Below are 72089 nucleotides of genomic sequence, written 5' to 3' on the forward strand. Positions count from 1 at the left end.
TTAGGGATCTTGCTGTTTGGAAACTAGCCATAAATTACAAGCTTGAGAAACCTAAATTCTGGGTGGAGGCCAAGTAAAGATAAACACTATTCCGAACATGGAAGGACTCATGAATACTGCAGTTAAAAAGAGAGAGTGAGAGAGTAAGAGAGGTTTCAAATCCAATATCATAGTTGAACATATACTTTTACCTCATGTTCTTAGTCTTTTACTGACACAATAATATATGTTTAGAAGCTGTGTTATACTGGGATCATACTCTTACAAATGGTAATTTACAATCTGAAGTTCACAAACAAAAATGACTACAGATATATTTCTTCCCAGTTACTCTCAGTACATGTTTATTCCAATTGCCAAGAATGGTCATAAACCATTACAGTTCTAATTTCTCAATAATATTATTTTAGGTCAGATTTATTTTCCTATATGGAAAGTATATGCATTATTCTCCATTTTTTAAAATCAGTGTTTAATTTATGAAACTGTCCCAAAGATCCATTTTACTCAAATGCATCTTAGCCCCTATACATATTCCACATTGTAATATACACCATTAATGTTATCTCAGTTTCTTGAATAAATACTGCTTTTAAAGAATTTTCAAGCTGAGAATGATAGAAGCAGCCAACTCCATCTTTTTGTATCTCAGTATTTTAACATAAAACACATGTATGACAAATTTCAGCCTCTCCTCCTTACCACTTTCCTGGAAGTTATGATAGTTGAGAGATATCTTCCTTTCTCAATAGCCACATTCGGGTAGTATTTTTGCATATAGTACTGACCATGCACACAGCCCCACTCCCTTGCAAAGTTGCATTGTGTCATCAGTTCCCACGAGTTCAGCCACCTATGCCTGCTTATTATTATAGCATTATTTATTGGTTTAATTTACTAAAGCCCTGACTACTGGTATCTTGGCAGCATCTGCTTCCTGATTAAAGACTACAGTAATGTTTCCTTTCAGCCATTTGAACAGCTACTAATCTTTCATTTAAATAAGATACTGACATATATGCATGTAAACCATTCATACATTGTTCCAAATAAATAATATAACTAGACAAAATTAAAATATTTTATTTTGTTGTCCTGTACAAATGGCAGGAGTCAACCTTAAGTCCATTTTTCTTTTTCCCTCTCTCAAATTCAAGCCATAATAATCTTATTTTAATTCAGGGACTGCAGATATGAACTCCAGTGGTGTAGAAAGTTAACGTTGAATGACTTTCCACAATCCTTGATCAGCATTCATAACTTAAATCATGTCTTTCTAACTGATTTAGCTGTTTATACAGGGTTATGTTCCTGATGCACCCAACTGTGAATATTGGGGCTATATGCAAACATGCATACATACACACACACACATGCACGCACGCACGCATACACGCAAGAGATATAAAGTTGGTCTTCTTATAAAAATACTTGGAATTGTCATTAGAAAATGAAATTAGAGAGGACTCCAGTGGAAAAAATGAGTGACTTCATACAGAATAGCTAAATGCACAATCAAACAACAAACACAGTACCATTTAGGGTCTTCTCAAGTCATAGGTTTTATAGAACTGACTAAAAACAGTGGCCATGTTTCCTTTAAAATAGATAATTTCTTTTAAAAAAGTGGATTGCTAAAATGCAAACTGAAAGGATCAGATATGTCCAATTTGCATGTCATGAATTAAGAAATGTACTAACAAAGGCATGAAGTATGATTATCACACACTGCCAAAAGATTTATTGATACAAAATTAATTTAAGCATTCATTCCTCCTGAAAGTTTTCTTCAGGAAAAAAAAAGTAATTTGCTCAAATGCGGAAAATAAAAGTAAGCATACATTTTGGCAAGATCGTAATCCTGTTCAGGTGATTTCTTCATATGAACATCTCAGCATGCAAGGAGCACTGTGAAGCCCCCTTCCATCTCCATGTCATGCTCTGATGCTGACTATGGATGCAGAATAAATGTCTGCAATGTAAAGTTTTCATGTACAAGTGAGCTGAAGCCTGCATCTTCTGTGACATCATCTATGCCAATTAAAGATCAGAATCATGTTCCTCATGCACAGGGATGAATATGCAAAACTATTGCCTGAATAATAGGGCTAATAAATCAAAAGTGGAAAAAAATAAAAATAAAAGCTTGATATACCAATAATGAAATGCATTTAAACCAGTTCTATAGCTGGGATACATTTTTTATCATTTAAGTAAGAAAGGAAGGGCTTTGGATCCTTCAATTCCAAAGCTCTTTCCCCTCTATATGCTGCCTAATGTTAGTCCACACTGTTTTCAAACTTTCCAAAACGGAGATTTCCCAATCTCAGAAAGAGCCAGCAGGAAGGGGAAATCAACATTATAATTTTCCTTTTAAAAAATAGAGTTCCATGTCCAAATTCATAGTAGGAAATCCATGGAATCTTATGCTCCTTGGGACATTATATGGGTGATAGACCTACAGCCTGAAGCCATAAATGTATTTAAGTAACTTCAGAGGCAGGAAACAATCTGTTGGATGAAATCTTTGTTTTGGAAAGTTTGAAAACAGTGTGGACTAACATTAGGCAGCATATAGAGAGGAAAGAGCTTTGGAATTGAAGGATTCAAAGCACTTCCTGGCACTTTCTCACCTAAATATCCAGTGTTCTAGGTACTGTCAGATTGGATCAGCTCCTGGTGGCTGTATGGACAAATGTTCACTATCTTGACCTTAATAAGCAGTAAGTCTTCCAAGAAAATTCCAGTGAACTAATTGATCCCATTAATTCACCTTATTTTTCCCTTCTATTTTCCTCAGCCTTGCCAACCATAATCATTTCTTCTAATCCATCATCTGCTTGCATCATATGCCCAAAGTATGTGAGCTTCTACATGCTGATCAGCAGCTCAGAGGAACTGTCAGGCTTTATTTGATCCAGGATTAACTAACTGGTTCTGCTGGCAGCCCATGGTATTCTTACAAACTAACTCCATATACAATATTTGAAGGTGTATCTTGGGTGTAGGATTGCTGAAATATCATGACACTTGACAATCGCATGAATGCAGAAGAAGAAGAAGAAGAAGGAGAAGAAGGAGAAGAAGGAGAAGAAGAAGAAGAAGAAGAAGAAGAAGAAGAAGAAGAAGAAGAAGACGACACTTGGGCTTCTGAATTGACTTCCCATTGCACTCCAAAGCAAAGGAAATAATTTCTAAGCATGCAATGAATAATTTTGAATAAATGTGCACAGGAATTTTTACTGCTTTCCCCCAAACAGTGCATGACTCTCTAAGTATAATTATAAGGAGGGAAAGCCTGGTAGATGATAGCATGCAATCACTCATTCAGTTATTAATTAATGTGGTGTTAAATGCTGACCTGAGGCACAAGTATATTCAAGGAGAGGCTTGTGAATTTCACCATACTGGGAGTAGTCCTGCAAGGCATTTTGAAGTGGAGACCTTCCCTTTTTTGTTAGAACTCCCATTAACAATAATTTTCACTCTAGGGAGAGGTGATGTTATTCATCCAAAAGCAGCAACCAGTTGCAACATCGTAAGTGCAGGCTGGTTCCCTTGAAATACAAAAAATAGAGTAGGATAACCCTTAATCTGTTTGTATGATCTGCCACTGCCTTTCCAACTTTGACCTTTGACTGAGTTGGACCAAAACATCCAGCATGGCCAATATGGCTGGAGAGGACTAGGCCATGTTTATGAGGCCTCTAGTGAATTATTGAACTTCCACTTATAAAAGAAGGTTATATAATTGATTGAGACAAGATGAGGATGTTGTTCTCTGATTATCCAAATAAGTTTCAGATCATGCAAGGTTTGGACTGGGAGCCCTGCAGGTCCCTATGCTTCCATATCAGGTAAGGAAGGAAAATTTCTGATCCTTATACATTACTGGGATTCTTGCCAAGTATCCAAGGCTATGTTGTTTAAAATTTTGGTGAGGAGCTAAGATTTGAGGAAGTATTCAAAACACACCTAGCCTACCCAGTGCCAAGGTTTCCTTGGGATATTTTTGAAAGAACATTTCATTGCCTTCATATTACATTCTACCACTCTCAGCTAAGAGGGCAGGACTTTAATCAGAGGATATTTCACTCATGGACTGTTGCAGACAATTTAGCATTTTGAGGACTATATTTTAGGGAGGCTTACAGAATATTTTGTAGCAGTATTTACTCCTGAGTAATTTTTCTACAATATTTAAATAGTTTTATGTTGCAGCTACCCAAGAGTTAACCTAATTCTTGTCGGACTTTGTAATATTTATCAGATTTTATCAACTTCATTTTTGTTTTGCTGCATATTCAAGAGACATCCTACACTTCCAATTCCATTCAACTCTATAAGAGCTTCTTTGCATCATTTACATACTGATAACATAGCAACTCTGAAGGGGAAGATCTTTGTATGAAGAGCAAGCTTGTTTGTCTTTCCTGTTTGACATTTGAGCTGTGAACCATCTTTGTCGGCAGAATCAAAGGAGGTGCATTGCAATCCATGGAACCTCCCAAAGATCTCCTTTGTTCTCACAGAACCCAGGTGACCAACAAACATTCCTGGACATGCAAGAACTTAATCTGCTTAATTTAATTTCACGTATCCTCTGAACATCTATGCCCAAAGGAATTCTTCTGTATATTCTCAGAGCAATTTGTAGAACTTAAAATTACCATCAACAAATTCTGCAGAGCTAGGCTAGAAATGTTTATATAAAAAAAATACCATCTCACCCCTATGGTGGTATGTGTATTCCTCAATCTTGGGTCTTCTACCAGAGGCCTGGGAGTTTGAGGGTTCTGTGCAGTATCTTAGCTGTTCCCAGCACTGCACTCTTCTGGACACAGAGCTCTGTTGTTGTTCCTGGGATCTGTTGGAGCTCCTCTCCCAGCTTTGGAGTCACAGCCTCGAGTGCTCCTACCACCACAGGGACCACTTTGGCCTTTACTTTCTACATCCTCTCTATTTCCTCCTTCAGGCCCTGGTACTTCTCCAGCTTCTCATGCTCCTTCTTCCTTGCTGTCACTTGGCACTGCTACATCTATCACCCATCTTGTCAACTACCATGATATCTGGTTGACTGGCCAGTACCTGCCTGTCCATCTGGATCTGGAAGTCCCACAGGATCTTAGCCCTGTTATTCCCCATGACCTTCTGTGGTATCACTCATCTGGATTTGGGAGGGTCTAGCCCATATACTGTGCAGATGTTCTTGTACACAATGCTAGCTATTTGGTTGTGCCATTCACTGTATGCCTGCATCTTATACCCTGCCACTATGTGTGGGACTGTCTCTGAAGCCTCTTAGCATAGACTGCAGTTTGGGTCCTGTCTAGTGTGGTAGACCTCTGTTTCTATGAATCTGGTGCTTAGTGCCTGTTCTTGTGTTCTTTTAGTCCAGCCCTTTCCAGCTACTGGTAGGATTTCTAATGTCAGCCATCTCAGCTATCTGTCAGTGGTACATCCCATGAAAGGTCTTGTCTTGCCATGGCACTTCCTCTACTTGAACATTCTCCCATGTCTGCTGCTGCCCCAGGCATTCTCTCAGCAACTCATCTTTGGGTGCTATCTTACTGATATACTCCTGGAACTCCAGGTCAGTGGCTTTGACAGTCCCCAGACCCTGTCTCCCCTCTTTATGGCTGGTGTACAGTCTCTGGGGTTGGACTTGGGGTGGAAACTCTGTCTTGCTTGGTTCAACTTCAGCTTATTTTATCCATCCAGTCTCTAGCCCCTGGGACAATACACCAAGAACATCTCCACTCTGTCTTGGGATTGCAACAGACATATGCATGAAGCTGGTACTTTGATCCGCAACATGGGAACTTCCCATTCCTTTCTGTTAATTAGAATATAAATAAATAATTAAGGCAGAGAGCTTCTTGAGCCACAAGGAAAATGTCTGCAGATGTGTTGATGCCTTGGGAGACCCAGTCTGTAAAAAAAAGCAGGGTCTTCTTCTTTTCTTGGAACAATGTTGTTGCTACTGCTGTTGCTATATTCTGGTGAGGAGGGAGAATCCGTATTTTTTTTTTTCCTATAGATTACAGAGAGGATAAAGGGAAAATGACTTCTGGCAAAAGGCAGGGCTAGAAAAAAGATAGGTAGACAGACAGATAAATAGATTACAATTATCTATAAAATAAAGTTTCCAAGTAAAGCGCGTGCGCGCACACACACAAACACACACACATTCTTTTTTTCCCAGTAGGCATTCAAAAAGTAGAAAAACAAGGATTGCAGTGGATAAAAGGTAGCAGTATTTGCCCTAGGAAGGAAAGAGAAAAAGAGGAACAAAATAGGATGGAGACAAGGCAAAAGGAAGAGGGAACTAGATAGGGAAGGAAAAGAAAAATAGAAGCTCTGTTTAGCCATTGCAAAAGGATGACATCCACCAGGCCTGCAGCACCTTCCAATCAAAGGGTAATCTTCAAAGGCATCCATGCGGCCTGCATCAGGTACCTTCAGACTTAAGAAGTGTCGCTATCATATTCAGAGGCCAGCATTAGCATACCTTTGCCAGAGTTTAGAAATGTGCCAATTGCACAATCAATATTTGTAGAATCTTCATATCCATCAGTGGGAAGAACCCAAATATACTTATTCTCATTTTGTCACTTAGCTTCATTTTTTCCCCTTGAGACTATCAAACAAGACACCATTTATTTTTTAACAGTCAATGCAATAAACAAAACAAAAACGAAAACATGCTGCAGTTGAATTTGGATTGTCATGGGAATATAAGCCACTATTATTTTAATCTTTCCCTGTTTTGAGCAAACTTGTGTTTGAATGTGATGGAACTCTAGTCTAAACAAGCAGATCACTGCGTTTTCCCCACAAATATAAACACCTGATTTGCTAGGCAAAGGCATATTACTTTTCCATTGATTCTGGAGACTATGGTAAGATTTCAGGTAACAGATAAATGTTATAACATTTATTGGTGAACTTCTGTTTTAGTTTGCACATCACAGTGGAACTCAGTTGGATGGGCAAAATTTATTGCAGGAAATTTCAAAGCAAACAAGTACACCAATTAATTGTTTGAGTAGGCCCCTGGGCATTGCTACAAACAGAAACTACACTGATGTTAAATTCTGAGAACACAGGACTGAACTGTAGTAGCTGAATTCCCAAGGTGGTGCCAAATTCACTAATAATAGTACAGGTCATTGCACAATAAGAAACTGAAGTAATACAGGAGGTACATTATTCTCTTTCATATTCATTATGCTCTCTCATGCTGAAACCAGTGAGATTTAAATCCTTCCCTTTCACTAGATCATGCCATTCAATGCTATCGGTTCTATTTTCTTGCCAGGTACAATAAGAAAGACAGGACAAGGTGGTATCTTGATAGTGGATCAATTTGTGTTGCCAAGTTACACCAAACAATCAAGGACAAATCAAAAGGAGATGTGTGTGTGAGTGTGTGATTTACCATTCCATTATTTACTTATAAAATGTGTTGCCCACTTTGTTACTAGGCAGTTGCCTCTTTGAAATAAGTATTGATATATGTCAAATAATCTGTAGGCTACCTATACATAGGATACACGGAGAGAGAGAATGAGAGAGTGGATATACTATATTTATTGACCCCAAAATTTCCTCCAAAACTTTTCTGTACACAGATAAGGGCAGAGAGCTGCCAAAGACAATGATTACATCTGGCCACTTCACATAAATCATGTGTTTGTGTCTTATCAGTTGACTTCTTAACACTTGATCATATAAAGCTGAATGCATGAACTTTATCAAATGTCCTTCATTTGTAGAGGTGTTAAAAAAAAAAAAAAAGATACCCATGTGATACCTAGGTTCCTCAGCATGTGGCAACACTTAGCTGACTATGAGAAATCTATGAGAAATCTTGAGAAAAGCTAACTAATATTAGGCCTGGCTTGTATGTAGATGACAGACCACCAGAACATCTCAAGGCTGTAGATGAGATTGTGCAGTTGAAAAAAGAATCCAGAAGTCAGTGGCAAATCGTCTCAGTGGTGATGCCAAGAAAACTGCATGTAGTAATGATAAGTCAAACTCAAACTGACAGCATTTTTAAAGTTTGATGTGATACTTGATCAATAGCAGTAATTGCCTGCAGTAATGCTGTTGTGTTTCATTTCGATTTCATTATCCCTTAGTTTAGTTACACATACTGCATATATTTGGTTGCTTACATCATTGGCAAACCAACTGAAGAACCACACAGATACAAATGTCTAGGATCTACAACCTCATGCTTGTATCATGTGACTGTGGTATCTGTTAGTGTATTGCAACTATGTGGACAAGCCTAATTCTTTCCTAAGTTGACTGACTCCATTGGAAGTCAGGAAAAGGCAGATTGTATGATTGTAGTATTCATATTTACCTTGTTGCTGTCTGAAAGTATCTTCCAAACAATTATATATTTAAAAAGAGGCCCTGATAAGCTTGTCTAAATATATTATCTAAAATTATAATTATTGTTTAGACCAGCCTTCTCCATGCCAACTGGAAATTCTGCGAGTGGCAGCTCCATAAATCTGGATGACACCAGGTAAGATGTATCTTCCATTATGTTTCCCTAATATGATAAGCACAGTCTATTATGCTGCCTGGGGATTGGACATTGAACTCCCAACACATATGGCACTGAGCTGGAGGAAGCTGCTTTGGGATGACCTACATGGCATTGTTTTCTTAGTCTGGTCTACCTTGTAGGACTGATAGTATATCTCTGGCCATAGATGGTTTCATTTGTACATATTTGGAAGGAGGAAGCTTAAGTGCCTATAAAGCATGGACTTATGCGAAATCTTTATATTCTAGATGCACAATTTAGCAAAAGATAACATATATCTCATTTATATATTAGGTGTAGATTTCCAATGAACACTTGAGAAACATGGTCAGGAAGAATAAATTTTCCATATACCTGTATTTGATTACTCAAAATGCCACCATGGAGATCTTCTGGTCTGTAATTTCAACAACAACAACAACAACAACAACAACACTCTTTTGCAGCATTACTTTTATGTAATTTACCTGTGCCCCCTTTTAAATAAATATGTATGGTTCTGTAAATGTTTGTTTCTTAGAACATTAGCTTATTTAGACTGTGACCTGCAAAGTGAAAATTTAAGTTACCAAAAATCTAAATAACCAAAGAATCTAAATCCATATATCCATTCTTATTCTGACTATGCCAAGTTTGTTACTGTAGGTATAATTCTTGTAACATTCCATCAAAAAAAAAATAAAAAAATCAGCATGCAGACTCATGAAAGCTAATATTAAACCCATGCCTGAATTAATTCCATTAATCACACTGTTCTCTCCTACAAATCTGAATTGATTTTCAAAATGTTCAAGGATGTTTTTCATCCTCAAGATTACTGTGACCATATATTTGACTCTGTTTAACAGGATGTGTATAATATTTTATTAGCAACTTGGTTATAATGAGTCTACTTTTCTACTGTGTCTATAATTTTATATGGTATGCTGAAATCATTTTGAGCATATAAAGCCTTATATGGTTTATGGCAATACCAGGAATGCTGTTAGCTTTACTATCCTGCTGTAGAGTCAGATCTTCCATTTCAATCAATTACTTGGGCTTCAGAACCAGAGTCCTGGGCTGAATTACTGTAGGTTGGCTTAAATTCTCTCCAAGCTCACCTGAAGATTTGAGGAAATCTACTATTTCAGTCCTCTCCAAATTTTATAAGGCTGTTGCAAGAATTACTAACATAATGTATGTGTGAAATTCTCTGAACACACCTAAAACGCATTAGCAAGTTGAATCCAATTCAATAAATTAAAAGAACCTTCTTATCAAGTTTTTTTTCTCAGCTAGTAAGATATGCTGGAACTAAGTTGCTGAAGGCCTCCCAGTGATCTACTTTGCCTTAAACAGGTTTGAACGAGAAAGTTCTAAAAACTGCATTCTCCCACTCTGACACACTGATCCTCAAAAATATAATTACAAACAGTTGAGGATTACCATCACAGGAATTTTTAGTAGTGGCAACTACTGACTCATTACCACTCACATCTCTTCTTGAGGAATTAACCTATTTATTTCAATAGGGTGTTAATGATAATAGAGTTACATGAATCAGGCTACTATATCTGAGCTGCAAAAAGAAAAGAAAAGAAAAGAAAAGAAAAGAAAAGAAAAGAAAAGAAAAGAAAAGAAAAGAAAAGAAAAGAAAAAAAAACACCTTAATGGACACTAGTTAGCATTTTCTGTATCTTTCTACTGCCATCTGGAGGCTATCCTTTTTGCAGACTAGATGTGCTATGATAGCCTACTATCCCAATTCCCTTTCACTGGGAGTTAGAGCTTCCTGCATTTAAAATACACATTCTAACATAGTATTGGCTCCCTTTCAAAGGACAGAGGGAGAGATCATAGATTAGATAGATAGACAGACAGACAGATTTTAACAGCTGCACACATAGTTGTAACCTGGTGTCAATCCAGTAAGGCTAATGCAAACTGCATCCAGAACTTCATTTTAACTATAACTCAGATGGCACAGTAAAATAAAATAATAATAATTTTTAAAAAAAACTACTGTACATTCTATTTAGATTCCACAATAAAAGAAAAAAAATGGAATGGAACAGAATTAAGAATTGTATATAGAGCAAACAACAACAACAACTCGAACAACAACCACCCAGCATTTTCATATACAGCTCATACCATCTAATAAGTTGGCATATGTTTCCAGGGATACCAACTTTCATCTGTAAAAATATGACCCCAGTGGAATAAGTCATAACCAATAAATAGGACTTGGTCATAATGGTAAAAGATTCTCATTCTTCATTGGTTAAAAAAAAAAGAAGAAGACTGTTATATATTTCCTCCAAGATCAAATGTACCCCAGATAAAATATCTATTGGAAGCTGTTAAGCATGACACTATTTTACAGAGTAAGAAATTCCTTCATTGATTTTTTTTCCCAGATAAACAGTTATGTTGCCTATAAATTATGAAGGTCAGTACTAGTCAGGAATGTAAAATTTAAAAACTTCAACAATATAGGATCTAAGTGATTATATATATATATATATATATATATATATATATATATATATATTACTAACACACATATAACAGTTACACTGCTATAAAAATATAATAATCATGCTCTTAATTTCTTTTCAGCTCTCACAATATTTATTGCCAGAGGCTCTGTGTCACTGTATGCACATGAATGAACATGTAAAGGATTTTTAAAGGATATTTTATTTGAGGTGGAGCATCTACACAATCGATTTATATACTCCTAGGGATGTATGGATGTATGGATGTATGGATGTATGGATGTATGGATGTATGGATGTATTTATTTATTTATTTATTTATGGGAAAAAATTAAATTCTATCTCTCTAGTTGGGAGAAAATAATTTCGATTTCCACTGAAAACTCACCAACAAAGGAAGATAAATTTAGTGTATCCAAAGATCACATTCACAGATAAATCAGAAATAATGAAAATGTATATTATTGTTCAAATGGATTAACAAATATATTGCACGCACACACACACACACACACACACTAGCATATCATAGAGGAAGACACAACACTGTTAAGTCATCAAGTGATATATTAAATCTAAACATACATTTAATATCAAGGTTTAAATGATGAAGGGAAACTGTTGCTGGGGAAAATGGGAGCAAAGCCATAAACAAATGGCTAAACAAATCAAAGATCAGAGAAGGGGGGGGGGGGAAGTAAGTTATAACAACCGTAACAGGAAAAAAAAAAAGGCTTCACTCCCAAATTGATCGTAGGGAGCTGAAAATAATCAGTACTTAAAAGCTGTCTGTACATTCTCAACAGGCTTAAGAATGTCAAACGTCAAAGTAACTGACATTTTGCCATGCCTTTTTGACTTGCTGCAAAAAGATCTGTCATTCCTTCCATAAAAATCCCATCTCTGTCTTCTGGCTGATTGTGTGGTTTGTGGAATGCTGCCATGACAATGCTACTTTTATTTCTCAAATATTTATTTACATTCTCAGGTGGAGGCTTTCAACAGAGCTTCTGTTCTTAAATTCATGAATTTAATCATACCTTTAATTAAGGGTTGCTCTTGAGTCCATGTGTATACAGCAACCGATACATCACACAAGACTACAAGGCAGGTCATAGAGAAATATGGACAATAAATGTGTATTTTCACTAGCTCCCCATAGTATATACATAAACACATCCATAGATATCCCATGGAAATTGATATCCAATGGCTTATTCCAACCATATTCTCCTCCAACCCTGCATCAACCTGGAGAATAAAGAGATTGGATTTGGGGAAATTATTTTAAAGTTGACAGGTGAACCATCCAGGGGCATCCATAAGGGAGGAGGGTGTTAAAAAAACCAAGATGGTAGCTCCTTTTTAGATGAGTTACATGTGCAACACAAATAACAAAGAGGATGAGATGCAATACATGGTCAAGATGACATCTTGCCTTTTTTGACATACTTGCAACACCCCACATAAATCATCTGCCCCTGAAATCATCACAGTTCCTGAAATTCTCTCCATGATATTGATTGATTAAATGATTATGCGCCATCAAGTCATTTTTGACTCCTAGCAACCACACAGATATATTTTCTCTGTGACGATCTGTCTGTAACCTGGTTCTTCAGGTCTTCCAATGAGTCCATCCACCTTGTTGCTGGTCATCCTCTTCTTCTCTTTCCCTCCACCTTTCCCAGCATTACTGGGTTCTCTATAAAATTATGCCAGACTTTCATAGCCCAAAGATTTCAAAATCTAACAGTAAAGTGATTCATGACAGATTCCATCAAATGCCATTTGCATGATGTTTAGGTCAGTGTCACAGTTACTTATATTTGGTACTTGTAAGAGAAGATCCTTACGATACTAAGCTGCCAACAGCTAAATTCTGATGATCAAAAGCATTTTTGTTTTCTAACAGCAATTATCAGATTTGCCTATTATGTGGCTTTTTTTTTTTGGTCATGGTAGCTTAATTTTACAGGCCAAGTACCTGAAGGCCATGGCAATCAATTGCAAAGGAGATTCCCTCACTTAATGTAAATATTTTGTTTTACTAAAGACTAAGCTGATTGTCTCTTATTTTACACTGCATAAGTCTTATTTAATGGTCTATGGCTACAGACTTAATAAACCTGAATTAAATACTAAGTGTTTAAGTATTGCTTGCTCTGTACTAAAGTTAGTAATGACAACAAAATGTAGCTGAAATTTTAATCTGATGTTATACCATTGGGACATAACAAAAACTTTCCTTTTACAAGGCATATAGTTTGAACAGTGGAAACAGGCTCAGTGTAGCAGTCATTGTGTCATTGTGTCTTAGATAATTGAGCTATAAAAGAGACAGCAAGTATGGCAGAGTAGTTAAAAGTTTGGACTAGAAGAGTTCAAATCCCTCATCAGCCCAACGTACCTCACAGAGTTCTTCTCACTGTGGGGAAAAATGGAGAAGGAAGTTTTATATATGTCACTTGGCACTTCTGGATGAAACATGGGATAGCAAACTTGTACATATGTGTGTGTGTATGTGTACACACACACTTACACATATATACTGTACATACCTACATATACACATACATACATAAACATGCAGAGACCTTTCCAATTTTTAAAGCACTGCACTTTCATTTTTGAAGCTTTAATTATTCAGGTATGACTAGTTCTCAGATCATTTCATTTTTGCCATTTATTGAAAACATTAATTTGATAATAGCAAAGCTATTTTGAAGGAATACATGCAAACAAACTCTAAATAATGTTAGCTTAAGAAAATGCAAATGGAACAGAGGGACAGCCCTTCTAAACTTTAGGGACATATTCACAGCTTATTCCAATTTGGAAGATGCAATATATTGGATTCAGATTCAGGTCATTTTGGTACAGCTACCATTTTCACTTCTCCACCTTCACAGAGCAACCCATGCAAAGGTTGTCCTTTCTGGTTGCCAAGGATCCTTGTGAGTTGGCCAGCACTTCCCCCAGCTGGCCAAGGGGGTGTCCCAAACTCAGTTCTCCATGGGGCACTCCACTGTCCCTGTACTCAGTGTCACCCTGTTCTGTTTATTTTGTAGTGTGCGAAATAGGTAAGTGGGGAAGAGCCACTGGATGAAGGAGCCATCCATAAGATTGTCTAGAAGGACAGGGAAATAGCTTTCTAGTACAGTCATGCCTTGAATTCCCGAGAGAGGGGAACAAATGGGAGGAACCAGCATAGGACAAATGTCCCCATTAAGGGGAAGCCATCCATCCTGCAGCTTCAGGGAAAATGCTGCAACTAAGCTTGAGAACTTCATCTAGAACAGCTGCTGAGCTGAAAACAAGTGTGGAGTATTGGTTAAGGTGTTAGACTAGGAATGGGGTGATTCAGCTTCCAATCACCCATTACCCTTAAAGTTCACTGGATGCCATTGGATCAGTCCTTCTGTCAATCCAGCCTACCTCACAGTTTAGGGGAGAAACAATGTATGTATGACTCTATGTATGTACCTATTTATTCGATTTCTATGGCTGCCATCTCAGACAACTGACTCTTGTACTGTGTTATAGTGTATATAAGTCTTGTTTATATATAATAGGTCTTGTGCCATGCTTAGAAAAAAGTGCATGCTAAATAAAAATACTTTTAAAAATGATTTTAAAAGTTAAACTATATTCACAAAATGAAAAAAAAACAACAATCAAACAAAAAGTTAGCTCAGCTACATTAAGTTGATGGAACCTGAATTTGTTATGTCTGCAAAGAGCATGTTTTCAGATGAACCCAGCATTTGTGTGTGGCTTAGAATTACTGAAAATGTGACTTATGACTACCACAATTCCCACTGCATTTTACAATTTTATTTTATAAATATAATTAAATTTGGATCCTAACCTTTTTTTTTTAAAGTGCCATCTATATTCTAATTTGCATGTTTTTTCTTATTGAACAATGTGCTGATCTATGAACTTATGTTGCAAAATGGGTGCTATCTTTTCCAAGAAATAGACAAAATTTACATCAGTCTAAATTCTAGAAAGAAGCTCTATTTTTTTAAAGTGTTTTATTATATAGAATTATGGTGACTTTCAAATAAGTGATGGGGGGAAGTGGGGGAGAAGAACCATATGAAGCAGAGAATTTTACTTTTTTTAGAAAAGTATTATTTATCTGGAAGCAGCTCTACTGAACACATTAGGCCTTACATGTAAGTCAATAAACATAGCATTGTTATTCCTGTTTAAGATCAAACTTGAGTATCAGGTATTTTTAGTAGCATGGCATGGATGACTTCAATTATATTAACACTTGCCTGGGTGAAACATCTGTGTAAACACTTAAACTATAACCTGGATTTTCTTGTTTTAACTCCACCCCCTTTTCTTTTTGTGTTGCATGTTTTAATATCGTAAGCCTGAGGACACAAACTCTACAAGGAAACGATTCTTTCAAAGCCTTTCCAGTTGAAAAGTGAAATATTAAAAAAAAAGAAAAAGAAAGAAACATTATTTTTTAAAAAAGAAAATAAATAAATTCAAAAGAAATCACTCTAGGGGCCACAGTTTTATGAGGAACTTCTTTAATTAAAAGAAAGGATCTTCCAAATTCCTTGTTTCAGTTGTTGAACTGGTAGTCTATACATGGACAGTAAGCACCATCCATGCATCTTTTCAAAATTGTCTTATTCTTTTTAGTACTGTGAAAAATGTGAGCCTTTTTTGGATTAAAATATTTTATCAATTTAGCAGGTTTCTTTTCTTTAACATTAACTTCAGGTCCCTTCAAATCAAAATCAGATTGAATAGCTTGGTTTTGAGCAATGCAATATAACAAGCCTCAGCAAAATCAAAACATGCCCCAGATCATAACAATTACAATATTAGTTTCTACTTTAGGCTGTTGAAGTTATTTGCATTATGGATTCACTGCAACCTGGATGCAGTGCAGCAGCAGTAAAATGTCCATCCTCATCCTCATCCTCATCCTCATCCTCATCCTGGATTAATTGCTTATTTGGAGTTGGTGGAAAGAAAACAATCCTACTAAAATCTTACTTGCATTATTCATAGTGGAAAAATAACATAAAATTTACTGAGCAAAATTTTAAAAAATAAACAGCAAAAAATAACTGTTTTACACTGCAATTTTAAATAATGCATGCCATGCTACTCAAAATTCTTCAGCCAACCATTTCTTAGCAGATACATGGAAATTATTCAGTAAAGCTTGTCACTTAAATTGTACAAGATCTATGTTTGGATTCTGTATTCAGTGCTGCCAGAGACCGTTCTCCATTAGTTTCACTGCCAGCAAGAGCCCAGAAGAAGCTTATTTTGAATTAAAAGTATATTTTTCATAAAGTTTTATTAATTATTATTTTCCATCCTGTTGGCTGGCTCTATTTTTTCCCAAAAGAATTAAAAGAGACTAGCAGGATAGACCAACTCTTCTCCATGAATCTTGTCAATGTGGAATGTTAAAAATGAAACAAGTTTCAGAGAAATGTCAGATTAGTAGCTTACGTTTTGTAGATATAAAACATTCTGGAGTAATTTGTCCTCTATTGTTATCTGCCTCTCATCTCCTTCTAACAGATAATCATCACAATACTAAAAATAGGAACACTAACTTGAAAAGCTGCAAACAAGGAACATAGGCAGAAATTATTAGAAAAAGATATAGTATGTGTGTCTGAATATTAATAGATTGGTAATTGAATATATTCCACCAGCAATATTTTCTAATAAACCTGCTTTTTTAAACAAACAAACAAACACTACTCTTTAAATACTGAGAAGGGATCCTTCACTGAAATAAGGAACATGTTTTTAAAATTAAGGTGCTTATGCCTGAAAGGATAATTTTGATATTTGGCTGAAGGAAAGAAAGAACCAAACGAGAGAAAGAATGAGAGCACTCATGTCTTTCAATGAAGCTTTCTGAACCAAGGGTAAATACTATAGTTTATCAGATAACAACAGCCCTGGTCAGCCATTCGTAAATCATGACTGTCTGCAGGAAGAAAGATACTTCTGTTCAACTGTACGCAATTGGGTCAGTGAAGGGGCAATATGGTATGGAAAAACCAAAAAGGGTCAGTTGACCAAGTTAGCTATCTAGCTTTCAGGGAGCTGAATTCATCTTAAAACAGACTCAAGCATGTATAGGGTTAAACTAACACATTCAGTTGTGTTGTGGAAACACATAATCTAGTCAGTTGGCTTGTTTTTGCATATCTAACACTCTAAGAAAAAGAGCTGGGGAGAAACAGCAGTTAAAAAGCAAGCCTCTCTAGAGAGAGACATGATATGTAAACAGCAATTGTTTTGCCTGGGTTCGATTTTAGCCTGTTTTACCCCATCCAAATCCCATAGTCTACAGATAAGAAGACATCAAGACCAGCTCCAGCCTTGGCATAACTCACTGCCAAAGTTTATCAGCACAAAATATGCCTCCCAAATACTGATTTATTCCAGGGATCAAATCACATACATTATTATCCAGAAAAGGGATTAGTTATGTCATAAAACCTTATTAGTATTCTCCTGACTAAAGGGTTTATGGGTTACTTGGCACTTCCTAGAGAAAGTAGGAGGGGACTTTGTGTTCCCCAATGGATGATTTTTGACCAAGTTAGTTCTTGCAGTGCACAATCAGACTTGATGGATTAGTAGTTGATTAAGTTAAGAATACTGTGGGATGTAGACTTTCCTTTTGTAGATGTCTATCCTGACCTCATGGATATCTTCAGAAACTAGTATTACAAGAGTAACATCAACAGGAGAGGGAGCTGACTTCATTTCAGTCAATAACTGGCATGTAACAAGATGAAATAGAACAAAACAGAATACAAATTCAAAGTGAATAAAATATAAAATTATGAACATTAAATCTATAAAGTTTATTAAAAGACTCTAAATAACTAAATCTATAAAACTACTAACTTGTGAAAGTAGAAAAGTAAAAATCAGTTCTGCTATATCCTGTGATCTGGTGTTGGAGGACATTAGCATCAGCCCACTGTGATGCACTCCCACCCTTGCAAGGAGACAGGATCTGTTAGGTCAGCCCACGCCAGTTGACTGATGTTGGGTCCTAGAAGGAGCTTGGGATCTTCCCTGGGGATCTGGTGGGCAGTTTGGCTGAGGCCTTGGTTGCAGCTTAGAATAGGTAGGTGACTGAGGCCCTGGATGAGATTGACCCTATGTGACCTCTCAGTGTGCATCAATCCCAGGGTGCACCTTGGTTGTCCAGTGACCCTGCATAGATCGAACACCAGACTTTTGCAAGTATCTATTGATAGATGATTCCTTTATCCTTTGCCATAATCTATTCCTGAAAATTGAGTCAAAAGCCGATCTATTGTCCACAAATGCAGCATATAACACTGATTTGGGATTAGCTGTATATTTTTCAACCAAAAGCATAATACTACAGCATAGTCTGTATGGCAGTTACCTTCCCTGAAGGCAACCTGTTCACCTGCCAATCATCATCATCATCATCATCATCATCATCATCATCATCATCATTTTATATAGGGACTATTATTGGTAAACCTCATTCCCAAGAAAATCTTGCAGTTTCCCAAAAAGGGAAACTAATACCCTGTCCACCAATCTAAATTAGTACATAACATTTTTATAGTAATAAAAGTATTGCCTGGTGCTTTTCCCATTTTAATCTGTTTATCCAGATCTATAATTTCTGCAGCAGTCCCTAGTAAAATTAGGTTTGGGGTCAGTCCATCTTGGACGTATAGTGCAGAAACGTGCTGGTATCATTCCTCAACTGGAATATGATTGTTACCTAAGAAGGATACTTAATTCAAAATGGAATTATAATTCTCCAGAGTAGAGTCAAATTATGAGAGCAAGCTGCTTTTATAAGATGTAGCCAGGCATCCCTCTTTGCTTCTTCTATTTTTTTTTTCCCCACTGCATTTTCTGCTGTAATAGTTCTTGGACATTAACTTGATCTGGGCTTTGCCTACATAGGGCAAGCGATCTTATCAGAACCTATTTTGACAATCCGCATTCTGAATCAAACTATGATATAGAGTTTTCTACCTTATTCTTGAATTTATGGATTCTGCCTTGTTTATCACTGATGTAAAAGCAACAGGAATTTATTGTAATTCTCTTGAATAGAACCATCCAAACTTCTCTCTGTAAAGTGAACTTGCATTGCCTTTTGAGATTCTAATGTTTTTCACCAAATGGTTGAGATGGATATTGAGCTGGACCTACAGTTTTTCATAATCCATATTGAGTATAGGACCAGTGCAATTCTTCTCAAGTGTTCTTATGTGTAAAACATCTGGGAATAGTCAGTATCAGGATGCATAACAATTGTGAATTTTATCAAAAGGGAAACAGGATTCTTGATACTACAAAGTAATATCTCAGGGAAGGCTTTGTGCCAGGCCAGCAGGTACATTCTGCTTGGGAATCAGTACCTAATATGCCATTCAAGAGCATATCAACCAAAGAAGTGGCTGGAATTCTATGTTTTTTATGTTCTTGCTAACAGAAATCATTAGTTATCTGGCTAAATATAAAGCAATAGAAGAGTTTCAAATCCAGCAGCAGAACACAATAGGTTTATAAATGGAGCAAAATAAACTATATTGTACTATATATACCACATTGCATGAGAAACCCAACTTAAAGTCCCTTAGGTCCATCTGAATGCTTGGCAATATGAATGCAGACCTGCTAAATTATGTCCGCATCTTACATAATCATTATTATATTTTAAAGATGCTACCAGAAAGTAAACTATATCATGTTTATTCCTGTTATCATTACTCCCATATATTCAAGACAATTACTCTACACTGAACTTATTTAATTTGGAATTCAAAGCCACACTTAACTACATCTGCTAATGTAACTGTTCAATGTTGCATGCTGCCTTTGATTCTGTCAAATCCAAAATGTTTTCCCTGTAGACATTTATTTACCCCTTTACTTTGCTTGGTTTTATGTGATCATTTAGACCTCTGACTTCATCTTCCATTCTGCTTCATTTGCAACAAACCATGACCACCATTTTTTCCTGATAAATACAAATGATCTGTGTTGCTTTTTGGCATAGCACATGATGTTGTATGATGATGGTGGTGATGATGCTGCTGCTGTTGTAATTATTTACTATATTGGAGCATACACAACTAAAAATGATTTGTGATTGAATTTGCCTCTAAGTGAAAGGAAGGAAGGAATTAAACAAAATTATAACTAGATGAACATATAATTCTGTGGGCTTTTAAAATGATTAAATGTTCCACAAGATTGGAATGAGGGGGGGAGGGGAGAGAGAGAGAGAGACAGAGAGAGTTTCCATACTGCAACTTATTCAAGAATATAATTAACAATATGAAGAAAGTGGGTCAGTAATGTTACTAAGTAAAGGGTAGAGTAAGAAGGATCACTGAGCCAAATTAACACATTTCCTTGATAATTAGCATGCAGTTATATTTGTTTTCATTTAAATAGTGAAGAACAAATCTTGCTAGAAACATAGGGCAGGCAGAAGATGTTAACTTCTTTCTTTCAGCTTAATCAAATACCAAGTAACCTTCTACCATTAGATTTATTTAATTTAATTTTAATTAATAAATTTACATGGTCCCCCATCTCATATGCATGACTCTAGGTGGCTAACAGTTAAAAACAGAATAAAAACATAGTAAAAACAGCCAAAATTAAAGACAATAGAAATAGCATAAAATAACAGAGCAACTGGCAACACTCATTTAACATAACCATGACCAAGAAATGGACTTACCCATACTATCAGGGCACCAGTTCATGGCAAAACCAGTTTTTCCATGCCTTAAGAACAGCCAACAGGATCGGAGCAAGTCTAATCTCTGGAGAATGATGTTCCAGAGGGAGGCTGCTGTGGCAGAAAAAGCTTTCTTCCTGGGCCCTGCCAGATGGCCCCCTCTCACAGATGGGATCCAGAGCATGCCAGACCTAATAGGATGAGTAGACACCACTGGGGAGAGATGGTCCTGTAGGTAGCCTGGCTGAGGTAAAAGGTCTAATTAACATAAACTGAAACAAAGTATTTTAACTTTCTAGCCTTATGATATATGAACATATGTATTCTTTTCACACTGAGAAGGGAAGAGGTAACCCTTCCTTCTTTATGTTCTGCATCCCCCCCCCCATCTGCTCTGTGCCTATAATTAATTACAAGAAAACAAGTTATATAGCTTCATTAAACAAATTCATGGATAATAAAACTATCAATGGCTAGTAGCTGTGATAATAATATCTCACCTGCAGCATGAGAAGCAATATGTATCAGTTACTGAGGATTCACGGCCTTCTTGTACGCATAAGCATCTGGGTTGCCACTGAGCACAGAAGGATCTTACAGCAGGGCTCTTCTTATGTTTGTATTTATTCGTATCATGAGAATTATCTAGTTGACTCACAAAATACTGCAAAGTCTATCATGGTTGTCTGCATTACTACATGTTTAAGGCATAGAAAATGGAAAATGCCTCCACGTTTGCTGCTTATTATTCATGAAGTCACCAGAAGTTCAGCTCAAATCAAAGAAGATTTTTTACTTTACCTAAGACAGTTGTCTCTGTTCACAGTTCACCCATGAGCCTATGAATCATCTTTTTTCTCTGTGCTTCACCACGTATAGACAACACTTTTCATCACTGGCTATATGCTTCATGATTATTACATTTCATTAAAGATACAATGATATATTTCTGTTATCACAATCTATAAGCTGCAAGAGATATATAACCCAAATTCTGCCATTATCCCTTTGATAAAGCTTTCAGGCCATTTTTCAGAACAGTGGCTTTCAATACAGATCAAGAAAATGAAATTTGAAAGGAATGAGTGAAAAAAAAATAGCCATTGGTTATATACAGCCATTGTTTTTCAAATTAAAGCACAATATGACCTTTGCACTTCAGGCAATAAGAGACTACGCTGCCTGAGGAGCTGATAAAAACAGACTGTATAAGGACATTGTCTCTTGAGAAGGGTCACCCACAATGGCCTAAAAAAATGACACAGTGAAATCATGCAAAAACAAGGCATAGGAAAAGTTGATGAGTAAGAAAGAGAGGAGAATCACATTCAGAAAAGGATTCACATGTTCAATGCAAATTTTTGGTCTCTACATATCCACAAGGCATGGTCTCCTTACAGTCCATTCTGGTCCAACAACTCTTTGAAGTAGTCCAAATATTTGTTTGTAGAATTTGACTAATGGTAGCTGATCTAATCTCACATTTGCTTTCCTAACACCTCACAAGGGTCCTACTATTTTCTCCTCTTTGCTCCCAATTCTGAGCAAGATTTTGCACCATTGTGTGGCTCTTGGAAATTGTCTTCATCTTCCCTTCCTTAGGCCCTTTCTTGTTCTTTCTTTGCTGCATATACTTTACCTCTTGTAGCTCTCACCCAAAAGACACACACAAGTTTTAAGAGCAGTTTTGTCTACAAATGATCCCTAACCATTTGAGCTGTAGATAATGGGAGAGTCTATTGTGCTTCCTTGGAGACTGCAAATGCACTTTAAGAGCAATTACACCTCTTAATTAAAAAACAAAACAAAACATAACAAAATATTATTGTAAATTATTTTTCCTCTTTTCCTTTTATTCCCCCCCCCCTCACAAAGTAGGGAGTGTGGAACAATTGCCATTTTAAAAATGTTCCATAGGATGAACCCCCCCCCCAAAAAAAAATGTATGCAGACATAATATTAGAAATGGTTGGGCCTGGATCATTTCACTGATTGGTTTTTTTTTTTTCAAGGAAATACCAGCAATGCTTAGATATTTTTGGTTAAGAAAATTATACAGCTCTTGCTTTAAGGCAGACTTAATATCATGATCAGTCCTCTGTTATATTAATGTCCCCCCAAGGGACATTACCTTTCTGCATGCAGTGATTTCCCCAAAGGTTTTCCACCAGCCTTATAACTAGGCTTTGAAAGAAAAATTGTGCTATTCATTCTAATGTTTTCAAATTTAATTGCTGTAGAGATGCATGCCCTTGTGTTCAGAGCCATGAGTCTATGGGAATATATTTACTGTAAGTGAGAATGGAAGTGTTCTGCAGTTGTAAATTGTTATAAGAATTCCTCTCATGGTTTTGTTCATGCAAGACATCAAATTATTAAGCAAATTCTGACTTGAAAGAATATAGAACATATGGAAGGAAGCAAGGGAACCAGGAAATGGAAGCAAGGAAGAGAAGTTATGTAATTTTTATGTGGTGCCTGGGTCAAGAACTTGGAAAACTTTAATACAGTGTCTAAGATTCTCATTTTGCCACTGGAAGGCAATCGATTTAATATGTTCATCCTTGGTGTCTCTATGTCCTAGCATGAAATGAAGTTTTCCCATTATCTGGAGAGGAAGCAACCAAGATTCATAGTTCATTAAGGTCCTTACAAACATGAAGTGGGAATCCACTCTCTGACCCTTTCTGATCAAGCTCCTATTATCATGGACAACCTCAATGAAACAAATGTTATGTTTCACCTGTACTATCAGATAACAGTGATATTCAAAACAGCAAGATGGTGTCAGAAGGAAATCCTCCTGCCCACATGCATTTTTCTGGCACTGATTAAAGCAAAAAGTGAGAAACTACAATTAGAATGGGCCAAATACATAGATTAAAATGCAGCGAGAGACGCCAAGCTAATAGCATTCGTTCCTTCCTAGCTGAAGTTTAACAGGAGATCTCTTTGATCAATAAGGAGGGATCCTTTCCTCTAGGAAATTACCATTTCAATCAACAAATTCTGAACAAGTGAAAAACCACAACTCAGCAGGGTGCCTAACTCGAGAGGACTCCTCAGAATGCCGGCTAAGTGCATTTTCTCAGAATTCCTGAAGAGCGCGCTTTCATGCACTTTTGAGGAACAATAGCAAGATTTCTCTATATAAAGGGCTTAAAAGTGGGGGGGGGGGGGGCTTACAGCAGCCACCCCTGACTTCATACATTTGCTCTGGGAAATAAGTTTCATCTCTGTTTCAAGCAACTGCCTTCATTTTTTTTTTCTTAAATTCCTGGCTTGGAAATGAACTTCGAAAGAACAAAAACTAAGCCTGTAAATGTGGGTTTAGCTTCAAAGACAAAGACAACCCTAAGAAATAAAATGATGGAGCATTAGGAAGAAGTCAAACAAAACTGTGGAATTAATTACTTAGCAAGACAGTAGAATTCTCTTCACTGGATGTGTTCAAGCATACATACAACTTCTGTATCCTTTAACATAGATTCACAACATGAGCAGGAGATTTGACTTGATGGCCATAATGGTCCCTTCCAATCCTATGATTCTATTAAAACCTGGGTGGATCCGGGTGCCATGTAGGAGAGTGCCCAACCATTTGAAATAAATGAAAAGGAACTGAACAATTGTTTCCCAAGCAGTTTTGAATTTTAGTCAAAGAACACAGTGATTTTGACCCTAAGCAAAAGAGTCAATAACCTGATTGGGAAATGAATAGCAGTATTGCGCAAGTTCCTCATTTCTTTCTTCATGGAATCAAATAGCTAGGCTCAGAAAAACAAATACTGTGCTTCTGTAAGAAATCAGGTATAGTCTCTTTGAAGAGACAAACTCATTGTTATCTGCAGATTTGTAGTTTATTTATTTAAAATATATTTATGTTACTTCTCAGATTAAAAAAAGCACTCAGAGTTGATGTCAGGAAGTTTCTGGATTGAATCATATTATGAATTGAATTATGTTAGGGCTTTGTATTGGCAAATTTAAATCTCTTCCACGGTTTATCTGACCATGGCACTATTTTGATAGCTCGTTCCCCCCCGCCCCAAAAATGTATTTATCTGAATATTGAAAAGAACTCTTCAGTTAATTAGCGTAGAGGAAGCACAAATCATAAGCTTCAATTACAATCAAGATGGTTAGCCAAGCATATTTAATCAGAACCCTTTTGCTACTAGTAGCAAGAGCACCTTTGCTTATGAAGCATTTTCTTTATACACAGTATATATATATATACACCCCCCCACACACACATATACACACATATACACACACACACATACACATACACACATACACACACACATATGGGGGGGCAGGGGGAGTCTTCTCCAACTCAGTCTTGATGCTTGGTGATTTCATACAAATATCCATGAAGTTTGCTTGCTTGTTTGTTTTTTGAGAAACAATGTGGAAGTAGTTTCCCACTGCCTTCTTCTAAGACAGAGAGTTGTTTCTCCTCCTTCTCCTTCTCCTTCTCCTTCTCCTTCTCCTTCTCCTTCTCCTTCTCCTTCTCCTTCTCCTTCTCCTTCTCCTTCTCCTTCTCCTTCTCCTCTTGTAGATTTTACAGTCTAGCCTAAAATCCTGGTATTTCAGACAGGGAGTTCCTTTCTAATCCATTTCTCAATCTACAATTTTCTTACCAAAAATAAAAGGGTCACCAAAGAATCCATGTGTTTCTTCTTTTGCTCACATTGTTCCTAACTCACTCACTGTCTCAAGCAGTCTAATGCACGGCTTTCTTTAGTATGTATGTATGTATGTATGTATGTATGTATGTATTTATTTATTTACATAATCTACATTGCAAGTTCCAGGAAAAAAAATGCTTTCTGAATGTCAGGTAGTATTTGTATTTTACAATTCTTGTCTCTGTTCGGGAAGTAGAAATTATGTATATTTGCGTGAAAAGGAAACTAACTTCTCCCATTCTTACATTTGACAAATTAAGCAAGATGCTAGGTTAGTGATTCATACATAAAACACAAACAGTAAAATATGAGTATAAAAGCTGTGAGAGTGTTTTGAGGTTCTTTGTAACAGAAAAGTTGTGAAGTTGTCCATATGTATGAGAGAGACTGAGGGAGGGAGAGAATAACGCCAGGCACTTTTGCACCATTCTCATCCAATGTCACAATCAGTAGGTGGCTCCCCAGATAAAATCTTAAGGTCTGCCTTAATATTTAATCCGTAGACACCTTTCCTTGGAAGCCACTTCTACAGAGATATATCTTTAGTACTGTAGTGTTAAAGTTAATTCTAGGATGTGTGTGTGTGTGTGTGTGTTTGTGCTTTCGAGTTGGTGGTGAATCCTGGTGGCTGTCTGACAAGTCCCTGCAGTTTTCCTGGCAAGATTTTGGAAGTGGTTTGCCATTGCTTTCTTCCTGGGACTGAGAGAGAGTGACTGGCCCAAGGTCACCCAGTTGGTTTTGTGCCTAAGATGGGACTAATAGTCATGGTCTTCCAGTTTCTAGCCTGATGCCTTAACCACTACGCCAGACTAGCTCTCTAATTCTAGTTTACTAGCTTAAAGTTAAAGCCACCAAACTTTTGTCTTAGGAGAAATCAAATCTTCCAGGAAATAAAAGTTAATATGTTTGTCTCTGTTATACCTGTTTTAATTGCCTATAGGGAACAGTAATCAATGTGTAATCTACAATGTGCTAATTAATGCACCTACAGACAACTGCCTCATTCAGGGCAAGGAAAACAAAATATTGGGATTACAAACTTCACTTGATTAAAATCAGACATTATTAAAGCATTATCCTTAATTTAAAATAATCCTTCCTTGCATTCCTATCTCTATCTATCAGCATGTATAGATAAAAGGGCAGACCATATCTTTTGCCATTGTGGTATGAACAGTTCACAGTAGGAACAAAAAGAAAACCACAACTGTAGCTAAGGTAGAATTTATTCTGAGCCAAAATATGGAGACTGTGTCTTTATGATGGAAGTGAAGAGCAGCGACATAAAACATCTGGGATCCTTGGGAAATAAGTAAGATTGACAGTTCCAGATGTTACTGGTGAAGCACTTTAGAAATCAGAATGATTGTCGAAATGAATTATGGGAAAGTAACGTTGAGTTCACCCCAAGAATAATCTAGTTCAGTCTTTTGTGCTGGGAAAAACAAAACAAAACAATACTTCTTTCACAAAGCACACTGACTAACTGAAACTTGGCACATCTACAAGCAACTTATGTTGCCTAAAATGTTTTAAGAAAAAAAAAATCCTAATACGCATGTATGCAAAATGTAGGCACACCTGGTTAAATTGCATATTTCAATGAAACATTAAGTCAACAGAAGCTGACACAACCTATATGTGGTACACAATTAAGCATCTTCCTGCAAATGTGCATGTATAGTTACTATTTATATGCAGATATATGCAGAGGTTCCAGCCTTTAGAATATCAGTTAAATTTACTCAAAGAAGCGTTTTCCAAGGAGAGAAATTTAAGCTGACCAATCAATGCATTGGATGACCTGATCAGCAATATTTCAGGAGATTCCTACAGTATATATTCAGCATAAGGCTGGATCTTAGGGAAATCAGCTTGGCATGAGGATTTGAATAAGGTTTGACCAGGTCATGTCCTACATTTAGAGTAATGCTCTAGAAAGTGATGAGGGGAATCTGGATCCATCACACATGGATCTAGGGAACATGCAGAGTTCTAGAGTGCTTTACTGTATAACCTCATTATATGAGAACAAATTAGGGTATTTTCCTTTATTTACATTCAGTTCTGGCTTTAGTCATTGATCAGGAAAGGCTAGGTAGCTGCCATTTCTCTCTCTCTGGGTTGCCAAATGAAATATGGCAAAACAACAGTAGCAAACAACCACAAAACCTATATCTAAGAAACATATCTTTAGATCTGTGAACAAAGCCAGAGCAGGCAGTGCTGAATAAGTGAATAACTTTTAATCATAACTGCCTAAATCATTACAACAGAAATTCAGGTATTTTAAGAACACTTCTCTGGAGCTTCTCTGCAGAGTATTTTATGGATGTCCTAAGTATGAAACAGACCCACCAAATCTGACTATTTTATCTACTACTCAGAATGGCTAAGGCCTTGTCTTAGAAGAACAGTGTCTCAGAAATGCTCTGTTTCTGAACAACTCACAGTAGTAAATTCCCTATAGGAAGCTCTCATCTTCTGAAGATAGTCAGCACTGATCAATCAGATTACCAGCATCAGGAAGCTCCTGAGTAACTTGTGCTACGTGTCTCTGTTGCAGCTAAGAACTTCTATGCCTTAACGTCTCTGTTTTCACATATGCTGGGTAGATGAGCCTCCAGGGTAGGGTCTGAATCACTGTGGCCAGGAATACTGGGCCCTGATATCATCAAATTACTGTTGGTAGGGTGGAGCTGTGTCTGATTCCCTGATTGCCCCATCTTGAACCTCCTCCTAATTTCAGGATGACTCTTCAGCCAAGGGCATGATATCAAAGGGAAAATAAAGATATATGAAATGTAAGCCTTTCCCTGAAGCCTTCAGATATTCCTGAAAAAAAAGTTTTCACAAGCCTTCCAACTGTCTTCAGAACTCTTGTCCCTTATCACAATATTTTGAAGTTACCTCAGACATTTAAATCATAAAATAGCAAACATCTCATCATACTGAATCAGACCAAATCACTGGCATTTAAGCAGCATTACCTTAGCATGTCTGCTCACTCTGGAAGAACCCTGCTTTTTTTTTTCTTTGGTTGTTGTTAAAAAATAAAAAAAAGAAGAGCAACAACAAATTACCTCATGCCCACAGTAGAGTTGTCAAAAGGTAATGGGGTGCGGTAGGGAAAGGCTAACATGCTTTTCAGAGGAATTAAGCAATTTAAATCTGTCCTTTTTGTGTTTCTTGAAACCTTGGTTTCTTTTGAAAGCACCTTGTTTCTTTCTTCAGTCCTTTCCCTTTGGGTGTTGGCAAAAAGGCTTCCCTGCAGAGTGAGGGTGGAACACCTAATTAATTTGAAACCGATTCTGGCATTTTATAATGTTTTCTTTCTACTGAATTTTCATCTTGAGGGAATAAAATAATGAATCTTAAATTCCAGCACTGGAAGAGACCTCTGTTAACCTTGGCTTGCAGAGAATAGTAATAACTGCTTGAACAGCTTACACTGAATGGATTGTGATGCTTTGAATGCTCTTTCCTGTTAGACAACTTTTACTGGAAAATATACATGTGACATTTTCTGTAAAGCCTGTGGCCTTTTTTTCCCAAGTATTATTCTTGGCTTTCATGATTAACAAGAAAGTGTTACATGCATTAGGTCTGTGAAGAGATCACCTGGCCTGTTGCAAGAGCCAGATTTGATGGACTGGTCATAGCCTGCCGAGCCTCATGTCAGTACGGAGATAGTCCATTCTGACTTGTACCTGGTTCTGGAACATGATTTGGGAAAACAACATTCAAATAAAAATGCTAGCCCCATCTTCATGGATGTATGATTCTCTCCTCTCTTTGTGAACTAGAAAGTGGTTAAGGCCTAACATACATGATACAAATGATTGTTTTTTAATTAAGTGTGTGCTATCAAGTTGGTGCTGACTCTTAGTGACCACATAGATATATTTTCTCCATGAATGGTACTGATGGGTGCCCCCCCCTTTTTTTTTTAATCCTCTCCATCCCATATAGCCATCCCTGCAGAACTTTTCTAGGGGAACTAATGAAGCCCAAGCAAACAGAATCTACCACATGTTAGTGAAGGTCTGCTCCAATTTCCATTGGTTTGAGATGTTTATAAACACCTTGTAAAAATGATTCAGGACAGAACATTCTCCTACCCTTTTTCCACTTTTAAATCTGTTGGCAAGTTAGCCATTGTCAATTCTGGAGGCTGTGAGAGCATTTGTTTTGGATAAGTGTTGACATTCATTCAGAATAATCTCTCAAGACTCACAGTCCAGTTCTGTTTATAGCAGTATCAGCAAAACAGTCCAATTTTTTTTCCAGTTCAGTTTTGTAAACAATGCCACTGGCAATAAAAATGAAGAAAAGATGCAATGACAGTTTGGCTAAACTTAAACTAGAGTTCCCCACAATAAATTGTGTTCAAGATAGAACAAGAGAGAGAAAGAGAGAGAAAAGTCTCCCATCATTATACCACACAGCTGTAATTCATACTGTGAATAGGGTAAGAGCACGTAAACTATCTAATTTGTCCTGATCTGACTTGCCACTAAATGCTATTTTTTTTTTTCCTTGATTGTCCATAGCTGGCCCTATCGTTGGATCAATGAGGCAAATGTTCATGGTAGCAGCTGCTGGGAGGCAGAAGTAATGAACCTCTAGTTATTCTCCTAAATGTTCCAGTCATTCTTCTCAGGTGTGATGAACGATGCTGCCCTATTACCAGTAGTGAACAGTGGATACCCTCTAGAACAGAATTAACAATGCATGTGGTGATGTACAGAAGAGATCCCATGTGTGACATGACCCATATCTGACTCTTCAAAGAGAACATGAAAATTAACCGCTGAGCTATCTAAATTGCTGGGGGTAAAAAAGAATATGGATAGAAAATGGAAGAAGGAGTACATACCTAAATGATATAATATTATTAATCTATAGGAACTGTATCAGAAAGACCAAAGCTCAGAGAAAACCGACACTTCTGAGATACCAAAAACAGCAAGGAGGAGGAGGCAGAGGAGGAGGAGGAGGAGGAGGAATTTGCTGTCTTCAGTAAGGAGGAAAAGGAGAAGCCAACAAACTACAGACTTGTCAGTTTGAAATCTCTAATGGGTAAGGCGATCAAACCACTTATTAAAAATAGTGGAGAATGTATGTAGCTCAGGGCTGCAATGTTGGGATCTTGATGTTAGATGAGTTTGGTTTCCTTCTTGCATTCTTTTCATTAGCAAAGTAGGTAATATTGTCAGTGCATTGACACAAGATAGTGGGGTTTGATGGCTTTTTATGTGTGATTGTCCTACCTGTCTTGATCAGGATTGTTGTACGCCTCTTTCTGATTGGCCTACCTGGCTTGAGTGGCTGTTTTGTCACCTTTTGTGCTCCTGCCTGTTGTGTTCATTCTCACTTCTCTATATATTGATTGCTGGGTGTGTGATAATGGAAGATGTGGCCTCTGCTGATGTTTCTTTCTTGAACTTTGTGTCCTTTTGGAATAGTTTGTGGACTGGGTTTATCTCTGTGTGTCTGTTAATCTATCAAAGTGCCTGGTTTATAGGAATCCTCTTGCAACTTTGGATTTGCTGTATAGTTAAATTTATTTATGGATTGTGAAAATAAGAATTTTCAATACGTCTTCTGAATGCCAACTTGTATTCATGGATGCATTCTGCTGATCTTCTGCTTGTTATTCCTCTTTGGTGGCTTTTGCAGTCTGAATATTATTCAGACAAGCAGAACAACTGCAGTGGCCCAGAACTCCACTGAGAAAAAAACTAGACTATCCTTGCAGCACCCTTCAACACAAGGGGTACCCCCACAACTTCATATAAAAGTACCTTTTCACACAGCCAACTAGCATCCAGCCACCACAATTCAAGAAAATTATAATTTTCCCATACATCTAAAATGTCTCAGAAACCACCATCAGATAACTTCAACCACTTACCATCACAGTAGCCCACAAACCAATGAAATCCCTCCAAAGCAACTTCAGTAAACCTAAATACATGCAGTGCACAATGCAAGAACTGTAAAAGTTTCTGTGTAGGAAGAAGGCCCAAGAAGGAAGCCAATAGCTCAGAAAACATCCTTTAAGAACAATTACAACTGGAAAACCAAGCTCAGCCAATACTAAGATCCCAGGATTATTAAACAACACATTTGTGAGCACTTATATAGGCATGATTAACAGGAATCAACATTTCTCACAAACAAATCGTATAAAACTAACTTACGGTATCTCCTTCTTTGACAGAGTTGCTAGAATTCTATACGTTTTGCATTTCTGAACATCAGCAAAATCTTTGAGAAAGTCTTTCATGACAGTCTCCCTAAGAAAATGGTAAAATGTGGACTAGATCATACTATTATATGGAGTTACTGTTTATTGAAGGTCTGCATTCAAACAGTGTTCTTTAATTGGTCTACTTCAGCTTATAGAGTGCTAGAGGTTCTCTTCTGGGCCCTATGATGCTCAACAGTTTGCTTGGTTGAGGGAGTTGAGAGGATGCTTATCAAGTGTGCAGATAACATAAAACTGGGAAAGTTTACTAACACTTTTTAAAAAATGGTAAGAATCAAAATGATCTAGACAGGTCTGAGCAGTAGGCTAAAATGCATAGTATGGAATTTAATAGTGAGAAATAGTCAAATGTAAGAAAGAGTGGATTTACTCTTTACTGCCTGACTAGAATCAATAGATTAAAACTATAATAAGTAGGTTTAGGATAGGTGTTAGGAGATTCTTCCTGACTGAATGGTTATCAGCCAGTGGAACAGGGTGCCACATGAAGTTGTGAGTTTTCCTTTGCTGGAGAACTTCAGACTTCAAACAGAGGCTTAATGTTTGTCTGTCAGAAATGCACTGATAGATCTTGCACTAAGATGATTCCTAAAGTTCCTTCCAACCCTATAATTTGATAGTAATCCAACCAACTTTTATTTTACCTCAGGCAGCAAAGGACTCCATTATCTTGTACACTTTTTAAAGGACTAGTTGTTATTCCAATGCTATTTCTAGGGGAAAATACCTCTAGGGAAATTATCCAGCAATTTCTCAAGAGCAGGACTCCCATTTAGCAGTGACAGTAGCACTGTTACTAAAAAAGTCAAGTGGCGTCTTTTTCTGTAATTTAACTGAAGGGTAGGAAGCAAGAAGTCTGTAGACCAATGGAGAGAGGTTTGTTCAAAGAAGTCAGGTCATTCACAGAACATCTTGACCACTTCATAACTATGGTGAGTACAAAAACACTCACCCACCTATGAGAATTTCTCCAAAAGTCTCTTTCATCAAACTGAAGTGCTAGAAAGATAATGTAAAATAATTTCTCTACTCAGCACTTATTTAAATGAAAAGCAACTATTTTGTAATTTAGAATGAGCAGAAAACTCATTTCTATATGCCAACCATATTGAAGCACTTTTAGTTCTTCAACATGTTAAAGAATTTGAAAAGATATTGCCTGATTTGGCCTCAGGAATCATATCTGTTGGACACTTGGCAAGGTTGATACCTCAGCTAGGTGGTCAACTGACAGTCTAGAAGCCTTGTTCCTCCTGGTGACTCAGCTGTAACCTCCCCATCAGTTGGGGATATATTGAATCTGAGGTGGGAGAAATAAATGCACAGCAGCAATGGTGGAGAAGTGAGGGCACATTTTGATGGATCCACTGGGATGAACTTATCTAAAGGGCTTTTCCCAAAAAATCTGCACTGCAGATTATATAAAACAAAGGGACTTAACTCATATGTTCATATATTCAGTTAATCAAAATGCAAAGAATTCAGAAATCAATAATCAGGATTATTCCCTAAGAAAACAGTCTAGGCAAGATAATGCTAACATACCTGGGCTACAAAAACTCAGATAACCACTAGCTGGTGGGAAAAGCTCAGATCTTTAGATATCTTAGGGGTCATCTAGCAGTAGTCTGAGTTCTGCAGCCTGGATATCGTAGATTTAAGGCAAGGTAATAATGGATCTTTCCTTCCTTCCTTCCTTCCTTCCTTCCTTCCTTCCTTCCTTCCACCTTGCCACTAAAATGTAAAGCTTTGGTTTCAGCTAGTATTTCTAAACCGTTTCTGTGGGAGCAATGATAGCTAAAGAGAAGGAGAAATAATATTAAAAGACTGATTTAAATATCTATAATATGCATTCATCAGCAAAATACACAAAATACACAGTTTAAAACACAGTTCAAAGCATCTATTTCTCATTTGGCATATGAGACACCAGAAGAGTCATAAGTGTTCAGGGCACCAAATTCATACCTTGAAGATAGAGTGACAATAATTTCTGAGATTACCCCTGGAAAGGAAAAGAAAATACATTAATCACAGCTGTTGAATAATTTGCATCTCTCTTAGGCAAGCAATTACACACCAATAATTCTTTTGTCTGAGGGGGGAAAAAACCCTGGTTTTCTTGTTTTGTTTGTTTGTTTGTTTGTTTTGTTTTGTTTTGTTTTCAAAGGTCAGCCGAAGATCTAAATCTATAGCTCAACACATCCCCAGCTTTTAATCAAGAGGAGTAGTGCTTGAGATTGAGATTACTATAACGATTGATAACTCTGATTTATGAATCTAACTCTACGCCTGCATCCTGAAGCACCTTTCTGGAACAATTCTCACTGTGGGACCTAATTCTGAGGAACCTTGCATAAAGCTGAATGACAAAGCTACTCTGATAACCCTATTAATGCATGATTAATTAACCTCACCACTGATAACACTCTTCTGGCTTTAGACAATTATCCAACGCAGGTTGCCATGTCATAAGAAGGCTCCTTTCTTTATCAGTATTACTCTATTTCTCTAGAAATAGAAAACCCCATTACAGTATATTGAAATGCTAGTAGGTAATGGCCAGAGATATCATCAAGAAGCATAATAATAATAATAATAATAATAATAATAATAATAATAATAATAATAGTAGTAGTAGTAGTAGTAGTAGTAGGGCTGAGAGAGAGTGACTGGCCCAAAGTCACCCAGCTGGCTTTCATGCCTAAGGTGGGACTAGAACTCAGAGTCTCATGGTTTCTAACCTGGTGCCTTCACCACTAGACCAAACTGGCTCTCTTAGTCCTCCCTGCAGCCTTAATAATAGCAGGAGTCACCCAAGGGGCAAACCTAATAAGTTGTTCAATGTGCACGCTCCCTGGCACCTAAGTAAAGCTAAAGAAGTATGCAACCTATGGGATTTTCTGCCATATAAAGTCTACTTCCAAGCATCTTTGTACTGCTCTGAAATATGTATGAATCTGTTTTTCAACTTCATGGTTATCTGTTGCTTTGAATTCCTTGAACCTAATTTTCTTCTAAGACGAGTAGTTTGCCAATTCATACCACAACTGGATTTAGTCGGCTTGTTCAGGCATTCTCCTAAGAGAAAGAATCTCAATTAGTATTGTTGCCTTCAGCACAGGCAAGTTCTCTGTCAATGAATTTGTCTGGTATACATTTCGACATAATTGGAACCCACTTTATTCAGTATGTGTGTCTATGTGTGAGTGTGGGCACGTTGACAATTGGTAGCACACTCTAGACCTGGAAGTACAGAATGGAGTATCTTAATGTATAAGTCTAGCGTCCATCTACAATTCTGAAGGGTGGGTAGATGGGTGTGCATTTGTGACTGAGAAGATGATTAAAGCTTGCTTTCTTCTATAAGAAAGGCACATCCTTGATACTACTTAAAGACCTACGACAAGCACCCATAATAGAGATGAAAGAAACATTAAAGAAACAGTTACTTAGTTTCTTTCTTTAAAAAAAGGGGGGAAGGGGGAGGGAGATCTCCTTGATATTCCTGTTTCTGACATGGAAATTAAAACAGATTATGCAAACATTTGAAAAGCAGTCAATTAAAAATCAATTTGATTATCTCTCTAGTACACAGAACTGGAGTTTTCAGAAGTAAAAAGTACACACATCCTTTATAAAATCCAGCATTATTTCCCTCCAAAATATGAAGCCATTATATGCATCTCTCTCTTCTAATTAAAGGATCTGAAAGGGAAGGGGAGCAGAATCCAATCTACCTCCTAACACATGGTGACAAAACCGTCCTTTCAACTGACAAGTAATTAATGACTGGATAAGTGTGTGTGTGTGCTTTGATTATTGGCAACCAACTTTGGAGCAAAGTTGAAACAGGGAGCAGCAACCAGACTACACAAATACTGACAAGCATTTCCTTTCTTCCTTCCAGAAATGAATATATGTTGCTTTGTGAAACAGACTTGGATTTTACTTTCAGGAGCTTCAGGTGTTCGGTTGTGTTTTGGTTGGGAAGGAGGGCAGGGTCAAGAAAAGGGGGAGAAGGAGGAGGAGGAATAATTGGCAGGAGGAGGAGGAGCTGAGTTTTCCTAAGGTGGAGCTGCATCTTGTATGAAATATCCCTGGCAGATTAAAACCCTGTGATGGGGAAGGGCTTAAAGGCTGAGTCAAAAGGCTAGAAGTCTCTTTTATTTACGCCTCTCCCCCAGCCTCTGGCTATCTGACTAATAACAAACCGAGCTAACGAGAAAGACCGGAGGGAGAGCGCGAGGGGGCACCGCCGCCGCTTGCCTCGTTTAGAAAGCAAAAGGAGAAAAGAAGCGCCAGCGCTGAGTTTCTCGATCCCGCTGAGCGCCCGTTTCATGCCCTGCACCCCGAAGCCCGCAAACGGTTAACTGACATGCAGAAAGTCAGCCGCGCTGGGAAGTCTGCTGTGCATGTTAATTGAGGCAAAGGGATAACTGTTTACAGGATGGTCTAGTGGCTGCCCTTCCTCCCCCCTCCTCTGGCGGCTCGCTGGGATGGCTGGCGCTGCCTGCTTCTGACGGAGGATTTTCACTTCCCGGGACTGGAGCTACGCTGAAGTTGCCCTGACTCGGAGGGAAGGCGAGGGGAGGAAGTCTGCGTTTCGGGAGAAGGAGGAAAGGGAATTCTCTCGGAGCAGCTGACTCCGTGCCATTACCGACTTTGTCTGTGGGTGTAGCTGCGGCGCAGGTAAGGACGCATTCGCTCTCTGGCAGTTAACTAAGGAAGCCGCGTTCCTTGCTTTATGGTCACCTTAGGGACGGATCCCTGCTCCTTCCCCCGCGCAGCCCGATCTTATTCTTTGCAGGGAACCAAGAGCAGAATAAAGTGATTTGCAGAGCGAGGTCTTCGGATTCCCTCGTTTTAGGGGTGTCTTGCGTGGAAGAGGTGCCGGAGCATTGAAGCGTTTGAGAAAAGGGAGAGTTTGAAAAGAGAGATTCCATTCCAATGCCACAGTCGACTATGATTAACTGTAGAGCTGGACAAATAAATGCAGAACCTACGAGGTAGACTTAACAATCAGTTTTTAGCCTAAACTTTGGGCTTCAGGGATCTGCTAGATTATAATAATGATCTCCCGCTAACTGAACCAAGAAGAGTTCCCGGATTTGGGGGTCATTTGATTGTTTTGTTGGGGTTTTGTTTTTGTCCTTGTTTGAAACAGACGGGTTTATTAGCCCTTACATGAAAAGAAATGTTGCTGTGGGTGCAACATTTGTGCAAAATCTACTCAAATCAGGGAAACTCTTCACGATCACTAGATTTCCCTCAAACTCATTTCCTCTCCCTTCATGCTTGAAACGGAATCGCTTATTTCAGGCAATTTGGGAAAGTATTGCTTCAATTAAACACAAATCAGTGGCCAGTTAGGAGACACATTGCTCTAACCTGCAGTGTTAATTAAATTAATTGATGTCACTTGGCATGTCTTCTGTATGGTACATTTGCAATATGAGGTTAGCTTCTGTGATAGTTCCAAGGACCCACAGTATTAAAAAGGATAAACAATTGAATGCCCCCCTCCCAGACAAAAATAGGCATCTTTTATGAACAGTTGCATTTCCATGCCTCTGGAAGACTGGGGGAAACTGAAGGAGTAGAAAGATTAAATCTAAAACACACGGAGCTGTGCTCTTCAGAAGCTCCAAGCCTCTTTCTGCAGAAAGACAAACTATGAGCATAAAAGACTGACTGATCGCAGGATGCTCAAGGAAAGTATGGCAATAGTTAACATAGGGATGTTTTCCATTTGGTTCTTAGAGAAAAAAAAAAAGACTTTCATCTTCCAAAATATATATGCAAAGTGACCTTCAATGCAACATGCAAAACAAATTGATTTACTTATCTTAATTTTGCCCAAGATACCATGCTCAGAATGCTTTCTTTCTCTATCAGAAGAACAGATAAATAACTGAAGAAGTGAGCCAAAGATTTTGATGCAGCTAAGGGTATCTAAGAAGCATCATTGATGGAATTAGGTGATCAATTACAAGTGAATACTTTCTGCTTCTAGGAGTGGTATTAAGCAAGATACTTTGACTGCATGGATCTGCATGCAGTGTCTTGCCCATCAGTTTGAGATGGGGGGGGGGGGTGGCAGATGAGATTCAGGATAAGCAGAACCTTTACAGTCCAGACATTACACCAAGATAATAATTTATTTTCTATGCCTCACAAGGTATACATATATAAATGATAGATCATATGTATGCTTGTGGATGTGTCTGTGTATTCTTGGTCTATGAACAAAAATAGACCAACCCAAAAGATTAGTAAGCTAAGAAATATATTTAGAACAGTTGAAATCATAATACTGTATAGTATTAAGGAGTAATAGGAGTAAGCTCTGTTAATCTCCTTGAGACTTACAGTACTTAGCCATAAACATGCGTAAAATGTTCCAATAGAAGGGAATACATGTAGCTCAGGTTGAACTGTGGAGTCCTTAGTGCTCTCTGACCTTGGCTGTTTGCTTGCAGATGTTTCATTGTCCAACTAGGTAATATTATCATTAGCACTGATGATGTTACCTAGTTGGGTGATGAAATGTCCTAGAGACAGCCACTGATAACTATAGAACCAATCTAACTCAGACCCATGTCGTTTGGCTAAATGTCCATTTACTCTCATGAAGAATGTTTTCTGCAAAAAATAAAAGTATACAAACTTTCAAAGTTAATTTCGATGAGCAGTCTAATCCTCTATGTGCTTATTCAGAAGACCTACTGGATTTCACAGGACTTACTCTAAGTAGATGTGTGAAGACTGCAACCAATATAAAGCCATAAGGGCATCTTAGCTGAAACAGGATGTATCCAATCTAGCATGTTGTTTCCTGTCATGGTTACCAAACCAAATGCCTCTAGAAAGCCCCCAAAGTCAGATCTTAAATCTAATAGCTCATGTCCACCATTGTTCCCTCACAAGTTTAGTTGTGGGGCTTTCCATAACACAACTTGCCCTTCATTGCAGTTGTGTGAAACAAGTGCTGCAAAGGATCCTCATTGAATAACCTCAATTAATGCACAGCAACAACTGATTCTGGGATATTTACATAGAAGAGGCACCTTTCTAAACTTCTGAGACTACGAGATCAGGCAAATGCTTTTGGTGAAATGAAAGAAGAGGAACAAATACATTTTCATATAACATTCCTTCCCCACTAGTGGCATGCCAAACCATTTTCTTAAGTGAGACTGGCGATGTTTAGTAACCCTCAGCTGCTTCTAACAAATTAGATTCCTTGACTTCAACAGCAACCTTCCAAACAGAAGATGGTCACAAGTTGGTAGTAATGCCCACTGAACTCACTGGCACTTATTACAAGTAAGTGTGTTAGAGCACACTCTCTGTTTACTATTGTTACTTGCTTGCTTTGTAGTAATGAATTGACCTCAGAAACAAAACACACCCATTAGTTGTGTCTGAAGTAACCTTTTGTTTTTCTGCTGAGGAATGTTTCCTTTTGAAAATATGTCTCTTAATAAATTACTGCTATGAAACAAAGGGAGATGTTCAGCAAACACAGTGGATAAAAGGAAGTCACTGTTTATGACTGCAAATTTATTATTCTTCACATTTAAAAGTGTACATTTAACAGGATGTATCCTTCACTAATTCTCATTTCTAAAGCCAGAGTCCTATAAATAATGTCAGGCATAGTAATGCAGCAGTTTTATCCTATATACATAGTAGATTGGAGTTAACGTCACTGTTGACGCTGTTGACAATGCCTCACATGTCCATTTGCTTTATTATTATTTTGTCCATTTTTCACTCTTTATTACTTCCTCTAGCTTTTGGTTGTAATAGGCAAAGAGATCTTTCTTCATTTTTTTAATGCTGACTTTCAAGTCAATGGCATGCAAAGTGATGGCTTTCAGTGTGCTATGATGGGGGCCATTTAAGTAAATTGACTTTAGGTGCAACCTGAGAAGCATGGTGGATTTTTGGTTGGGAATCCAAAGTAGCCTCAAGTTCTCCTGCTGAACTGCAATAATAACTGTGGGCTGTATTGAACAACTATAAGTTATTCTTTCTATGACTATCCCCGTGAAGATAGTCTCTTCACAATGTCTGTATTTGGGATAGAACAAAAAACTACATTGCTATTTTGTAGTATATTCTTGAGAACCAACCTTCAGCATCAGAACAGAAAAAGTGGATAGAATTGAAAAAATCAGACTAGCCCCCAGTCTGCAAAAAGGGATAAAATATGTCTAGAAAATATATTTTATTTATGCCTTTGAGCAACTGGTAACTCCTGCTAACTACCTGGATAAGTCCCTGCAGTTTTATTGACAAGATTGATTTGCCATTGACTGCTTCCTAGGGCTGAGAGAGAAAGACTGGCCCAAGATCACCCAGCTGGCTTTGTGCCTAAGGTGGGACTAGAACTCACAGTCTCCTGGTTTCTAGCCTGGTACCTTAACCCACTACACCAAACTAGCTCTTATGTCTAGAAAATAATGTGGGATTATTGTAACCACTGAGAGCCTGATATGTAGCATGCACTACGAACCACACTGCAGGGCTGCCATAACCATTCCCTTTCAATATTTGCTATTAAGAAAATGAAATTAATTTCTTATTAAATTTACTACAGTAGAGTTGTTTAAAAATATGTTTCATGTTAAACAATAACCGAGAGGAACACAAGCTAGTCTTTGGGGTTTGGGAAGGATATGATGGACTGGATATGCTGGGGTGCCCAATGCCATCTACACTATAATCATGGGTTTCTCCATTGATTTCCAAGGGGATTTCTCCTTGCTATCCTAGACAATATTTTATAAAATAGTCTTTGTAGTGATGTGATGGTTCTTTATTCTTAATCACACAGGAAGTGTCCTATCCACATATTTCTCTTTAATTTTAGTATATTTATGTGTCCCTTTTCCAATTTTATTTTAAGTCATCCTCTTAACTACCAGTGGAGGAAGACACAGAAATATGCCTGACTTTTTATTTTCTCCTTATCCCCTTCTGTATTCCTTTCCGATCTTTCAGCTACAATTTCCAGCCTTTCTGCCAGCTGCTCAGTGGTGTTTGGAAGCCTTTGGGGCTGCTCTGATCATACCTTTCTCTTTGCCAGCCCCTTCGCAATCAATTGGGCAAGTTCCTCTTTCCTTTCCCCTCCTGGATTTGATTGTCAATATACTCAACAGTCTATCAGTACTGGGCATGCTATGTCCTTCTTGGGCTATTATCCCCACATATACATGCAGACCCCATTTTCCCAAATCCTTTGGTAGCATCTTCATTACATAAGAATTTATTCTCACTCCTGAATCCTGAAAATGATCTACCTTGGGTGGAAAAGGAAACTGTAATTCAAGTTAGGCTTACCAAGGAATATATTCCATTGAATTCAAGGTAGACCTATAAATCAGTGTCATAGATATATTGATGAGATATATTGATGTTTGCATCTTTTCCCCTTTTGGATAACCTGGTTTTAAATAAACATCTTTATTGTGGTCTTTGACCAACCTTTACAGTATAAAAAAAGAAATAATTTAGTACAATTTGTTGTCAGAGAAAAGAAGAAAACAATAAAACAATGTATCTAATAACAAGTTTTGCACAATTGTATGACTTGGTAAAGATATTTGGTCACCTGCTATGTAAGTGTAGAGTCAGCATCCCTTAAAAAGTAATAAATATAAAATCTATCAGTATGACCCTCAAATTTAGAGATGATTGGGAAAACAAAGCACATCTTGGAGCATCATAAAAAGGACACCGTATGAGGACATGGACAAGAGTTTCTACCTCTCTGGATCCACAAGGGCAAAATAAGGAGATAAAATGTATCTCTGTAAATAAAGAATCCCATGAAATCTTCCTGCCAGCAGTGCTGAAGGGAGGGCATCAAAGCAGGCTCTGGAAAAGGCCCATCTATGTTTGCTTAGGGTTAAATTGTATAGATACCTTGCAGTAGAAGGTTTGCTGCTGTCTAACATTTGGTGATAGATTCAGGAGCATTGGTGATATCATTTTGGTGATCAGTGTCCTTAATTCTTTCTTTTACTATTGATTTGGCATTCTCCAGGGCCCATTGGCCTAAATGTTGAAGAGAGAGGCCAAGACTGCAAAGTTCTATACAGAAGAACTTTACCGACGAGATTGATAGCTGTCTGACAACAACAGAGGCTTTAGGCCAGTAGGATCAAACATCATCATCTGATGATGACCTGGTTTTATTTAGACAATCAGGGTAATACTAGCAAGGAACTCTGATTAGCATTGTTTTCCATAGAGTAAACACTTCTTATCATTGCTATAAAGTAGAATGACCAAACCACACCACATGTATATAACTAGTTTTTAAACTGAGACAGGGCTTTCTCCAATCATCTGTAATAGGAAATCTAGATAGCCCATGTTTCTGTTCAGCATGTGATAGACAGCACAATTCTTACCAGAAAAGCAGTAGAATGGAATTTCCATTGATATCAGTCTTACTGCTCATAGAAATATGAGGTTATGCTGGTAAAGAATCAAGTGGAATTTTCTTTCCCCTGGATCTCCCTCCCTCCCTCCCTCTATTGGCATGTTATGCCAAAGAGATGCCTAAAAGAATTTTATCGCTTTGCCACATCCATAATTGAGCAATAACTGTATACATGTTAGTACTTTCAGAATGCTTGATTTATCACTTTAAATCTTCATCAAGAAGTACAGTAACAGTAAAAATGTTCCTTTGAAGAAGAAAAAGTCAAAGTAACTTTAAAAAAATATTTAGAAGTATTCTTCTCTCCTATTCTTTTTTTAATTTCCTCTTTGCCTCAATTTCTCTACTACACCTTTGATGATATACCTTTGCTAAACTTTATATAATTGTTCTGATGGCTTATATTCTTTGGGACATGTTCTTATCCTGTTTATGCCAATTTTCAGATAAATTTTGCGCACTGAATAAGTAATACACACAGCATTTTATAAGTAGCAGCCTCTGTTATTGTTTCTCATTGGTGAGAATAACTTTTCTTTATTCCACAAAGGGTGGATGAAGACTTTCTTAACTTGATCACCTAGTGGCTTGGGATATGTTAACATGTTGAAGGAAGGGTTTTCAGAAGAGGTATTTAGAAGTATAGCTAGGAAACTACAGAGCCAAGATGTAATAGTTTGCTCAGTGATCTCTTTAGATGAAGCATGTCATTAATCTTTGAGTTGTCCCTTCCCTATAGTCATTCTATACTCTGAGCATATGTAACTTCAAATTTAAACTCATTTAAATGAGAGATGGGCAAGAGACACACTAGGTTCTCTAACTTCATTTTTGTGAATCCCCAAAGCACTTCCAGATCACATCAGTAAAATTCAGGGCAGAGTCATCTCTTTTTAATTTCAGGGTTCCTGGCTTTTTGCCAAAATAAAAAGGAAGGAGGAAAGAGCTCCTTAAAGATTTTGTGAGGCTTAATACATCCATCTAACACATCCTTTAAAACCATTCCTCACTCCCTACAAAAACCAGGCATTTCAGATCTACCCACCCTGGTGAAGTCACTGGGTAATTCTGCATGGCAGTATAAGCTGCTTGTTTTCTGTGCTGCTCCCAGCTGTTCCTGAATCTAACTAAACAAATTCTAGTCCTGACTCTAGCGATTTTGCAATGAAGTGTGCTTGGTATCCAGTCCAGGCTATAGCCACCACAGCCTTTGGCTGGTCATTTCCCTGCTTCTTGCCCTTCACAACCTTGTAGGGAAGTCAAAGTTCACTGCCTGCCCCCCACCCCAGTCACATTTACCAGCTCCTGCCTATTCCTTTTAGATATGGTTGCCTTCCCCCAATCACCATTAATTTCCTTTGCTTTCCCAGATGTTTGAACAGGTGGATATCTTCATACTCCCTTCCCACATTCTCTTACTTGACACTAATGTGGATCTTCTATCCCCACCACTACACTTTATTGTACCATGCTACAGTGATTCTACAGTGATTAAAATAAAGGGAACATGGTCCCTCATTCATTTGTTCCACTGTGGTCTATAAAACTTTGAAGAAACAAGGAACTGATGGTTCAGGTTCATAGGGGAAAAAAAAGTAGCAATTGATGAAGCTGTGTAGCTTCATTCTAATGTTCCTATGGTGATCCTTAGGTTAGTATGATTCACTCAGACAGGCAGTAACCGAAAAGGTGTGCCCTGGGATATGTAAAGTAGAACAGAGATGTGCTAGCAGAAGAAGGAGGGAAAACATGGTGGCCAGGAGATCTGAGTGGACTCTGTGGCCCTTATGAACTATTATTGGATCAACAAGGAAAAACAAAAACTGATCAGCTGAGAATGAAATGGCCATACAGGGCAGTGACCAGCAACCATAGGAGTGGATGTGTCAGATGCTGGACTAATTAGAGGTGGCAATGACATTAATCTGGAATGAAGCATAGTGAACCAATCACTTGGAAGGATTTAAGACAGCCCAGGATGGAAAACAGCCCTTTTGAAGCAGAACTTTAAAGTACAGTTAAGAGATATATTTGCAGTCAGCTGGGAGTGGGTAGTAGATGATACCATCCATTCTTGCGCTGGGGGAAAAAAAAAAAAGATAGGTGGCTCATACCAGTGATGGACCATGAAGAAAATGTGGATCTGGCTGCTACGCCACTTCTCTGCCCCCTGTGCTTTCAGAAGTAAGATTAAAACAAACAGTGCAGCCCCAAGATTACCCACTCCCAACTGAAATCATAACACCATCATGATTATGGGAATACAGTGGAGTTTGCTTCTCTTCTTCTGTCTTAAAACAATGTGAATATGTAAATATTAACATGCTTGGCTGGCCATTTATTTGCTATAAGTTATCATTATACTGTTTTATGAGTCTGAAAAATAAGTATATTACTTTGACATGCATCAGCCTTATGCCATCCTAGATATTGATGCTAGGTTCATTGCAGCATCTGGTTTGTTGTTTTGGAGAAAGTTGGATTGGGGATCCTGGACTTTATCTGGAAGGTCCAGCCTACTGAAAAACATTTAACCAAGTCTCTCAGAATGATTGTGTGAATAACAATTACCACAGTTCAGCAGAAGAAAGAGACTCTCCCAAAGTGGAGTAAGTCATAGTTCTACCACAAACTTTCTGTCTTTCTAAAATAAACTAAATTATTTTGGACTCTAGAAGCAATCCATGACCCATTAGTTCTCAGTTTTTAGACTAGACAATTACTGTAATATTTCAGTGGATTAGATATTCCCCCCCCCCCAGTGGCTGATTGATATATACTAATACATACTAATAGTTTGGTTTTCCACCAAAGTTGAAGGAAAAACTAAAATGTGTTTAATTTATTGTACTTTGCAGACGCTGTTGGATTACCATGAAGCTCTGGATAATCACATTAAGTTTAATGGGGATTGCTTGTGATGTGCTATATTCTGAACCAGCTTCATCTTCAACCCTTGGCTCTTGTGAAAACTTGTGTTTTTGTGAAGAAAAAGACAGCATCTTAATTATAAACTGTGAAGAAAGAGGCATCAAGGAGATATCTCAAGTACATGTTCCACCCTCCCGGCCTTTCCAGCTTAGTCTTTTAAACAATAGTTTGACTATGTTACATGTCAATGATTTTGCCAGCTTTATCAATGCTGTCACAATGTATCTTGGATTTAATTATATTGTAGACATTGAACCAGGGGCATTTAATGGGCTGAATCTCCTTAAACAACTCCATATCAACCACAATTATTTAGAAATACTTAAAGAGGACATCTTTCATGGACTAGAAAACCTGGAATTCCTTCAAGCAGACAACAATTTCATCACAATAATTGAACCAAGTGCCTTCAGCAAACTCAACAGGCTTAAGGTGCTTATTTTAAATGACAATGCCATTGAATTTCTTCCTCCCAACATATTTCGTTTTGTTCCATTAACTCATTTGGATCTTCGAGGGAACCAACTACAAACATTACCTTATGTTGGTTTTTTAGAACACATTGGCAGAATTCTAGAACTCCAGCTAGAAGATAACAAATGGATCTGTAATTGTGATCTAGTGGAGTTAAAGAGTTGGTTAGAAAACATGCCTCCCCAGTCAATAATCGGTGATGTTGTATGTCACAACCCACCCATTTTGAAAGGTAACATATTAAGCAGATTAAAAACAGAATCACTCTGTCCAGCTCACCCTGCAAATGACCTTGATTCTCCATCAGGGTCATTGCCTTTGGTGATTACAACATCAGTAAGTGATAGTCATTCCTCAACCAAGGTGATACCTATTTTTAAAACTCCTACCAAGGAATCCAGTTTAACACCTCATGTAACAAAACCAGCTACTCTGCTTCCTGGAGTATATTGTCCTATACCTTGTCAGTGCACAAGCAATATCCTTTCAGGGATTTTGATGCAATGTCAGGAACAAAACATTGAAAGCTTGTCAGATTTAGGTTCACCTCCTCCAAATCCTAAAAAGTTGATTCTTGCTGGAAATATAATTCAGGCATTACTGAAATCAGATCTTGTGGGCTACAGCAGTCTAGAAATGCTTCATTTGGGAAACAATCGTATTGAAATGTTAGAAGCAGGATCCTTTCTAAATCTCACTGAACTGCAAAAGTTATATCTCAATGGCAACCACCTCACCAAACTAAGTCGCAATCTGTTTTTAGGTCTGCAGCGCCTTGAGTATTTGTATCTTGAATATAATGCCATCAAGGAGGTTTTACCAGGTACTTTTAACCCAATGCCAAAACTTAAGGTCCTATACCTAAACAACAATCTCCTCCAGACTTTACCATCTCACATCTTTTCTGGAGTTCCTCTAGCCAGGCTGAATTTGAAAACTAACCAGTTTGCCCATTTGCCCATAAAAAATGTCTTAGATGATCTAGACCTACTGGTACAGATTGAGTTAGAAGACAACCCCTGGGACTGCACTTGCGACTCAGTTGGGCTGCAGCAATGGATACAAAAACTGAATAGGAATACAATGATGGGAGAAATTATCTGTACCTCTCCAAGACATCTGGCTAAAAAGGAACTGAAATCTCTGAACCGTGATATGTTATGTCCCACCTTAATGAACAGTCCAGCCATCCCAACTCATCCTAGCTTCATAATCACAACATCACCAACGACCACCAATGCAGCAGATACTATTCTGAGATCACTCACCGATGTTATCCCTCTCTCTGTTTTAATTCTGGGGCTTTTGATTGTGTTTATAACAATAATTTTTTGTGCAGCTGGCATTATTGTTCTTGTTCTACATCGACGGAGGAGGTACAAAAAGAAACAAACGGATGAGCAGGTACGAGACAGCAATCCAGTACAGCTTCAATACAGCATGTATGGCCACAAAACAACCCACCATACTACTGAACGTCCAGCCTCAACTTTGTATGAGCAACGTATGATCAGCCCCATGGTTCAGGTTTATCAAAGCCCATCTTTCAATTCCAAATTTGCAGATCGTCACGATGAAAGGAATGATAAGGAGGGGAATGACCCCAAACACCTTCGGCGAGGTCTTTTAGAAAGGGAGCACTCCTCTCCTCTCACCGGTGCAAATGTCAAGTACAAAGCTGCGAACCAATCTGCTGATTTCTTGTCATTCCAGGATGCAAGCTCATTGTATAGGAACATTCTTGAGAAGGAGAGAGAACTCCAGCAATTAGGGATAACGGAATATCTACGAAAAAGCATTGCTCAGCTACACCCTGAGATGGAAGTGCATTATCCAAGAGCTCATGAAGAACTAAAGCTGATGGAGACACTTATGCTGTCTAGACCAAGAAAGGTTTTACTAGAACAGACTAAAAATGAATATTTTGAGCTCAAGGCCAACCTGCATGCTGAACCTGATTACCTGGAGGTCTTGGAGCAGCACACATAAAACAAAACAAAACACCACCTTTGAAGGGATTAAATTAGATACTCTTAGATTTGTCTTACCTTTGGAACTTTGTAAATAAAAGTGCCTTATAATAATGTGTCACCAATCAGAACTTTAAGCACAGCAGTAATCTGAGTGAAAAGAAGCTCTCAGGGATAACTGTGTGAAGCCATGGGAAAGTTTTCAGGCTATATATCTATATATCTTACCCCCATATTAAATGTGAACTTTGTACAACTGGATTCTGGGAAGAAATTCAGTGTGCTTTGCCATATTCCTCTAGGTGTGTATTGCAGTCTCTATTTTTTTTTAATTGTTCATTTTGCTAAACAGACATTTAAAACATTTGTTTCTTCAGTTCCCTTCTTATTTTTCCCATGTATGCCATATTTAATTAAAAATCTACAAGGACCTGCTTAGCTATCTACTAGAAGGTAGGGTACATTAGTTATGGATCAGTCCATGTATATGTACAAATTGCACATGGCAATAGTGCATAATAATTGTAAAAGGAATTGTATGTTTCTGTTTCAAAGGAGAAATTCATTTGTGAGCTTCCAAGGACTGCAGTATTTAGATACCTTTAATTTGGAATGTTGTTTGTCAAAAATATCTGTTAGACTATGAGGATGGAAGGGGAAAGTGGTATATTATGCAGGAATTTAAAAGACATAAAGGAAACTTTTTGCTACTTTCCCTCTATGGCAATTTTAATCACATTTTGGGACAATCTTCAGTATAATGCTGCTATAGACTCCTGTGCAACATTGGTTTGACACTTGTACGTGGGACGTTTGAAAAGCTACTGAGAACTTAATGTAAATATATTAGTATATCGATGCACCCAATTTTTATTTTATTTTATTTTTTGTATTTATATGATTGGCTTCTATGTTAATTGTTGATAACATCACTTTGCTGTGGCCAGTAAATTTCAGACTTCAAGCCAGACAAGAAATAAGCCATCAGAACTTGTTTGTGTCTCTGACTGTAAACACACTGTCTTTGCCATAATGACATAGCAAAAGAGCACTTCTCAGCCTAATAAACAGGTGTGGTTTAAACATGGCAGGGAAGTAAAATAAAGAAAAGTCACAAACTTAGGAAGTTGCATTGAAGATTAATTACTGAAATCTTATGCATACACCCTTAGCACATACCAGAGATCTGTGCTTTGACAACAGTTATATATGGGTATGCTAATGTTGCATTTATAGATGTCAGTGACTAACCAAATCATGGCAAGCAAGCCCTGTAGAACTCCACAGCTTGGTGTGTATAGAATTGTGGTCAAATTTAAATACAGTGCTGTTCTTTGTCATACTTGATCTCACATGTAAACACAGCCCATAATATGGTCTAATCTGCAACCCTAACTTTGCTCCTAAGAGGAAGGGGGAAAAAATCATTCAATCCAAATGTTACAACCAATGCTGGCTATTTGATAAGCCTGTCTCTGTGTTTTTAAACACATATTTGCTGCACTCACAACTTGGATTTTTAAGGGTGTGTGTGTGTGTATGTGTGTGTGTATGAGAGAGAGAACAATAAAAATGTAAGCAGCACAGCAAATCTTCTGTAGAAATCAATGGAACAGAGTACTAAAATTATGTTTAGAATTAAGGAGACAAGAAGCAGGACAGATTTATTTTACTATAAAGCTTAGTTAGAATTATTTGTATTATTTATTCTGTACTATTTGTATCTTTTAAGTTTGAAATGACTATTATTCTTGGGTGCCTTTCAAGCAAATCAAAGAACTTAATCACGATAAATAAAATTGACAATAAAGGGATTTTTTTTTTAAAAAAATGCCTCTGTATGTAAGACTCCCTTATTTATTTATTTTTTTAAAAGCAAGCTCTGCATGCATGAGTTCAGATCCATTCTGAAATCAAATTGAAGCCTTCTGTCCGTTGCCATGCATACAGAAGTGTCTTGTTCTGGGGGCAAGACAGCAGTTTAATACCAGTGTATGATTGAAACACTGCCAAAATGGTAATCTGACCTGCATTTCCCCTCCTGATTAAGTCACTCTTTTGTAAACCAGCCACCCTTTGATAAATATCTCCCTACACAAATGCACACTTTTGTTCTTAAAAATCAGAAAGAGCCTGGTAGCACCTTCTCTTAAAGATCCTTATATTACTAGCTTTGACAGTGTCCATATATGTTATGACAGACAGACGTATGAATTGCATCTACCATAAATAAATAATTTTAATAGAGTCCCTCCTGATTTGCTTACATAGTAACCTTGGCTTAGATGTAATATACTGATTTTTGTAGAGAAAGTGCATCCCTGGAAAGCAAAGAAAAAAGGCATTAACATCAAATATTTCATTCAGGCATTTGATGCAGTGCTACAAAAAGCAACGTGTATCATATCTGCTTGACTACTTACTTATTTTTGTGTTGGATTTGTGTTACTATGCTGTAGTCCAAATCAATATTCTCCCACTGGTGTCTCCAAGAATGTTGGACAATAACTCTCAGAATTACATGTGAGGGAAAGCTGATCAAAGTACTAGACTCCAAAGAATGAATATGGAGAAATGAAGTAGTTTAAGAATTGATCCTTTTATGGAGATGAGATGTAATGCTAGAGTTAGAATCTTGTGTACTTAGAATCTTAATAGACTGAATGAGTACACAGATGATATCTCTATCTCCATCACCAACATCTCCATCTCTCTCTGAATGAAGTATCAGCCTCTGGTTGGGTTCCATGTATATAGGTAGAAGTAACTAACAGGAGACATTGTCATTACACTTTATCTCAATAAGTCAAGTTTGTACACCAATAATATAGAAACATGATCACTAAGATCCTTATAGTTGAGGTGGGCAGTCAAGATCCTTTTAGCTGTATGATTCAGCAGATATTTTTATGTGACCCTCAAAATACAGTATTCCCCCCACCCCTAAATTTCACCAAAATGTAATTGCAAAATGTGATTTTGCAGTTGGGTTAACTGGTTAACAAATACATCAGCTGCCTTCAGGTTCTAGTAGGCTTATGCCAACTGCTTTATTTTTCCAAAAAAAAAAAAGATGATCCCCAGTGTTTAGAATGTCAGCCTTGTCCTCTTTGAAGATACCACTGCTATGCCTCCTGTAACTGTCAATTGCCCTTTCAAAGCAAAAAAATAAAAAAAGTAAAAAAAAATCATAAGTGCTTCTAATCTTTAAACAGTACAATGGTTACTTTGGATGAAGACAGATTGAATTCAGAGTGAATTACTCTGTCCATAGAGTTGCACTGCATGGCCACGTGACTGAATGTGCTGATAGAGAAGTGAGAGGCAGTAATGCAATTGAGCTTTCCAAAGCTCACTTATTTTATAAGGTTACGAATATATTCCTGACTAATAACTTCACTTTGATTCAAAGAAAAAATAAAGCAGCTACTCATCTCTCATTGAACTTTGACGTCCAAGGAGCTCCTAAAGGCAAGTATCTGGGCTAGTTGCATTTTTATGTAATCTAAAAAATTAATCAGAATCAATCATACTCAAAATTTCTTCTGAGGGCTTGTAGAAGCAATGCACTTAACTCAGAGGTAGTTTGGGGCTGCTATTCTTACAATTTTCTTGCTCCCTGTTGGTTCCTGCCAACAACAATTTGCTAAGTGATGTTGGCAGTTACTGTTTGAGACGTCGTCTAATTACCAAGAATTATCACCTCTTCAGTATCCCAAACTGATTGGTCCCTCCCTCTCTCCCTCCCTCTGTCTCTTTTTCTGGGCACTCCTGTATTTGGCAGTTATAGATAATAGATTGCTCTGCCTATATTAGAGCATGAAATTTAATAAAACAACCAGAGACATGAAATGTTTAGACAAAGAGAAATAAGCTAAAAGTCACCAGCCAGTTTTGCAAAAGAGACAAGACTTTTTGCGTTAAATTTTCAAATTAGGCAGGGCATGTTGGAATGATGTCTTGTTTGTTCCAAGTATGGATGCCAGAAAATGTTCAAAAATTTAAAACTAATTTTTACTTTCTGGATTACTCTGTAGATGAGAAGACATTTTCTTTAGAATTCATGATGGAGAGAGAGAGAGAGAGAAAAATTGTGTATCTGAATAGGAATTGTAGTAAATTGCACGTCATAAAAAGCATATTGAAATAAGTGCGAGTGTGTGTTTTTGAACTACAGCATAATGCAGAAATTGGACAGAACGGATTTATGGCTGAGTACAGCAAAACTGGAACTGACCAGATTTACACTGGTTCAGGCATCTGTAGTACATGTGGAATGAAAAGAGATGGATGCAAGTAGCTCTTGAAAGAACAGAAAAGAACAGATTATGCAATTTTTTTCTTGAGGTTTAGAATTTACATAACTATGAGAACCATGCACATACCAGTTTTGACTCTCGTCTCTTGCCTCTTCCTTAAACCCAAGAAGATCAAAGAAAATTAGGTTAGTTTCAACATGAAAAAATAAAGTGTTGGGAAAGTTGAATTTTTGTCTAGTAACAGCATTCTCATTCTTCTGTGCATTAATAAAATTTGCTGATGGGAAGAATATAACTCCTCAGAACTTAATACAGGACCAGTTTTAGTGATGAAACTCTTGCCCTATTCCCTCTAGCAGACTCAATGAAACCATGGGGAATATATATATAAATCACATGAGCATACAAATTCCACGTCAGTTTCAAGAGCAATTTGTTGGTAAATTATATACCCTAATATAATTCATGTTCTCTAAATTCATTAGTATTAATTTTAATGAACAATAATAATGTAGATAGTGATCTGCTGTGATGAAGGACAGACAAGATGGTCTGGAATTCTAAAAACTTAATTTAATTACAAATTGCCTCCTATTCCCAATCTTATTTATGATTATTTTCTCTGTTGATGCCGTGTATCTCCCCAGACATTTTATCCCTGTTGTAATTATTCTTAATGTTTATAATTAAAGGTGAAGGAACTATATTCAGATCTACAGGGTATGGCTGGGGAAATGAGAAAATATGACGTTACTGTATAATAGAATAGCCACTACATTTTTTACATTAGAAATAGCATTTAGTCTCCCCTCTTTTTTTTAGGTCCTAGATCATTATCCTATTGTGCAGCTGAAATTTGTAAAATTATTGATAAGTGCATCAACTCTCCATAAATATATTTTGCTGTACCCATTCATGATGTCACTGTGTCATTGGCAACAAAAAGGCTGTCCATGTTATGTTATTTCAGTCCCTAAGAAAAGCTATACATACTGGATAATCCAAATGTGATGGAAAAGACAATCTGTACCTTCCCCACTCTGTACCATCTCTGAAACACCTCCAAACTCTCTGAATCAGGAATTGTATTAGCAACTACATTGTATATAGAGAAGCCAGTGGTCTCATACTAACAACCAGAGCCTTCAGCAAATAGATGTGTATCAGAGCTATGAATGGAAGAGAAATTTGATTTGTACTTTAGTGCAATCTTACCAAATTCACACTTCACAAACTAAGATGCAAACAGCAAAACAGTTGTACCCAAATACATTCGCGTTTTCTAATTTGGAAATGCAGGTCCCAATTTAAAACGGGGGCACACACACACACACACACACACACACACACAAAGAAAAACCACATACTTTTGGGAAAAGTGTGTTGTGCTGGACCAGGAACAGGGTGATCCAGTTCTAAGCCTACCCTCAGCCATGGAATCTCAGTGGGCAACTTTGGGCCATTTACTAGAAAGTGCGGGGAAAACTGAAAGATGGAATGGTATGCCAACTTGAGTTCCTGAAATAAAGGTAGGTTATAAATCTGGCAGATTAATTAATTAAAATTATATGCAAGAATGCATGATCCTTTTTTGTGTGTAGACATTTTAAGCAGCATTTGGAAACTGATGCTTGATCATTTGATCAAATAACCTTAACATTAGACATCTGACTAATTGTCCCACTCTTAATGAAAAGAAGGAAATCAAGCACATACAAAACAACAGTTGTATAAATCCCTGGGCTTCAGGTTGCAAAATATGCTTGGGCTAGTAGTATGTCAAAATATGTTCACCTGTTCCTTGAAATTCTACCTCCTTGCAGAAGAGATTTATTTTTTTACCTCATTCTTGGAGAGCTTCAAAATCGTACTATTGTATTTATTAATGTTTTATTTACTCAGAGGTGACAGAAAATCATACTATAATTTTGGGGTTTGTTGTTCCTTTCTGTAAGATGTCTCTTCTCCCAGATTGCTCCTGCTTGTAGATATGAAAAGGCCCTACAGGAAGACTTCCATCCCAGATCTTCTCTTGGGCTTTAATAGCAAAATGAGATATCTGAGATTCCCATTTTTCCATTTTACCCCAAGAGATTGCTGGAAAGATGACAGTAGAGTTAAAGACAGGGTATTCACCCACATTCTTTGGCCACGTCATAGCTGGGGTAGGTCCTTTTACCCCTCATTGAGGATTTCATTGAATTTTTTCTTCGCACTGAAAATATTTTCAAACTTAATTCACATAAGTTCCTTATGTGGAATGAAAATAATCAAAATATAGAAGAAATTTTCTGCATAGTACTAATTTATTTATTAAATTTATATAGATGACCATCTCACATATATGACTCTGGATAGTACACACAATTAAATTTGAGCCCACCTAGAGGAGGGAAGGCCTCCACTCAGATTTTGCATAATTGACAAAAACAAAAATAAAACAAAATTTCAGTCATTTCAGAATCAAAATAGAGTAATTTCAAGTGCTGCTGCAAACACTGGAGACCAATTCTGTCCCCAAAGCTGTTTTCTTGGCAGAATGTTTCAAGAATATAGCTAGTGCGTGTCTTCAGTGTCATATTTCATCAATGAAATTGTAGAATCATGGTGGGACAGTGGATCTCAAATAGAAAATTGTTCTGATAGTATAAAAATGATCTCTCTCTCCCTCCTCAAGATGAGATATGTACATGACATGGTTAAAGGAAGGAAAAACATCTCAATTTGTGTACAGAAGAATGACATTGTGGTAGACGTATATAAACAAGAATAGATTTGTAATGTCTGGGTCCAGTTACATTAAATCAGTATTCTCTTATTTCTGTCAAAAGTGCAGAAGAATATATTCAACCACATAATTAATTTATCCATATAATGTTTCTGTGTATATTTGATCTGACAGACAAAGCATATCTCTATTTTTTATCATTATTTAGCAAAATGAATTTCATTCTAGCAGACAGTTTTTATCTCTTAAGCTGAGAATATGAAACAGTTTAAGATCGCTTTCTACATTTTACCATCCCCAAGAAAAGAAAGTAACACACAACTTAAATAAATAGTAGATGTGTGTGTGTATGTGTGTGTGTGTGTGTGTGTGTTTAAAGTGAACATTGCTTAATGCATTTTTCTGGGGGAAGGGGACATGGGTAATTGTCAGTCTATAGACCAAAAAAAATTTATTTGACATCCAAATTAAGCATTCAATTGGCAACTCAACTAAATTTCAGTCAACATGTGGTTACAAAATTTACATACATGAAAAAAAAATCAGTTTCTTCTGGGTGTCTCTGGAAGCATGCAGCAACCATCTGCTTGGTCAGAAATGATTTATTGGAGATTGTCTCATGGATAACTTTGAAATAGTTTGCAAGGGTTGAGGACTACAAACAAAATTCTAATTAATAAGGGGGTCATGTGTGACATTTGATAACAGTGGCAATTTCGCAGGAAGGAAGGGAAGAAACTACTCCCATTCCCTCTTTAAAAATTCCCTATTGCCACACACACATGCCAAAAAATTGCACTGCTGAAATGTTCCAGTTATATCCATCTGGTGTTCCCTAGGATAGGTGTTCCAATCAAGGTAGACCCAAGTGACTCATGTTCTCAGACTTGTTCCAAAGCTCTTCTCCAGCTCAAGGAAGCCTGACACAGCATGGAAACACTTTACTGATCCAATCTCTGTGGACTTGACAGAGGCAGAGAACAAAGCTTCCTTTGCTCTCCTCCTCATCTTCAGTTGCCTCTAATGCACATTCTCACTTAGCCTGATCTTTCTTTTCTCTGTTAGTATTCTAAGTGTTATCTCTCTATTTCTTTGCCCTCAGCAACTGAACTAGAGTGTCTCCATGCTTTACATGGGGAGAGAAACACTCTGGACATTTTCATAATCCACACCAATGATCAGGATAAGTGAATACTATTTTTTTGGTCAACTGAAGACAAAACACTCAAAGATGATTGTTCCAGTATTGTCCCCAAAGCATACCCACCATCCATCTTTCCTTGCATAGAGAAGCTGCCTTGCCAGTGAGATTAACAGTGAGAAGTCAGCTTTTGTAATGGGATATTTATTAGTATTTCAGCACAGAACCAACTGGCTGGAGGAGGAGGAGGAGGAGGAGGAGGAGGAGGAGGTTGTTTCCTCTTACAATGCTACAAAACATCTGCTCCAGGGAGTTAAATTTAGATAGAAGCAAAGAGTTGATAACATTTTCAAGTTGAAAAATAGATTGGTGCTTAGCTTAAGATATTGTTTTAAAAGCAGCACCTTCAGATAATGTTTAACATGGTGGACTCAAGTTATCAACCTTTTTGGAGAAACCCTCCTTTTTCCATTTTGGTATTTCAAAAATTATTTGTACCACTAGATGCATATTTGAAACCTATATAGTTTGAGGTAGATTTACATAACTTTTTCCCCATTTGGTTTTAGAACTTCTTGAGTGAGTAGAATAATGAGCAAGGGCAATCCCTCTTTCTCCCACAAATACATTGCATATTATACTGTATTGTTCCCATTACAATATTTTACATGTAAGGGGGGGGACTGCTAATTTTTTTTTTTTTTTTAACTTCCACTGGTCCATATGGTCCAGTACTAATGTCTTTGTTTTTTTTGTCACATTGTATCCCTCCATTTCTGGAGAAATTGATGGAATATATGAAAGTCTCCTTTCATTTATCTTCACAATAGATCAGTTTAAGCATTCATTTTGGGGAGTGGTGACTCTTTGGCTGATATGCCTTAAATGGTGTTAGCTGTTTCATGAACTGATACTTATACTGCAAACATTTGCAGCACCAAAGCAATATGGACTTCCACATGAGCTCCATTTGTGTAGACTTTGCTGTTTTAGGTGTTCGTGGTCTATGCATAAGCGCCAGCAACAATTCACACCATTAAAGTGATGCTGGCAGGAAAAGGAAGAGTTGGGCAGAATGCACACTGCATTTCAAATAAAAAAAAATGTGTGAACAGATCTAATAATACCCTGCAATGTAGATGAAGTTAACTGGATCAAAGTCATCCCGAGAGCTCAATGGTTGAGTGGTGACTTCAACTTGGCCCCCCTGTCAGTCAAACAATCACTATTCCACTGTCAATAATTGGCAAAATTTAATATGTGTGTTTTAAGGAAGGAAAAATAAATCCACATTCATCTCATTTCAAATGTTAGTCTTCACACGTGAAAAGAAAGGCTGCGGCCCTCAACCCTGGGAAAATTATCCCATGACAGTGAAAAATGTTATTATGCTACAGATTTTATCACTTCTGCCATGATTTTGCTGAGATCTTAGGTTTCCTAGATAAGCAGCAGATATAACTGCAACTTAGAAGTGTTTATGTAGTGCACAGTAGAACTGTCCAAATGGCAAAAAATGGCTTAGACTTTGCAACAATTTTCCATTCCAGACAAAATAATATATGAAACAATAAAAGGTAGAAGTGTATATTGGAGTTCCTGCTTGCGTGAAATGCATGAAAAATGTGAAGAGAAGTTGGAGAAGTTTTGGCAGGAAATGACCCACTTCAGTTTTAGAACTATGAAATACTTGAGATTTAATTCCAAAAAAGGTGCTCCAGAGTACATGGGAATGTAACCAAACAGTTCCCCCCCCCCCAACTCTGTTGCACCACATCTTTTTTGGAAACCATATGGTTGCCTTCAGCAGCTGCTGCATGATCCCAGGAAAGAGCTTTAAAGAATTGCAGACAGGTGCTATATTTGCACATTCACATGTTCTAAATATCATTTTGAAATCAAATGAAAAATGTTCCATAGTCATACTCAGTTTGCTCAGGATTCTTACAAATACCATAAGCCCTCTCTTGTGCAATTACCCTCTTCTCTTTCACAAGCTTTACTTTTTAATATTTTTAAAATAACATTTAATGTAATATAACAGCATTCACACTGATGCAAATTGAGACCGGGTAGATATAATGACATTCCCTATAGGATCACTTCTGCATGTGCTCAGAGACCAAAGCTGGATGTGTGTCACACATGCTACTAAATTGCCCCAATATATCACACCTGGCTTCTTGAACTTGTTAGCAAGCTTTATCACCTATCACAATTATAGATCAGCTACTGCAAGGCCAATGTATTGAAACATCCATGAAACTCATGAATTTTTTAACAGTAGGAATGGCTATCAGAAGCTGGTGGGTTTGTTTTATAATGAGCTAAGTCTAGGGCTCTGTTTTTCTATTAACTATTGTAGTCCTTGAGTGCTTCATCTACAGTATATTTCTTCTATTAGTCTCTGAATAGGTGTTATCCAGACATGATGTTCTCTACTAGTCTCTGTTGACTCATTGAACCATATTTGGTCTCCAAGATGCATGCTAATTATAAAACTCATCTGCCTGCATGTCTTTTGTTGTCGTTGTTGCCATTGTGCAGTTGCTGCAGATTTTGATTTCTAGGGCCACTCAGCTAATAAATAATAAATAAATATATATTTAGGACTGAAAACAACAATCTGGGAAAATCAATATTATATTAAAATATTTATCCACTTTTTTTTTTTTTTTTACTTGTCCACAGCTTCCCCCCAAAACAAACAAAAAGTTTCATCATATTGATAGAAATGGCTATCGTCCATATTTGCTTCAACATTAGAAGTAATCCATTCCACTGGAGTTACGTCCCCAGAATTTATATACCCAATGTTTGCATATTCCACTTGAAACAGTTTTCTAATTCCATAATTGGGCAAAGCCGATTTTGCTACAATCAATGTTATTTGCATTAAGCCACCTTATTCACACATTATACAAAGTGGGATATAACTCAAAAGTCAATTTCAGGAGTAGCAAGGAGGCTCTAGCTTTCATATTGTTTGTGACAAGCATAGTAAGGCAGGGAGATCTTATTTTCAGGTGGAGCTTAAATTAAGAATGTTTCCACATCAAAAATTTACTGTGGAATTGTTATATTTCCTTCACTTCTTTACTCCACATGATCCACAAGATAAGAACCTGAACATCAGAAAATCAAGTCAATCACAGTTCAGCATTCATTATAGCATAGCCATCTATCATCCCAGTTCTTTTAAAAATCAAATTTTAAATATTACCATTTTTTATTTAAAATGAAATAAGGATATGCTGTAAAATGATTATTTATTGCTGTGTTGTTTAAAAACCAACCCACAATCATGATAAATATATACATTATGTAACTTATACACACACATACACAGACACACAAGGTCTCTATGTGTGTAGGTGTAGGTGTGCGGACAGAGAAAAATGTAACATTTTATTGTAGCAGGATAGCATTACAATATTAGTAGCACTGCAGTCTTTAATTAGAAAGTGACTTTAAGGATATAACACTGTAGATCTAGATTCCCATAAAAAATTGGAATCTGGCTAATAAGAACTGGCTGCAAAGTCTGTGCAGCCTCACAAATTCTCTTTGTGCATATAGTGTGGCAAAAGCCTTTGTCAGCAGCACATCAGCAGCTTGCATCTGCTGATGTGATGAGACAAATATGTAACTGCTGACAATGTTAGCAAAGAACCCATAGATAAGAACGTGCAGAGAACGTTGGTATAGTCCAAACCATTAAGAAGCAGAACAAGATAGTATTAAGGGAGAAGAAGTGTTTAAAGATGAACCGTTCTGAACTCATTGATTTGGGTTCATATATTGTTCTATTTTATTGCCATGCTCTTATAATTAGAAGGGTCTATAAATTATGATATCCATACCTGGAGTGGTCTTTTTTGTAGAAAGGTTTTGGGGAAGACAAAGCAGTCACTGTGTAAGAACCTGCCCCTCCCCCCATCCCAACAATGCATCACAAAATGTTGATTTAAATCATCAGTTTGAGTAATATTGTGAATTCAATATGACTTGTCAATTTAGTTCAGAAAAAAAAACAAACAGGTTTTCATTCATGCATGGAAGCAGCTGAACGATCAAATTATTTCAGCTTGATTGAACAGTTTGAATTGCTCCAATGATTCAGTTCAACAGATTGATTCAGACTGAAGATTTCACTGAATTGCTCTACAATCAAATCTCTGAATTAAATTTTTGCATAACTGTGTAGATATGCGAATGAAGTACTTCTGAATGACAGTATATTTTACAGAAATGCATACAGCGATGCTTTTTAGCATAATGATAACTTGATGACATTTTTTTTTCTTCCTATCTTAGTCTCTAACAACATGTCAAACTATAATTTGGAAGGAAATTTACTGCCATTAAATCGCTAATCTGCCCCACATTCAGCACAGGTGGAAAGGAGGGTTTGAAGCAAAGAATCACTTGTGGCTCCATGTCCTTCTATGTGTGTCTATTCCTTCAAGCATTAATCTTGCTGATGTTTATGGTATGCTGGCCAGCAAACTATTAAACCTTAGCAGGCTTTGCCTGCATACACATTAATCATACTGAGGGCAGACACTTTTGGGTATAGAAGCCAGCTGGTATAGCAGTATACAGCTTACAAAAGGAATGGATTGCAAAAACCTCTCCCCTCCTTCTTCTCTTCATCTTCATCTTCATCTTCTTCCTCGTCCTCCTTCTATCCAGCTCCAAAGTGTCTAAGAGGAGACAGTGAGAGTGACAATCTTGGATATAAAGAATTTGCTGAATAGAAGAAGGGGCAGGCTATCCATTTGAAAAACACCCTATGGTTGCCCCCATTTTGTGGAAGGTCTTCCTCTTGCAGATAACATCACCCTTTGAGGTGCAAGTGTTCTATCTGTTAGTGAAAATGATCTATTTAGCCAGATAGTCCTGACTTTCATGTGTGCATGTAAGTTATCTTTTCACATAATAATCTTTTATGATCAGTGGAATGTACTCAATGGAATACTGTAATTTTCCTCCTCCTGAATATTATATCCCAAACTGAACTTTGACAGAGGAGAAGATAGAGAGTGCAAGGTTATCTGAGTGTGCTGGCTTCCCAGTGCCATTAAGAAGCACCATCTAGGCATAGTAGGCTCCCAGTAAGAGGCTATTTTGAGAGAAATAGTTCCAAAGAAGAGATACTAGTGTCCTTATTGTTGAATATGTGTGTATGCGTGTGTGTGTGTGTACATACACCATGTGTGCATGTGAATTCAAGAAAGTAAGATGTGATTGAGCTGGCAAGATTATTAGCTAACCTGAGGGTGAGAATGGGGAAAAAAACTAGCAGTAATCTAGGATGATAATCTGGGGGATTTATTTATTTTATTTTTGGTGCCTTCTAGTCAGTCTTGACTCCTGGTAACTGCCTGGACAAGTCCCTACAGTTTTCTTGGCAAGATGTCAGAAGTGGTTTGCCATTGCCTTCTTCCTAGAGCTGAGAGAGAGTGACTGGCACAAGTTCACCCAGCTGGCTTTGTCCCTAAGGCAGGACTAGAGCACACGGGCATGGTTTCTAGCCCGATGCCTTAACCACTAAACTTTGTAGACTTTGTCATTGTGTTTTGGGGTACCTGGAAATACTCCAGGTCCCTTTGACCAAACAGAGGGACATCTTTTGGGACATAGAAAGCATGCCTTCTCTATTGTGGCACCAGCCCTGTGGAATGCTATCTCCCCTGAGACCTCGCTGTTCTCCTAGTTCTTGGGGTAGGATGGATGGAACCTCTTGTTGTATGTTTGATACCATTTGCATATGTCTGTAGACTGCCTTTTTATTTATTCCCTTTATTGTATTTTTATTTATCTTTTTTTTTTTTTTTAATATTGTGAGCTGGCCAGAGTCAGTCTACAGTCAGGCAGCACTGAAATTGAATTAAATAAATCATAAAATAAATAAATCTAGGTTGGGTATCTGTGGGTATAGAGTGCCACAGAAATAGCCTTGGGGAAAACTAGGCAGAGCAATGATGATTACATTAAAAAAAAAAAAAAAAAGCATACTTTAAGCCTGGCAAGCAGCAAAAGTATGAAGAAGAAACTCCTATTTACTCCTCCCTAACTCACTATAGTAGAGTGGGGTGGGAAGGGAAACTCAGTCAGGCTTCTGTTACAGTAGCCTATATCAGAAAAGTATAGTTCCAGTCAGATTTGTGGAATTTGTTTTCTGACCTTGAAGGGCTGACAGTGAACCTAGCCTGATTGAAAGGGGTTAAAGCATTGCATGAATAGGGCTTGCACTGAGTGCATGTGTGTGCTAAGATGTGGGTGTGGAGTACTGATTGGTTAAAAGGGAACAGAAGTTGGGTTAGAGAATGGCTGAATTTAAAGGACAGAATGTTGAAATCACCACAATTAGTGTGGCAATCAATAGAGAGGTGTGTGTGTGTGTGTGTGTGTGCGTGTGCGGTTGCTGAGGTATCTTTCTGATACCCTCTCATTCAAGTGAAGACTTTCTGGACTGGAGTTTAAAGCCAGGTCAGTTCATTGATGTAGCCAAGATTTGATTAAAAAAAAAAAAAATGAAGGAAAGACTGACATGGATAATTGTCACTCAGGAGTGATAACTGGGTGGTACTGATTTAGCAGATCTCCCCCCTTAGCTAGGGAAGGTGGGAGAAGTTTCTGAAGTCCATAGAAATTTAGGAATGCTCTTTAATGACTGCCCCCCAACCAAATGGAATGAACTTCCCATGAAGATTAGGTGGGCTTCACATGGAGTATTCATGTCCTTCAAAACACCATCTGTTTGCCCAAGCCTTTCCTGAATAGCTTATTAAGTCTTTGGTTGCATTGTTTCCACATTTCTTTAATATTTTATTATAAAACATAATTATTTAAAAAAGAATGAACTGCTTTTTAAAATATTTTTAGAATCACTGAAGAGCAATATGCACATTCTGTAAATGAACAAACCACAAGAATAAAAAAGATGATGAAGCTACTGAGACAAGCTGTATTAACTTTGCTTCTCATAGAAGCAAATTTTTCTTCTGTGCTCACCAAATAGACCTAATTTTCAGTAGACAGTTTGCTAAGTCTCTCAGACTCCAGTGTCAAGTCTCTGCATTTCCTCTTCCTTGCTTGCTATTACTCTTCCACCCTTTACTTTTTCTTCTCCCCTTTAATGGGGAGAATTACTCATCATTGGGATAGTGGAACTGGATAGGGGAAAGCAGTTAAGGATACCCAAAGAAGTGTATATGGATGTTTTCCCATGGAGGTAGCTATGGTGCACACTAAGCTGCTTATTCACTGCATCATAAAGAAATGAGGACAATCATCACTGTGCAGGAAAGCTGATTAGACAAATGTCCCTATCAATTCAATGGAAGGAGACTAGAGGTATGCAAATTCTCAAATGGTACTGAGTCATTTTTTGTCTCTCAAGCTTGTTTCCTTTTTGGTTTTACTTTCAGTTAGCTCTGTTTAAGTATTCATGTTTTGTTAACTGGCTGTACTAGTAGTTAATTGATGGAGAATTAAATTGCCTACTGTTTGTTTCCATGCAATTCTTTTTTAGCAATTGAATGTGAGCCATAATAATGATTCTCTTAAGTTGTTAATAGAATAATTTTTGACATGAAACACATGTTCTTGCCTTTAGGCTATATCTGTGTGAGTAAATTAAAGACATGAGGGCACCCAACCCTTGCACATTTTAGAGCATTGTTGTGGCAGTATCATTAGATACTACAGACTAATGAATTATTAAGCACACTTTTCCTCCAAGTACCATGAGGTGGTTAGCTAAGAATAAATAAGTGAAGGTTATCCTTTCCACTCTCCTTGGCTGAAAATGTCTGTCAAGAACACTCTCATGACTTCTTTGTCACAGGTTTTAAGGGTTAGGGGAGGTATCAGATGAAAAAAAACACCAAAATTATGGCCTCATCAAACCAGTCATTTAAAACAGTGGCAGTTCAACCCATATTCTAATTGGAATCTTTCCTTAAAATAGCCCATTGGACAGACACTAGCAATCTACGGATCAGTGGTGCCATGATTTCCTGTTTATTTTAGAAAATAACATTTTGGGGAGTAACATCTAAAGGAAACCAACATGTTGAGCTTTGAAAAGACTTAACACACTACTAACTGAAAAAAGAAGTCACCTGAAGGGGGAAAAAAGAAATCCCACCCCTGTTTCTCCAATGTCATCTTTCTGTCACTGCCTGCCACACGGTTTCCCCAAATTTGCAGCTTTCTCAGGCTTCACCAAATGGTCTTGTCAGAAGCAGGGTCATATTCTCTCTCTTATTCCTCTTTCTTTCCGCTTCCTGCCCTGTCACCTGTCCGTTCACATTCATGCCACTGTCCCTTGGGGGCTGCATCTCTTTTCACCTTAACTTGCAACTTCCTTCCACTCTTGTCAGTTCAAGGTGATAGCAACTGCAGCTGAATCAGCCAGCTCTGTCTTTAACAGAGAGAAGGAAAGAGGTAGGATAGAAGGGGACATTCACAATGCTATCTATAGTAGTGCTTTACTTTTCCTAATCACTAGGGCTGCACCTAGCTGTCTTTGAAGGGCAGGCTTCAAGTTGCACTCCAAATGGTAAGTAGAAGAAAGAAATGGTATGTGTGTGTGTCAGAACATACACTAAATGTGATTGATTTTATATATAAGTACGTAATATTACGTTAATTAGATGTAGTCAACATAATTGCATCCATGTATTTAATAATTCTCCCTTTCTGTCTCATTAGGAATTGACAGTTGGGTAACAACATTTAGAAGGGGTTTAGGGGAACATGCTCAGCCTCTGTCCTATAAGACTGAATGCCAATACTTAATATGCATTGGGACAGCAAAACTGTTTTCTGCTTCTGATTACTAATCCTAGTTATTGACAGTCATGGATAGATCTAGCTACATGGTCTAATATCAAGACATGAGAGATAAGTTCTTAGTATGGTTATTATGATGGAAAGGAGCTAATCAGATAGATGAACATATAGACAGAAGGCTAAATTTACTGGTAAAGTAATGCAAAGTTCAAAATTACAGGTTTAGATATGGAATGCTACTGAAATTAGCCACTTTCCAGTGTCAGCTGATATCTCCAACATCTTTCTCATAAGAAATGTCAACTTCTAAGGACAACGCATATCTGCACAGAACTTGAAAGCTTTGACGTCACTCCCATTAAATGTAGGGGAAGAAAGAGTTTGTATAGGCTGTATATTTCAAAATCTTTTTGACATATTGTCCGGAAGAATCAAGCAGGGAAACCAGGGAATGGAGAGGAAACTTCCTAAATTACTTTGATGCAAACAAACGAGAATAGTTTCTTAATTTTTCAACTGATATTAAACAAGTTTACTTATTCAGCTCTCACTGGAGGTTTCTTTCAGAAGAGTATCCAGCACTTCTGTATATATTCATGAAGCAATGTAAAGTGTAACTTTCTTTACAGATGTTCTGTGCTGGGCATTTTTTTTCCTTTATGTCTTTCTATATTGCAAGCAAATTATAATTTCAAAATTGATTGATTGATTGTCCCATCAAATCGTTTTCAGCTCTAGCAACCACATAGACTTTATCCATGACAATCTGTCCCAATCTGTTCTTTCAAATTTCGAATGTCAATTTTAAAGTTCAAAATTAATAACATAGTAAAGCTAATGGCCTTAATAATGTTTTCATGCTCAGACCTGCAACAAATAGCTGCTCATTAAAACTTTCTGCAACTTGAAATGGAACTTGTGCATTTTGCAACAAAAACAAACAAACAAATAAATAATACACCAGAGGAAGATGCATACTTAGCCAGAATGATTGGTAACAAAGAAAGCATTTTTTAAAACTTATTTCAGAAGAGATTATGGACATGAATTTGTACTGAATTAATAAAAGTCAATGAAAGCTTTATTTCTTTTATCTGGAAAGGTAAGCCTAGATATTGGACTGAAGTTGTTAAGTTTTCCTATAACTGCAATCAGCACATTGTGTACTCAAAATTCTTTATTTTCCTTGGGCCAAGTCTATCTTCATAAACCTAATCTATCTTTGAGAACAAAACAAACAATACACAGTCCAATATGTTTTATGAATGTTAAATAATGTTGTAAACATAACAGGCTGTATCCATATGAGACATCAATTTTGAATACATAAAAACAGTTTTAGATATTGCTTATAAAGTAGCATTTATGGAACAGCTTTTATTTTCCATTCACAATGTTCTTAGATCTTGCTATGTAAATCATAGGTAGACAACCTGTGATCCTAGGCCATATATAAGCTTTGGCCTCATTTTTTTGATCCTCCATCTGATATCAACCCCCATTTGAAGCCCGCAGGCCCCTAATCAGCAACATCTATAGGGTGACCAGGGAGAATTGGACTGACATCAGCAGCACCTTAGCCCCTATCCTTTTCCATTGAATTGTGATGTCACACACACACACACACACATGTTGCTGTCCCCAATACATGGGGATGTGACTTTCAGTTAAAAAACCAAAGTTTCTCATCCACACTAAATTATATTCATTTAAACATTCGTACATTTTTCTACTGATTATGACCTACCAGTGCATGTTTTGCAACATTATTATACTTAGAAGGGATACCCTATATGGGAAATCAAAGAAGTCAGGTTCAGCATCTCAGGATAGTTTCATCCCCTTTGTATGGTTGCACACCTTAGAAGGAAATCCCCAAAGCCATATAGTTTTTCACATCTGCTCTGAAGACAGAAAGACATCTGCCTTCAAGGGGGGAGATTAAATCTCTGATAACTCTTCCAAGCCACCATAGAAATTTCCATAGTAATTCTTTTCCATCCCTGAATTCCAATATTAGAAAGAAGGGAATGGGGATATGTCTAGAATTGGCATGCCTCCTCACTCCAGCTCTAGGGCAGCCCTGGCCATAGATAATTTATTTCCTAATGACTTCACGGGATATTGTCTGTGTATAAATTGGGTACAGGGAAGAAGGGGGGGGGGGAATTTCCGAAATGCTCTTCAGTCTTTTGCTCTGCTCTACTCTGCTTTTCTGGGCTCTTGGTATTCCTTAAACCTGTTTGCAACAGGAGTTAGGATGGTTCAGCTGAATAGCAAATTACTGTCACTCAGACATACAGCTTTGTAAACAAAGATCCAAACTGCAACTCAGAAGCATACAGTGATGTTTATCATATTTCTTCAGACTTTGCTTTAATGTAAACCAGATCAAATCAGTTTACACACTATTGTTAGATTCTGAGGTTCTAGGTTAATAAAGCAAATTCAGCGCGCGCACACACACGCACACACACACGATGTATATTCTGAAGGACATGCCCTTTCAACGGAAGATGGATACAGTATATGGTTACTGTTTAAAAAAAAAAATTCAGAATTTTGATGAAAAGACAAAAAGGCCTTTCTTCTGGGAGGGAGGGAGCAGGGATACATAAACTCTCCTTCTCCTCCTCTTTTTGTAGGGCTACAAGATATAAGCTGCAAAAAGGGTATCTCTGTGGCATCTAGTGGTCATCCAGATTTTTGAATCCCAGAACTGGTAGCCTGAAACATTTCCTGTAGTCCCCAATAAATTAAGAAACCTATGCAAAATAGTGATAGAGATAGGTTCCTTACTTTAAGTATTGTTTCAGTTAATTAATTTCTTGCATGCTATTAATTAGGGAGATAGTCAAAGAAGGGTGGCTAAGTTATACATTTCTCTTCCTCTATACACAGACATCCATATGATTGATAATACTGAATATTAAAAGCTAGATATATAACATCAGAACCATTTGTAACCTCAGGTTTTCCTAAAGCATTTTGTTTTGGGAATACTGTATATTACTCTAATTTTTATTGACATTAAAACAATAAACAACAGAGTTTCTTTTTAAAATAACTGTTTAATTCTTACTTTATTGGTAAAGGATAATAAGGACCTAGTTTACATCTCCAAAGATCTTCATTTAGACAGTCAATTGCCACTGAAACATGATTATTAAGAAAGGTGCAGGAATGTCCTTAAAAAGAGATTGGAAGAAATTCCTCCTTTTATGAAAGACTGTGAGAAATAGCAACATACAAAAAGGGATCCACTACTTCTTAGAAGCTGCATAGAAAAAGCAAAATTGCAGTCATATCTAGAAATGTAGCCTCTGTTTATTATGTTTTATTTGGCATGTAGGCAAGATAAAGTGGGCTTCATTAATTATTGTGTAGTCCTTTACAGCCTAAGGTTACACTGAATGCTGACTGAGGGTAATGATGCTTTTTACAGACCATCTACACTTTCTTTTCTTTCTGAAGCCAATCAAGATTTTTAGAAGTGGTATGCCGATGCCTGTTTCTTAGGGCTGAGAGAGAATGACTGGTCCAAGGTATGTGCTTTCTACCGCTTTACGTTTCCATGGGTAATTCTTTCCAAAAGTTCAGTTTCTTCACGGAAAAGTCCCTGGAAAAGAACACTTATGGCTGGGGGAGGATGGAAGTAGGATCTTAATCCCAGCAGTCCTTTTCCTGTTGCCCCTTTCCCCCAAAGTTGGGTAGAAGTTGACATGTCACCTGGTCTATACATTTTATTTTGCATGGCTTGCAGAAGAATGGAAATTTTCTATCATGTCAGTCTATAGCCTTCAGGACTTTAAAGATGTTAAAATTTTCTGGTCAATACTATTGATGACTCCATAAGTCATATACAAGTATAATCCTATTTTATTTCCTCAGGATCAAAAATTCACTTAGTTCAATAGGGCTTACTGCCAGGTAAGCAATTGTAGGATCTAGATTGGATAAAGCAGGTTGTGTGAAGATTTGTCACAAAGTAAAGTGATATAGAGGAAAACCAGCCATTTTTCCCACCACGAAGCACAGCTTGTTATGGACTTTTGTGTGTATAGAATGTATTTTGCTTTTTAAGTATCCTCTAATCATAAAGTCTGAACATCATATTTCTCACACATTCCATTTACAAATGAAACTTTGATTAGATTGGGGTGAAAGTTGGAAAATCATAGGTCCATGGAGGCAAAAAGTGAAGCCACTGAGTATGTTTACTCCTTAATTGGTATGGGATTTGTTTTACTTTAATATTAGTGTGCTTCCTGGTGAAGGAATGGATCATAAGTTTTCTTCAACCTAAGATACAAATTTGCATAGAAATAGAATAACCTAGCAAAATTAAGAATCTTTGCATCCCCACAGTTCTAACAGGATTGAGACAAATGAATGTACCCTAAATCCTTAATTTACAGTTATAATAAACACCAGTTTAAAATGCAGTGTCAGAAAAGAGGTAACTTCTCTTTCACAAAGCACTTTCCCCCCCCCCTTCTTCCTAGCTGAAAAAAAGTATGGGCTGAAGCTTGTTAAGGGCTTGTAACAGGAAAGGCAAACACTTGTGCATGAAATGTGGTCATCTTTAAACCTTAGTCACAGCCTTAATATTTCTCTGCAAATGGTAGATGGTATTACATTAAATTCAGGAGTTGGAATATGATAGAGACATTTCTGAGTGGGAAATCCTCTTGATTTCGGCAATGACTGTAATTCCATAGATTTAATATACAGGGGGAAAGGCAGAAAATTATGGTCTTGAAGTATTACCTGCTAAAACTACCTACTCTCTTATGTCTATAATTTTGGAAATGGGACTATTGCATTGCTGCTATTATCATTCTCTTTATTGTGTTCACTGCTGAATTACCTGTGTTGGACTAAATAAAATCTTTTATATGATAATAAGAATGTTCTCATGTCCAAATATAGCAGTGTGGAAGAGACTTATCTATTTAATTTACCATATATAAAGACTGGGAAAAATTGATTCAATAGTTATTTCTACTGGGAGACAATAAATTATGAGCAAATCTGAGATTGCTTAAGGTTGCAAAGATATACTTATTGCACAGACTCTGCAGTTATATTAAATCATGAAATAGGACCCTGGGGATGCTGAAGTGTCTTATATTAAAGTTAAAAATGTCTGTCTCTATCCTAAACTGGTTTTGTTCATGCTGCCTCCCCCAAGACTGTACTTTAATAATTCTTCTTCATTAAAATGTTTTGATGCCCTGTTTATTTTATCTCTTATTGCAGGACCATGATGTGCTGTGACCCAAAGTGAAAATACTAAAGAAAGAGCATTTGGGACCTTGAATTATAGTAAATAATTTATAAGGAACCAAAGCATGAAAGGTCAAGTGGAAAATATGCAGTCTTTACTTGGGACAAGGATTACAAAATGATTTTTTTTCCCCTGGATATCTTAAACTTGCCCAGGAATGCAAAATAAATAAATAAATAGTTGTCACAAATTCCCCTAGGACTAGATCTGTGGTCCTGGTTTTGTCTTTCTGTTGCTTCTTCCTAAATTCTCAGACTACTGGGGATGACAATGTCTATGACAAACTACAGTGTCATGAAAATGGCAAGACACATGCAGTGTCATCGCACAAATTATGTTCTTGCATCATAATGTCTAATGGAAGTCACAGCATCTGTGGGGTGACATCATCACAAACATGTCATAATTTGCGCCCTGTGAACACCCATGGTGGGGGATTGCACTTACTTTTTTAAAAAGTTCAATGTGTCTAAGTCACAGGTTCATTTCAGGAAGCACTGCAAGAAATGGAAGATAGCTCTCTCTAAACAGAGTAGCCCAAGTTGAACAACTCCATCATTTCATCCCCATTCTGTCAGGGTTCAACATCAAAAAAAGTCCTCATATGAAAATGTGTCAAACATGAAAATTTCTCTGTGAAAGTAGACAATAGAACAAAATGAGGGTTTGTGTGTTGATACATCTCAACACACGACAAGTAAAAAGACTGGGTAAATTTCTAAGCTTGACTTTTCCTTGCTATACAAATATAGCATAAGAAGGGACAATTTAAGTTGAAGTTGCTTTCAAATCAGAGATATCCAACCGACTTTCAAAGAATGTCTAGCATAGGATGTATCACACACTTCTCTGGAACTTTGCTGATATTCTGTTGTCATTCAGTTAGATATGTCCATTTTACGATATGTGCATATACGTAAGTGCAACCAGCGAAGAAGTATGAGGCACAGACTTCTTGGATTAGGAGAGAAAGAATGGTAACATATGGGAGAGGGCATTGTTTAATAGTTTACTTGCTAAAATTAAAGTACTCATAAAAAATCATGTGTATAAAAGTTTATGTATATAAAGGTTCTTTTAGCCAGGAATATATCTTGTGGAGAACCTGCATGGCTGATTGATGGTTGCTGTACACCAGATAGTAATATATTTACATTCTAATATGCAACATTAATCAATAATTTGTATTTTCTCACATCAGCTTCTGTCTTTCTTAATATTTATGTACCAGTGTGTGTGCATGTGAATGAACACGTGTGTGTGTGTGTGAGAGAGATAATAGACAGATAGATGTCAAATTGAGTGGATAAACTAGAGTTGAGGTCAAAGCCATTCATGCCAAATTCATCTTCTAACTGTGATGGTAGAAATGCAGAAATTCGCAACTTTTGTGGTGATTACCATAGACTGATCTCTCAGACCAGCCTGTTGATTAAGATCAAGTGTAGCTAATTTTGCTTTTTTATTTAAAATATCATATGTATGTGTGAGTGTGTGTGTGTGTATACTGTATATATCTTTTTATATTTCAGTTTGATTTTATGTGGAATGACATCAAATTAAGTAACAAACACTTTAAAAAGTTCACCTCACTCTCAGTCCTGAAAAATGGGGTTCTGAAGTAATGAAATCCCAAGTACTATATCGATTGCTGTTGCTGTTTTTAACAAACATTGCAATGGCAAGTATCTATTAAGAGTAGATAGTCAGGGACATTATGCTGGAACTGTGCTGAGGAAAATACATCAGTGAAGGATAATGGTTTACTGAATGTTACATTGTTGTTTTAAGAACCATTCTTCACCACTTTGTTGTATAGCCAGAGGGAAACATGAGTTATCCATGAATAAATGGAGAGGTAGAAAAAAAATCTAATACTTAACTGCAAAAGTCTGGATAAAATCATTTCCAGAGAGGTTGTGTTCTCTTTTTTTCTCCCACTTTTTTTCTGTCTCTTTCTGTCATTTTCAAAAACCACCTTCTGAAGAAATCTTAGGACGAGGAGAGAAAAAATAGAGCTCTAAAGCTCAGAATGTGTCAGGCCATTTTTGAAAATAAAACTAATATTCTGCAGTATCTATGGGTGAAAAAAAAAAAGAATATTTCTCATTGTCTGCAGCATCTGGGCTATGCTACCCAAATGTTAAAATGCTTCCTTGAAATTTTGCAGTTTATGATGTCTACAGCATTGCGTGTTACAGTGAAGCTCCTGACACTGAATGACTGGGGTTATATCATGGCAT

The 72089-nt window shown here is 37.3% G+C and overlaps 1 protein-coding gene across 1 annotated transcript; it reads left to right on the forward strand.

Annotated features, from left to right (window-relative positions):
- Positions 1 to 36101: 36101 nt before the first annotated feature.
- Positions 36102 to 49428, forward strand: SLITRK6 (SLIT and NTRK like family member 6). The gene is made up of 2 exons (XM_007425564.4): positions 36102 to 36481; positions 45107 to 49428. The coding sequence occupies exon 2, from the start codon at positions 45123 to 45125 to the stop codon at positions 47640 to 47642; it is 2520 nt and encodes an 839-aa protein (XP_007425626.2). The 5' UTR covers positions 36102 to 36481; positions 45107 to 45122; the 3' UTR covers positions 47643 to 49428.
- The last annotated feature ends 22661 nt before the right edge of the window (positions 49429 to 72089 follow it).

This window comes from Python bivittatus, unplaced genomic scaffold (assembly GCF_059951505.1).
Source record: "Python bivittatus isolate LINGU-HERP-01145 unplaced genomic scaffold, Pbiv_v1 ctg000060_np1212, whole genome shotgun sequence".
Classification (NCBI taxonomy): Eukaryota; Metazoa; Chordata; class Lepidosauria; order Squamata; family Pythonidae; genus Python; species Python bivittatus.

What these genes read in the sequence shown, in the direction of transcription:
- SLITRK6 (XM_007425564.4), top strand. Translation starts at nt 45,123, where the DNA reads ATGAAGCTCTGGATAATCACATTAAGTTTAATGGGGATTGCTTGTGAT.